The sequence below is a fragment of the Sander vitreus genome, chromosome 4, assembly GCF_031162955.1.
Source record: "Sander vitreus isolate 19-12246 chromosome 4, sanVit1, whole genome shotgun sequence".
NCBI classification, from domain to species: domain Eukaryota; kingdom Metazoa; phylum Chordata; class Actinopteri; order Perciformes; family Percidae; genus Sander; species Sander vitreus.
In genome coordinates, this window is record NC_135858.1 from 7,089,582 (window position 1) to 7,147,488 (window position 57,907).

Genomic DNA, 57,907 nt, shown 5'->3' on the forward strand with positions numbered 1-57,907 from the left:
TGAATGGGGCAGGAGGCAGACTGGATAGCCCCCTCTTTGATCATCCACATAACACAGGCACCTACAAAGGCTTCCATACAGTCTGTAGCATTGTTCTACTGAGGAGACTATAGCTCATAAAACCATTACCATTATCCATACACAATACCTTTTCCAGCACCTACTTAAGACCTCAAATCACTACTGTATATTAGCTACGCTGCTTGCCAGTTTACATTTTGTCGCTCTGTGATCCCGTGAACTTCTAAGTATACAGCCATGCCCAGATTATCTTGCTTGTGGCCTCAGGGCAAGCATTTATTATATGGGCCTCACCTAACTGTCATAGTCACCGATGTGCTCTGCACACTGCAACTGCCCACCCCTCTAAAACCTGCCCAAAGCTATAGAAATGATTGGAGTATTACAGTAAGTGTATGACAGTGCAAATGTATAATTGAATCACTCCATAAATACATTACAATACATACATTAGTCGGTTATTTGAGGGACTTTATGGTCACTGGGAGTATGGATCCTGGTGTTAACTTAGAATTGTATACAACTGCCCAAAAAGACTTGTGAACTACCCAGACACTGGTCATATCACATCATCCAAAGTGGACACGGGAGTGGCTTCACTAGCACCAGTGTACCTTGCCTGGCTGATCCCGCCCCTAGCTGGGGAGAAAGCTGGTGCACAGGCTTGCAGCGGAGCCCATCGCAGTTGACTCTTTGAGCAGCCCACCCATCTGCAGTATGCATGTTCGCCAGGGAATCCGCGAAGCGCTCACGTCCCAGCAGTGTACTTCACCGACCAGAGACCATCTACTCAAGAGTCGAGGATAATAAAATTGGATGTGGCAGGCGGACCGGAGGCGGAAAGCCCGGAGTGACCGGAGGAATACAACATTACTACAGGAATACAGGCTGCCGCTCTCTTCTGAACGTGGACAATCATGCATGTGCTCTTCTGGGGCTTGGGGTTCCTACTATTCCCTGATTTCTTGTATGTAGTCGCGTCTACGGGGAAATTGCTTTTGAATTCAAGCATAGGTAAAGTATGCCGCTCTGACAACCCCCTGCATTTTCCCTTATGGAGTTATTTTCTAACACTGAGGGCAGAGAATGAATGAGTTTTGAATTCAGCCAAGCACATGACTTGCAGCGCTTACTAGATACCTAAAGTTCACTGACTGATTATCATTTACTTGCATGCTGTTAAACAACAGCTTTTTCAAGAAATTACTTTGATATGTAAATCGTAATCAATCGATTAACACATATGGGCTCTTCGATTTGTACTAATGCTATTGCACTGCACTGCTACTTAATCCTTAATTGCATATTCTTCTGCCCTCATTCCCCAGTAAAAGAGGAGATCGGCGCTTATGAGATTGTAACACCGGTGCGAGTGAATGAAGCCGGTGACAAGTTTCCAACCAGTGTGCACTTCAAGAGGAAAAGACGAAGTTTGGACGAGAGCACCGACAATACTACGGATCACTGGGCCTCGCCAAATATCCACTACAGGATATCTGCTTTCGGACAGCATTATCACCTCAACCTCACGCTGGATTCGGGATTTCTCGCACCTCTCTATACTGTGACAGTACTTGGAGTGCCCCAAGGAGATAACATTACGGATTTTGCAACAGATGGGGATGTGGAGGAGGAGGAGGACACGGAGTTAAGGCACTGCTTCTATAAAGGACTTGTAAATGCACAAGCAGAACACGCCGCGGTCATCAGTTTGTGCTCCGGACTGGTGAGTTTTACGCACGGTTAGACTCGTCGTGCATGTGATGACTTTACAACTGGTTGTTTTACTTTTCCACCATGGGTATTTAGGGGCCATTATTGCTGTATACAGGACTTGTAAAGCAAAAAAAAAAAAATTTCAAACTTTGTGCGCAACCTGCTTTTTGTATTAATCGTGCAAATATCAAACGAAAGCATTCGTATATATATATATAATATGTATATATATATATATATATATAATATATATATATATATAAAGTTGTCAAATATATATATATATATATATATATTTGACAACTTTTTAGTATTTACTGGATGTCACGATGAAGTAAAGCTGATTTAGATTTTTATTACTTTAAGACTGCATGACTTGTTAAAGCTTTGTAGTAGTATCCTGTTGTGGGGTGCTTCCAGAGACTATTTACTCTCAAAATAGTGAACAACTGTGCTAACTTGAGAGACTCCCAAGTCCATGGGCTATAGTCAAGTTTAATGAACAATACTCTAAATCTTACTTACATGCCTCTCTCTCGTCTCCCGGTTGTCGGTGACGTCTTTACGCACGCTAGTACAGCGGGAGTACGGGTGGTACCGACGTCATCACAAATTGATCCCACTCCCAGGAATATGTTTAGGAGTGGAGCAAAAGTGGACTGGTTGTATACATAAAAGCCACTGTGAGACAGTGACAGATATGAGTAAGAGGTCGTTTTTTCCCCAAATGACAAATCAAATTAAAATGCTCTGAATGCTCTGTTCTGCAGAGAGTTGTTACTATTTATTTAAGACCTCTGAGGGCACATTTGTTCTAAAGCAGGCAATACTGCTGATGCCCAAAATTTATGTACAGCCTAAAATAATGTGATACTGGTTTTCTTGCAGGGAAACTTGTAGGGAGATTCTCTTTTGCCTTGCCAACTCCCCAGGTCAATCAAAGTACAGGTCCTAATGAGAATAGTGTCTTGCTCAAGGGAATAAGGAAGAAATAAAATGTCTTCTTGTGCCCCCTTGCTGAAAAACAATCCACCATGCTGCACATTTTTGCACATGCAGGAGAATGATATATTTTTTTCATATTATCAGGGATTACAAAAATGACTCGTGCCAAACGTAATTGTCCCCAGGGCTCCCATGATGCGACATGTGCTTGGGTTGGCATATACCTTATCTGAAACATCATAGACCTCCAAGTTAGCCAGTCAACACTAAACGTGCCATGTGAAATACAAATAACAAGGCTCTCAGCAAGCTTGCCAAGAACATACAGTCTCACTATTTTCCTGATAGGCATCACAGCTCTCATTATTATGCTTCTTACATGCATGTAAATTCACTTATTTCACCTTTTTATAAAAAGCCCTCGGGTCTCTGCATTGCTTATTTTCTCTAATAACTAGTAAATGAGCCCCATTGCACTGTTCCTTGCTATGAACATTTTGTAATTAAAATATACATTGCATTAGAGTGGTATGGCAGCTCACTGATTTGCAAAAATATCTTTGAACTATATATTCCCCTTGGTCCTGTCTGTGTAGATTTAGCAAGATCTTCTCCCCATGTTTGTATATGTTGTTGCTGTAAAGCATTTACAGAAAATAGATGGATGGAGACTAACTGGTATGCATTTTTTCTGTCATCCAGCTTGGCACTTTTAGGTCTCCAGAAGGGGAGTATTTTGTGGAGCCCCTACACAGCTATCAAGGAGAACACTATGAAGAGGAACACACAAAACCTCATATTGTATACAGGAAGAGTTCACCAAAGAAACAGACATCTGGGGAGAACTCATCTTGTGACACTTCAGGTATGGTCTATTACATGATGGGTATGCATGCATGCAATTTACACAGAAGGTTGTCACAAATCAAACATGCATATAGGCGACACAAAAATACATAGATGCAACCTTAATGCCTCTACACATATGCTTGCAAACACGCACATGCACAGATACTGTACGTGCAACCAGTGTTGATTTAGACTTTACCACTGAGGTGGCCAATCAGCTGACTTAAACATCTGTTCCAGTCAACCTGCACCTAGTGTCCCATTTCTAGCTAACCAGCACACTGCTGCTTCTGATCATAGACCTACCAAGAGCTTTATGTGTAAAAACAAAACAAAAAACAATTGTGTATGCAATTTGTTCATGTGTTTTCATGGGATACTTGTTGATTGTGAGTAGACAAATTTGCCATTTGCGTGTCTGTATGTGCATGCATTATGTGACCTTTGAATTGTATTCCACAGAATAAGCAGGCGTAATCATTGCGATACCCCCAAAGTCAGTTGTAACAGGAGCGATTATGTAATAGTAACTGAGCTTATTGAGCTATTACAGTAATTGTAGCATGGTACTAAAACAAGGACAACTTTTGATTTTGTCTGGTTATTGAGGTAGATTTTGAAAGGCAAATATTTAAAAGAATAAAATTGCTCTGTGGAGCTGGATACTTTACTGTAAAAATCCTAGAAAAAAAAAATGAGGAAAGGAAAAGTTCTGGAAAACTGATGAAATAGTGTAATTTGTAACTATTCAGTTGTTCTTTGCTATCTGTTGTGATATGGTAATGAAATGGCACAATGTAATTTTGATTTCTTTTCATGAGTAGGCTACAAATGATGGAATTAAAGTAAACATATAGTGTGAAACTATCTTGGCTGACATATTATGTTATAGCCTGCACAGTGCAGTGCCTAGAGTGCGGCACAGTAGTAAAGGAAGCTTTCCAACTCTCACACAGGAAAAATCATTTAGAAGTTTACCCTTGTATCTTTCCATCTCAGTTTACTGGCTGAACTTCCTGTTGACTCTTGTACTTCCTCCTCTTCTTTGATAAGAAAGTTGGGTCGACCTACTGCCATGAACAAGCAGTGTAAATGTGTATAGTAGAAGAGTCATGCCACTTGAAACTGTCAAATGATCAAAACTAAGAAAATAAATCTGGAAAAATTTTCTCTTTGTTTGCTGGACATCTTTTACAGATGTTTGGTTTCACTATGCATGTAAATGTTTGTGTTTGTGTGTGTGTGTGTGTGTGTGTGTGTGTGTGTGTGTGTGTGTGTGTGTGTGTGTGTGTGTGTGTGTGTGTGTGTGTGTGCTCTTGTACTTTGTATTTTGTGTGTGTTTCTCTTTTGGTCCATTCTGTAGTACAATATGTGTGTATATTGTATGTGTGTGATAGCATAGCCTGAAGGAAAATACATTTGACTAAGAGCCATTTTATCCTTGTACAAAGTTCCAAGGTTACCAAGTTTTGCAGTAGAGCAAATTGTTTTTTTTCGATTATAAATCATGTATACTGAAAGCAGATCCACTAATATGATGTAGTCCACCTCATTGCTATTTAGGTGGGGATGTATTGCTGGTGGTCCAGTAAGGTTTATCTGCACGAGACGCGAAAACAAGACGGGCATTCAGCAATTTTGTTGCTATGTCATGATTAAAATCAGAATTAATTCCCCTCAGTGTAAGAGGTTTTTCTGCCCAGTTGTGGAACTGCCTTTTTTTGGTGTGTGCACTGCAGTTTGTGCTCCATCATTTTATGGCTGGGTGCCAGGTTTACCTAGTCTGAACTCTTTGCCCTCCTCTCTCTGAAAAAGAAGGGAGAGAGAGAAAAAGGCATTCCAGGCAGCGTTCATTTGTCAACCCACTCTTTGAGCAACAATAAACAAAAGAGAGATATTTTAACAATACCCACTTCCAGACAACAAACTTACCTCATTTATCTCCACCTTTAAATACATAAACCACCACTTTAGCTTAATTGTAAACACATTGTCACGACAAACATTGATTCATACCTTGTCTGTTTTTCGGACTGAATGTATTTCCCATCATCCCTCCATCTTTGTATATTTACTCATGCTTAATTCCTTCTGACGTCTCTCTCCAGGACACAAACACAGACATAAGAGACACAAGCTTAAGAGAAGGCCAGTGGCTGGGCTGACCACTATATCCAATGCAGCCCCTGTGGTCAGCGCTGGTATATTTAACGACTTGGTGTCACTGAGTGCTGGCCTTGCCAGCGGTGCTTTGCTCAGATCGGAGAGTGGCAGTGCTACTGCTAGACCATCAAATGATAGCAGCGGTGACTCAGGACCTCACAGGAGATCAAAGCGCTTCCTCTCCTACCCGCGCTTCGTTGAAGTCATGCTGGTGGCCGACAGCAAAATGGTGGAACATCACGGCAGCAACCTACAGCACTACATACTCACATTAATGTCCATAGTAAGTTCTATCTTCATGGCTGCTTGTAGAGAATGTTGGAGGCAGTTAGCTGGGAGATGGAAGTGTGTTTATATGTATGCATGTATATGGCCAGAAAGTAGCTACATGTGTGCATATTTGTTCACTAAATGTATATGTACCTGTGCTGCAAGTCAGTCAGGTGGCCTTTGGAGGAGGGCCATGGAAAGGAAAAGGGCAGCCTAGGGCAGGGGTAAACACCACTTTCAAACGGCCAGGGGGACGAGAGGGCAGCTTGAGGTAGAGCCTGACTGCTTTGATGAATGTTAAAAATAAGCTCAGGTATGTCACATAGACTGCATACTCTCGGCCACTTCAAATACTAGCTTCCACAGGTGTCTGGGGCTGACAGTCCTCAGGGGGAGTCTGAGATGACCTATATTCTGTTCTTGGCAAAGCTTACAGTACTTTCTCAACAGGGGCTCAGGCCACCTGATCTTCCAATCAACCAAATTCCTGGTAGTTGCTTGAAACTGCAGGAAGGCAGTCCATGTTACATTACAGTTACCAGTAAATATACTGTGTCACATTTCAATTGGTTTAAGTTAATGAAGATATTGTAACATATTGATTCTAATATTAAAACTAGTCTTATCTTGATTGAGCTCATGTTTTGTTTCCTTTGTTCAGGTATCTTCTATCTACAAGGACCCTAGCATTGGCAACCTGATTAACATTGTGATTGTAAAGTTAGTCATAATAAACAACGAGCTGGTAAGATTGCTAAATGTGTTTTAATCTCCATACTTACACACTTACAACATGTATGTGGTGTACATGCTAATCAATAAATGATACCTTTGATTATTTCTTTATGTTTGTTCTTAGGATGGTCCAGTCATTTCATTTAATGCACAGACCACTTTAAAGAACTTCTGCATTTGGCAGCAGAGCCAGAACATTCTGGATGATAACCACCATTCCCATCATGACACTGCCATCCTAATCACCAGGTGCAAGACATTTATCAAGTTATCAAATTCTTTGCTGCATGTTCAGTCAGGAACACTCTTGTCATAGATGTAACCATTTATTGCAACAAATGGAAATACAGTTATGCTTGGCGCCGATGGCTCCGCTCTTGATAATGCTCCCTGGACCAGCCAAGCAGCATGCTAAGCTGAACCAGGGAGCGCTATGCAGAACCCCCCCGGGTATAAAAGAGTGATCCAAAAGAAAGACATTAAAAACCATTTTAAACTTTGAGTCATGTTAGGACTCTGAAGTAGAAAGGTGGAGGCCGGGGTGGTGGAGGCAAAACGTTGCCAGCAGCAGTGAGTGAGTGAAGCAGCGTCAGTGTAGCAGGGATCAGTGAACTAACGCTAAGCTTAATTATATACTTTGAACAGGTTTTAGGTAAATATCCCATGAACCAAATCACATTGTAATGATTATACATTATTGGAGAATCAGCTGCATCAAAGACATATATCAAATGGGGTCCAGATGCCTGATGAATGGAACTTCTGTTTACCTAAATAAGAAGGATCCCCTGAAGTTTGGGAAAGTGTTCTTCTTTTCTACAGTACCATTGACTATGACCCATTATCTGTGTCTTCACCACAGGCAGGACATCTGCAGAGCAAGGGATAAGTGTGACACCTTAGGTAAGTAGATTTGTTTTTATAGACTTGCAACCATTAACTAATATATACTGTACTTCATGTGTTGATGGTGGTATGATCATGATGGAAAATTAGGAAAACTGGAATTTGTATGTATTTAAGGACTTGCAGAGTTGGGGACGGTGTGTGATCCATACAGGAGTTGCAGCATCAGCGAGGACAATGGTCTCAGCACCGCATTCACCATCGCCCATGAACTTGGCCATGTGTAAGTACAACATGTTTCCACTGATTGTTTACTTCAAGGACTGTTATCACTTCAGTTAGTGAAAGTTTCTGCTGTGAGAAAAGTGAGACATTGGTGGAGCTTTAAAAGTCTTTTAGGACTCAACGCATGCCTTACCAGCAGATGGGGATCAAGGGATCTTGCATACGTGGACAATACAACAGCTGTACATTCCTTTTTGTTTTCGGTGTGTTTCTGATCATATCTTCTAATTTGGCCTGCCTTTCATTTTGAGAGAAAAGAGTCTGTAAATTGGATTCTCAGAATTTAAGTAAAACCTGCCCTTCAGCACACTGCATTTTCCTATGTCCCGAGACGGCCAGAGCTGGGGGGGGAGGTTAGCCTTCTACAGTGGAGACTGTTACAGACCTTAACAGCCCTCATCATCTCTAACAAATGCTCCTTCTAACCACTAAACAAAAGGTGTGATTGTTCAATTCCACGTTTATCCGCATCAAGCGGTGACAGCATGCTTGACGACTGCTTAGCCCCAGAGCTCAGTGTTATATGGTACCTGTCAGGTGGGGAGCTGAGTAGCTCAGGGGGAAGGCTGCGGGCAGTGTGGTTCTGTACCTGTCCACCACCAACCAGGATCTATGTATTCACCATGCAAGAGCTTAATTGCTTCTCTTATACTCACTGGGCTCTGATTTTCACATCATATTTTTTCTGCTATGTCTTTTGCCCAGTGTTCATATAACTTAATATTGTGCTGGTTTCATTCCAAACTCCCCACAAGCAGGAAATAAATAAATAAATATTTCCAGCTGCAACCTTGAATGGGTTCTCCAAAGCCAATATCACAGTGACAGCGGAGATATACAATCAATGTTTAGATTTAAAATGTGCACGAACAAATGACACATAAAAAGATTTGTGAAACACTTAAAACTTTAATGTCGCAGTCAGAAGCAATATAGAGGCATGCATCACCATCATACTGGCTTTTGTTACATTTATCTCAGCCAAACAGTGGTCTTACAGAGATGTGCATCTGCGTGATATAACAATCAACAGAATTATTACTCGAAAAAACGAAAACATATCTCTTGGTAATGTAATATATTTTATGATACTTGAAAACTGCTTTTCTGTTCTCTCTCTGCTAGGTTCAACATGCCTCATGACGACAGTAACAAATGTAAGGAGGATGGAGTTAAGATTCAGCAACATGTGATGGCTCCCACACTTAACTACAACACAAACCCTTGGATGTGGTCCAAGTGTAGCAGGAAGTACATCACAGAGTTCCTTGAGTATGTCATACTCTTTTCTTCAAGATTATTCCAAACATACATGGGGATAAGATCATGTAGATACAGTTCTGCTTCTGTTGAAAAGTTTTTGAACAACTCAAACAGCATGAAATCAAATAGTATATGCAAAGTAAAAATCACTGTACATTTGAACTATTTTTAAAGTTATTTTCAGTTTAAAGCTCTGGTCAAATATCCTTTAAAGATTAAGATTAAAACTGTATTTATAACTATCACATAGATTTCACAAATATGTTTCCTTAAACATACAAACACACACACACACACACACACACACACACACACACAGAGTGCATTTTGTCCCCACTTTTGGCAAAACAGACACATTTTTAGGCCTAAATGCAAAAAACTGTCATCATTTCTCAGGGCTGTTGCAGCCTCTAGACTCTTCATTTCCTAAGGCTTCTCAACCCGCTGAGAAAAACCAGGGAACTACTACTGTAATAGAGAGTAAATGGTATAGCATCTGGCAACTATCCAAAACCGCTTTCCTTACCCCCAACTATCTAAAGTTCTCCCTGCATCCCTAACTCTTGAGATCCCCACCGCAAACTACATATAGCTGATTGAATATAAACAGAAATCTGTCAAGATACTGAGTAAGCTGTATGTACAGTAGGGGTTGTATATATGTACAGAAAAATGACATCTCCAGCTGTACTGAGTGTGTTTTCTGTTTGTTTGTGTCTCTTGTTTTTTTCTCCTTTTTTCTTTAAGTCATTTTATTTGTATTTCTTAATAGCACAGGATATGGTGAGTGCTTGCTCGACGAGCCCGTTTCTAGGCCATACAGTCTCTCGCAGCAGCTGCCTGGACGGATATACAATGTCAATAAACAGTGTGAATTGATATTTGGGCAGGGAACGCAGGTGTGCCCTTATATGGTAAGTGGAGTCGGTGTGTAAATCTAAACTGTCATGTTGCACATGTGGGTCTCGGAGGGAAGCCTCCTGTGATATGATCATGTGCTGCAGAGGTTCTCAGCTGCATTTGAAGCCTTTAAAGTCACTCGCTGTATTTAACAATATACTAATAGTTCTTTCTGAGATACAAGCAAACACAATTCTAATGCAATGCATATATAAGAAGTGATGATGTCAGCACCTATACATTCTGTTAATAACTCCTTAAAACATGAATATGAAAAAAGGTGCAACCGGGCGAGAATCATCACATCAAACCATCCAGATACTGTATATTTGTCTCAAAAATAGGTTTGACACCCTAAAGCACCGTGGAAACGTTTTTTTTGGCTCATGCTATCTGGCTAGACAGAAAGGTCTTGTAAGCTACTGGCTGAGACAAACCTGGCAAATGAGATGGCTGATACAGCAAACTCAATGAATGGAGTCACATTCTGGCATAATGTTTTATAATGTGCTATAAATTGGATGTCTGCCATATGGAGTCCATGTATTAACAGAGTTGTCTACGGTGAGGTTATTAACAAGATATTTATGTGCCCTGTCTTTCTGATTGTCTAACTCTTTCTGTGTGTGTGTGTGTGTGTTGTGTTTGTGTGTGTTTGTTTGTTTGTTTCTCAGACCCAGTGTCGGAGGCTGTGGTGCACCAGTCCAGAGGGCGCTCAGCGGGGCTGCAGGACCCAGCACATGCCGTGGGCAGATGGCACTGACTGCTCTCTTGGAAAGGTAAGTGTCATGTGGAACATTATTATTTTGACAATAAAAAAAAAAAAAAAAAAAAAACTGTTTTATCTATGCAAAAGTTTGAGGTGAACGTGTAAAGGTAAAAATTGCGTGAAGTGTTTTTAACACTCAATGGGATTGCCACATTTTTATTCACTATGATATACAGTAATACTCACGTGGCTTTGTGTTGATGATCTGACAATCCTCACCGTATTTCCTTGTTTTGATCTTACAACTTTTCTAGTGACTCATGAACCAAAAATTGCTCGTAGGGGTTGTAATTCAAAATGACAAAAGAATGCAAGATTTCAGACACTCAAAAAAATCAACGTGCCATTGACACATATGTAAACTCCAGTAATTGAACATGGCTGGCATGTAAGTAGGTGGTGTAAAGCTGTAAATGATGGAGGCGACTTTCTTAGTGTAGCTTTTAATTAGGACTTTCTCACTAACCCCTCGCTTCCTGCCACTATAAGACTGAGAGAACATGAAAGCGACAAGTCCAAAGACACACACACACACACACACACACACACACACACACACACACACACACACGCACACATTGAAACCTTTTCATGTTTACACCAACCTCTCATCCCATGCCATGCAGTACACCAGACTAAACACTCAAGATGGAGTCTGTTTGTTGAACAGTGTAAGATTATCCGTCTGTTATGAGTCAAGATGTATTTATTGACAATGCGTGTGACATTTTCATGTGAAATGTCTTTTTCAGTTCCTACTTTTTCCATTTGCTTCACTGTATAATTTCTCCCAGATTAGCATCAAAGCACGGCAGAGCAGATAGATGTGTTGCCAGTTCCATGGATAGGATTTAATGTGCTGACTCTCATCCTCTCTCTTTTTGACTTTTTCTCCATCTTGCTCTCTTCATTCATCTGACTTTTTTTTTCTGCTTCTCTCTCTTATTGTAGCACTGCAAACACGGCCTGTGTATAACTAAAGAGCATGACGCCACACCTGTGGAGGGGGCATGGGGAGTTTGGAGCCCTTTTGGTACCTGTTCGCGGACATGTGGCGGGGGCATCAAGATCGCTGTGCGCGAATGCAACCGACCTGTGTGAGCAGTCCCTCTCTTTGTAGTCATGAATGCCCAGTGGACCTTGTCTCCATCTTAGCTGCTGAAGTCAATGTTCCATAGATCAAGCCTTCTTAAGGGAATTCTTTCCATAGTTATTGTTCATCAAGACAGGCCCTCTGATGGCAGATTTTAAAGAGTTGTTTCCTGGTAAATAAAGAATCACTTGAGGCTCCTTAAATATTGCCTTTCATCCTAGTTTATTAGACAGATAGAAAAGAATTTGGCATGGTGAGAAAGAGTTTGAACCTGAAAACAATGCAAATGGAATACTCTAGGTGTGTGATGGTGAGCAATAGGTTGGAAAGGAAAATGGGCAGAAAGATGAATGTTTGAATCTGAAGGGAAAAGGTGGAAGATGCTTTCTAAAACATCTACTTAAAATATGTATTAAATCATTACAATGATTGGTCCATTCACTTCCTCAATCTTGCTTTCAGGCCAAGGAATGGAGGAATGTATTGTGTGGGCCGCCGAATGAAGTTTCGTTCCTGTAATTCTGAGCCCTGCTCCAAGCAGAAGAAGGATTTCAGGGAGGAGCAATGTGCAGCTTTCGATGGCAGGCACTTCAACATCAACGGTCTACCTCCTAATGTTCGCTGGGTGCCCAAGTACAGCGGAAGTGAGAATCCTTTTTTCAATCACTGGCACCCTGCTCTCTCCTTTTGTCAACCCTGGTTTACTTGTGCATAATAGACATAATGTAAGTTTGACATTCACATCTATTGGTATTAAGTGTTCATCTCTGTCTTGTTTCATTTGTTAGTCCTGATGAAGGACAGGTGTAAGCTGTTCTGCAGGGTGGCAGGCAGCACGGCCTACTATCAGCTCAGGGACAGGGTCATTGATGGCACGCCGTGTGGACCCGATACCAACGACATCTGTGTCCAGGGCCTGTGCAGGGTGAGGTTCCTAACTCTAATTAACTTTAATGTTGTTATCGTAACTAGAGGTGACCATTCTTGCATAGTTATTGTGTGGGGTGGATATAATCATCGTCACAGCAAATATTTAAAAAAAAGAAGCATTTCAATCCTTTGCCAGACCATACTGGGTTTATTGCCTCAAACCTGTGACAGATTTAGTTTTAAAGCTTGATTACTAACACACCATAAACATCAATATGCTTCTTGAAAGAAACAGTGGGTTACTCTAAACAACACACAGTGTTTTGTTTAGATTGTGGTTCAGTAAGTTGCCCTCCTGGTCTTGGCAAGTGGATTTTGATCCATGCTGTGGCAGTAGAGTTAAGCTCTTCATTCTTTTTCATTCATTTGTCTTGCTAATACCAATTACAAGCAGAGCTCATGCCATTTCTAGTGTGTCACCTAAATTCATTTCAGATGGGTGTCAGCGATGTGGCTATAACTAAATAAGTTCATATGTAACTATTTGTACGGTCACAGGGTTTGTTTTTTTCTTTCATTATCAATATTTAATCAAGTAATAATGGAAGGCCATTTATCTGACATGTTGATATTGCAGTGTTGAACTTTTTCTAAGCAACTGTGTTAGCTGAAGAAAGTCTTTATTTTGTTAAAAAATCTGTCTAACTTCCCTGTACATTGTCATATAATATTGTCTGCACATCCTTCTCCTCTTTATCCCCTTTGTCCTCCATCTGATCTTCTCTCTTGCTTTTCAAACTTCTCTTTCCCTCTTTTTGTCCCTTTCCTACTACTACTATTTACTCCTGGCATTTTCTTATTCTTAAATCCCTCCCTTCTACCTCTTTACTGAGCAGCAAGCGGGCTGTGACCATGTCTTGAACTCTAAAGCCAGGAGGGACAAGTGTGGTGTGTGCGGAGGTGACAACTCTTCCTGCAAAACTGTGGCAGGCACCTTCAACATCGTCCACTATGGTGAGCTACAGCTTTTTTTAAATTACACTATCATTTCACTTTCAGAAAGTATAAGACATATTGCTTTAACACGTTTTTACATGTGCTTAATTGTCAGAATAAATAGCCCTGAAAGTGTAACTCACTTGTTAGCATAGGCACAGACCTAGAGTGAACTAATGATCTGAACACACTAACACACTGTTTGCAGGCTATAATGAAGTAGTGCGAATACCCAGTGGTGCTACAAATGTAGATGTGCGGCAACACAGCTACTCAGGGAAACCGGAGGATGACAACTACCTCTGTAAGACATCCAACATTTTGTTTAAAAGAAACTACTGTTAATATTTTCATTGTATTTCCACATTTCCATAAAATACTGTATCCAGTCATTTCTAAAGCAATGTGTTGTTGAAAGCCTGCATGTGTTATCTCTGCCTGCCTATCTATGTGAATGACGGTGTTCAGCTTTAAGTGTAAAGTCATGTAATGCAAACCCAAGGAGTTGGCATATAGCGTGCATGCTAACGTGTTAATGAGCCAGAACTAAGCCTGTGGGTACCATTCCAGCAAGGTCGGTTGGTTTATAAGCACTTGTGTCTTGTGTGTGTGTGTGTGTGTGTGTGTGTGTGTGTGTGTGTGTGTGTGTGTGTGTGTGTGTGTGTGTGTGTGTGTGTGTGTGTGTGTGTGTGTGTGTGTGCAGGTGTGTATTTTATTTGGTTCTGTAAATGTGTGTTTTTCTGTACCATAGGCCTGTCTGTCTGGATAGGGCTGCTTTGTCTGCTGTTAGTGTACATGTTTTGTTGGCACGAGCGTGCTAATACTTGAGCTCAGATAGCCCTCTGGCTACCATTACATCAAGGTTAAATGTATTTGTGTATGTGCACAGTTATTAGGTGCCCAAAGTGGAGACGATTTTGCCAGAATGAGGGCCGCTCTCCACGGTCATATTAGTGTAATGTGTGAAATGGCGAGGAAAGTAAAGGCAGGAAATTAGCTCCATAATCGCATTAAGCTGAATGAGTGCAGTGCAGCAGACTGGTTGTACAGAACAGGATGCCCCTGGATGGGACTTCTGCAGAAACAGAGAATTATTTTATCCCGATAAGACTTTACTGCTGCCTACTGTGTGTGCCTTACTGTAAATGAAAATGTTAGCCACAATGTTGGCAAGCTATCCTGGCCCATGCAAAAAGAAGCTATTGTTTTGTTTACTTTAGCTTGTCAGTATCATAGGAATGGTCATTTCCACAAAACATTTCACATTGAATACTGCTCATTCTGGCTCTCTGTGTCAGTGGGATCAAGCACAGTAAGTGTTTTTTCTCTCTCTGCAGCCATATCAAATAGCCGTGGAGAGTTCCTGCTCAATGGAGAGTTTGTGGTCAGCATGTTCAAAAGGGAAATCAAAGTAGGAAATGCCGTCATTGAGTACAGTGGCTCTGACCATGTCATTGAGAGGATCAACTGTACTGACCGCATCGAGGAGGAGATCATTGTCCAGGTAAGTTTTCCTTATCACGATGGCTTAGATTGCCATGGAGGAGATGCAGAGGTAGATCGATTTAGAAGCAGTGGCACGAGTGAAACTTAAATACTTCTACAGGCTTGACCATCAAAAGGTTTTACTTTTACTTTGGAAGATGTGGACTATCCATGATGTTAGAAACTCCTATAATCCTACTGTATAATAATGCATATCACATTGCCTGCATTTTCCCCAGGTGTTGTCTGTGGGGAACCTTTACAACCCAGATGTCAGGTACTCCTTTAACATCCCCATAGAAGACAAACCTCAGCAGTTCCTCTGGGATGCCTATGGGCCCTGGCAGGAGTGCAGCCGCCTGTGCCAAGGTGAGGGGGAGGCACAAGGGGTTAGCACAGTGAGGTGATGGGAGGGCTCAATGATAAATGGTGTGGTGAGAATAAAGATGAGATGGAACGGAGAGAGGAGACGTGGGAACTGCTGAGCCGGAGGCATAGGAAAGAGAAGATTGTCTGGCTAAACTTGACAGCTTCATGCTAGACATATAGGTTTGGAACAAGTAATTAAAGTTCGACCTCATAGTATGCTGTGTCAGATTTCCTTCTTTGACCTGACCCAGGATATGTTGGAGTATGTAGGCGTGCAGAGGCGGATCGCAGGTAAACTCGAAAACCTGTTATATGTTATGACTCAAACACTTTGTCTGAGAACTTCTTTCTCCACTTTTTGACACTGCTCTGCTTGAACAACCAACAGTAAATTCCAAAGAGAAACCAATGAGTTCACACAGCAGGATAAACAGCTAACATGTAATGCCCTCAGCACCTTTTGATTTTCTGATTTATTCGGCTTTTCTGGCACTCTGGGGCACACAAAGCTCTCATAGCACTGAGGTGCAAAGCTTTGTAACAAGAGGTACTGATAGAGAATCTGTTTCCTGCAGCCACATGAGGTTTAAATCTCTTTCCCACTGTGATTCAGTGCAGGGATGTCAACACAAGAGCCAAGGTGAAGCACACTCGCATTGCTGCTGGTAGTCGTTGCGTTCCTATGATGATCTATATTGTACTTGAGCAAGCTGTTGCGTGGCAACTACTTGCAGGATCTTACAGAACTTGAGGTCAGACAGGCAGTGGAAGGTAATGGAGTTTCATTTGAGGATGAAGTTATAAAACCCTAGACTGCAACTCTAGTCGTGAATTTTTGCACGTCTTTGTGTCTTTCTCATCAAAGAACAACATCCCAAGTCTAAATATACACAACAACACATTTTCTTTAATATCCATAACGGTGGAGGTAACAACAAATTGCTGTTTTGCGTGCAGTATTTCAATGTTTGTTTGGTAAATGGTGCTTAAGAATTCTAAGAGAAACTTTTGACTTTTTTAATTTACGTGCTGTCAACTTGCATCATTATGTCTTCATAGGAGAGCGCAAACGGAAGATTCTCTGTAGCAGAGAGTCAGACAGGGTCGTGGTGTCAGACCAGAGGTGTCACGGTACAGCTAGACCTGCTGTCATCACTGAACCCTGTAACACTGAATGTGAACTCAGGTTTGTCTTAGTTCAACCAGCCTTTAGTAGCTATATGAACCAATCAATAATTCTTTCTTGACTTGGTCATTTAAAAATACTGACCAGGATTTTCTCTATCACCCTTGATGCAGGTGGCATGTGGCTCGTAAGAGTGAGTGCACAGCTCAGTGCGGCCTGGGATATCGTACCCTGGAAATATACTGTGCCAAAATCAGCCGTACAGATGGTAAAACCCAGAAGGTTGATGACCGCTATTGTAGCGGTCAGCGCAAACCTGATGACAAGGAAGGTTGCCATGGAGACTGTAACCCGGGTGGCTGGGAGTACTCCCCTTGGTCAGAGGTAAGATTGTTGTAGGAAGTGTGGGGTTTGTGTGTGAACATAATCCAGATGTTTGTCAAAGTTTATCACAGGTTGTGTATATGTGTTTACACTAGCTGATGTTCCAACGTCTGTACTGCAGTGCACCAAGAGCTGTGGTGGGGGCACCCGCCGTCGAGGGGCAGTGTGTCGAAAGGCAGCCGATGCTGGCGGGGATGAGAGCAAATGCAGTCAAAGGGACAAGATGACCGTCCAACCCTGTAATGAATTCCTCTGTCCACAATGGAAGACTGGCGACTGGTCTGAGGTCAGTTCAGCTCATATTGTATTCTCGTTTCCATTAGAGGAAGACCGGTCCGATATTTACTGGTCACATATATTAGATTGAGGCAATGATAGTATATACACTTAATGCTTATGTTAAAATATTCCTTTATTTAATTTCCAACCATATACATAGTCATTATTCCTCTTAAGATGTTTTTTTTTCTGTCATTTGTGAGTTTCTGTTAAGGCATGCAGTAACATAAGGCTTGTGCATTTGCATTTATCTGTGAGGAAGACTTCGTGGTGTTTATGAAGCTGGGTTTAGTCAATGTAAAGAGAAATAGTATAAATACTATAGTTTTAAGCCAACAGTGATCTGGATCAAATGTAAAATCCCAGCGCTGATTGTGTATTTCTCAGCTTTGGGAGAGTTACTCCCCTCCTTCCACTAGAGTGTTGGGAAATCACTGATTGCAGGGTAAGATAGTACTTAACTGCTGTACAGTTTACACATTGTAGAGCGAGGAGCTTGCAAAGCATTGGGCTCCATTCCAGGAATATTTCAGATCTCCCATGTGGTGCTGATAAATACAAACACCTACACTGCACTGTATAAACATGCACTGTACTTACACATAAATAGATACTCTGGCCTGTCTTTTAGTCCCTTCCAACCGCTATTTGTTTTGTAATCTGCATATCCTGCTTTCCACAACACTAAGGGATCTCCCTCTGTCATGAACTGGAATTCCAGCAGGCTCAATGGCTGGTAAAGTGGCCAGTGCTCATGTAATATACTGTATTCATATCTGTCTCTAAAACCTGAAATATTTTCCCTCCAGTGTCTTGTGACGTGCGGGAAAGGCTATAAGCACCGTCAGATGTGGTGTCAGTTTGGTGAGGACCGTTTAGACGACCGCTTTTGTGGCTCATCTAAACCTGAGTCGGTGCAGATGTGCCAACAGCAGGAGTGTGCCTCTTGGCAGGTCGGACCCTGGGGACAGGTGAGTGTTAACAATAGTGTATAGTATACACTATACCTTGTAAATTAATTGATCATTTGTGATAAAAACAAATTATGTTAAATAATTAATTTATATTCCAGAACAGGTTAAACAGTGAATCACTCTGTTTTGTCTATGATTGGAAATTGCACTTACACCTTACTTACTGTTCTTTTCTAAGATTGGCCCGTTGACCTCATGTCCTCACGTCTTATATCAGAAAATGAATTGGTCTTTCCAAGAGGCCATTCCAGATATCTTGATCAACAGCCACTGCTTTCTTATGTAATATAGACGTCTACCCCGTTGATGGAAAGCAGCACAGAGGCTGACGTTGACAAAAAACTGTTTCTCTGTAATTCTCTTCTCTGATGAATTCTGCCCAGATGCAAACCAAGGAGAGGACACATATAAGCTAAGCTCATTATTTAGCACTGTCCCCTTTTCTCTCGACTGACACAGAGCACATCCTGCCATAATAAATATACAAAAGCTATGGATGATGTGGGTAGGCGTGTTCTTCTACAAAAGCATTATATAGGGTTATGAATACAGTATATAGTGTCTGTGTGTTTAGTGTCTCATTTGTGTCTGTGCACAGAGAACTGAACACCCAAAAATTTGAGATATTTTTGTGCCCCCCATCAGAGGATGTGCGCATGTTAAGGTATATTTGAAGTCGTTTAATGAAGCGTTGTCAAATGTTAGTTGAAGTTGCCGCCACACAAGTTTGACCCTGTTTCATTGGAGGCAGCGAGGCAGAAGAGAGCGTGGGGTAGTACCCTCTGACTTGGCTACAGTAGAAAAAAGACAAGTGCAATGTACATGAGCAAAGGTTCCTCATGTATTTGATCTTTAAGACTCTTATCTGCTTGAAACTTGGATCTTAGGATGTTTGTCAGGGGAGTGGAGGGGTGAAATAAGCTTTTTTTTTTATTTTCTATGTTTACAGTTTTTGGATTTGTTTGTGTGTGTGAGGGAGTTGCTTTTTTGGCTCAAATGAACTTTTTTTTTTTTTTTTGGTTGCCTTCTTTACGTCTTTCTCCATTTTCTCTTTGTCTCACTGTTGCTAATGTTCCCCCACCACTACTTTTTTTCTCTCTTTGAACCCAGTGCACTACCTCGTGTGGGCCAGGTTACCAGATGCGAGCCGTGAAGTGTGTAGTTGGCTCTTATGGTGCTGTCATGGATGACACTGAATGTAATGCTGCGACCAGACCCACTGACACCCAGGTAAGGAAGGCATCATCTTCCTTCTTTCCTTGCATTTATTTCTCCCTCTCTACCATCTTTCTCTTTCTTCTCTCAGCTGCCCACAGTCTTTTTATCTCGTCGCAACAGTTGTTCCATGGTTGAGTCTCAAACTGATTTATACTGTGAGGAGAGAAGGATGCATCCATGCTTATGCACATGATACTCAAAGCACACACAGACAAACACACATTTCATTTCCACCTGGTCTCAATAAAGCTATGTTGTCTGATCTAGTCTGGTCTAGAGAGAAAGACAGAGGGGGAGGTTATACCGGCCTCACTATCCCCGCATAGAAAGCCCAAATGTTTTACGATAACCAGTGTTATTCTTTAGAATAGAGCTCAACGTGACCGCCCACTTTTTTAACGGCTCTGGTTCCGGATTTGCGGGTACGTTAAACGTTTCTATGGTAACAGCGAGTTGGACCAATCAGAGACATTGCTGTTATGCTTAGGATTGTGGGTACTGTAGTTTTTCTCCATAAGATCGCAGATAAAACATGTTTTTCTTAAAATAAGGTTGATTTCATGCAGACTTCTAGCTTCTACAGGAGCAGAAACTTCCGTTTCACAACCACGTAGCTCGTGGTCAGTCTACCTCGGATGGTTTAGACTTTTACTTCCAGAACCACACTGTTGAGCTCTATACTCTCGTTTTTATTATGTACGAGTCCGGCAGAGCACATGTCTTTCTTATTATATTATACTATTATTTGCTCTTAGTTTGATGCCTTCACTTCAAAACATCCCTTGACAGCTGTTCTTGGACAATTAACTACAGACCTAAATAAATCATAATTTACAGAAATATCACAATCTACATTTAATGGATGTTCTTCAAATGACTAATTGCTAATATTTAACGCAGGTTAGCTAAAAAGTAATGCCACAGTTTTAAATATTTTGCTCCTATATCCTCAACCCACTGGTAATGCATACTAAAAAAGTGCAGCGTTTCACTCCCACGGGTTTAAATGTGCAATTGTTTTTGTTGTCTAAATCTGCGTGTGCATCTGTTTGCTAAGTGTTCCACACACACAAAGAAACACAGAATCACCAAAGAAACCTATAATGAGCTGAATCAGAGTTTTGTTTGGTCAGCGTGGGGCGTAAACCCATTTCAGAGGGCTGAGCATGCAGACTCAGTATGAGGCCCCCCTCTAGTCGCAGCGGCTCTTAATTCCGGTGCCTGGGCCGACAGAGCCAGTGACCCTAAAGCAGTCGCCCCACCTTGTTGTGATTCCAACCAGCCAGCCATGAAGTGGGTCACCAGCCGCTCGCCCTACCAGCCACCAAGCAGGGCTTAGATAAAAGGACAGATAGATAGATGTAGGTCTGAGTACAAAGAGTGGAGAGGTGGAGACAAGAGATGCTTTGCTCGATACTTCCACATGTAGATTTGATAAAGGCTGAACAGTTATGGACACTGCTTGGACCTGTAATATAATTTATAAAAGACATAAAGCTGTAATATATAAGCATACACACAAACTCACATGGTCATCACAAAATCATATTTTATCCGTTCATACATGTAAAATGTGGGTCTGACAGGAAGTAGAGCTACTTTTGGGGTTCCATGAGGACTATTTGCTTCCGTCAGGAGGCGGAGTGTGGAATGTGGAGCCTGCTCAGAGCCTATGCAACCTGATTAAGGCCCTCATTCCTAGAGACTGGGGGTCAGAGGGCACCAGAGGGCGTGGGGCGGGGAGAGGAAAGGGCGGAAGGTGAGGGACAAGGGGGTGGATTAGGGGTGGAGTTTACAACCACGCCAGCATGGGCATTGGAGCCCTGAATACCACTCCACTATGACCTGTTATGACAGGGATCAGGGCTTTATGCTGAGTGGCTTACTGCCACAATCCATAGTTTTAACTGACGGGGCGGACCCTGTTAATGTTGTTTTGGTAACGTTGGGGGAAAGGGTTGATGAGAATTACAACTACTCTCAAACATAGAGCTGAAGGAATATAGTTTTAAGTTGTTAATGAATGTCCCATGCCAGATGAGCTAGCTCTGATATTCATGGTATTTTGTGGTCAGGGACAGATGTTGTTACAGTATATTCATTTTGTTAATCACTGCATGAATGGGTGTATGTGTCCTCCCTTCAACAGGACTGTGAACTGGCCCAGTGTCCCAGCAGCCACCCTGTTCCCCCAGGGACTAAAGTCCCCTACAACCAGGGCCACAAAACCCAGTGGCGGTTTGGTTCCTGGACCCAGGTTGGTAGTTCTGTCACATCTTCAATTCGTTTGTCTTTGTTGTTTTCCAGCTTCTTAACCTTTCTCCTCTGCACAACAGTGTAGTGCCAGCTGTGGAAAAGGGACACGTATGCGCTATGTGAGTTGCCGGGACAATCAAGGCGGTGTGGCAGAGGAGTCAGCGTGTGCCCATCTACCAAAACCCCTTGCCAGAGAAGTGTGCTCAGTTGTGGCCTGCGGACAGTGGAAAGTGCTGGAATGGACAGTGGTAAGAAAACCACCCTTCATCATTTATTAATTTGTATCTGATCCAGTTATACATTATCTCAAAATTACAATTTAAAGTTGCAGCACCAGATTCAAATAATTGGGGATTTTGAGTTTTCCTGTTGAATCAAAAAATATGTTCCCTCAGATCTGCATCTTGTTATACTGACAGACACCACTGTTGATTAATCTATATACTTGTGTGCCTTCAATATTGCCATCCAGATGTTTTTTTTCCTGCAAAGTTAATTTATTACAGTATTTTCTACATAATTGTTCACCCACACAGACAGTTAGTATGTGCACAGCCTATGCAGATGTTTGTGTGTAAAGATGTGGAGACAGGGTGGCAGCTGGAAGGCAAGTGTGTATACAGGCCTGGAGGAGGGCTGGAATAAGGCAAGAGAAGTGTGTGTGTGTGTGTGTGTGTGTGTGTGTGTGTGTGTGTGTGTGTGTGTGTGTGTGTGTGTGTGCGCGTGCATGTGCGTGTGTGTTAGAGAGAGCGAGAGAATGGGAGTGAGGCAAAAGTGTCTGGAGCTGAGAGATTCAAGGGGCTGCAGTGAGGGGCTCCAGTCTTGTTTACAGATGTTTCTCATCAGAGTCTTGGTGATGCAGTACAGACAGACTGGAGGTCTGGTCACAACACACACACACACACACACACACACACACACACATACACACACACACACACACACACACACACACACACACACACACACACACACACACACACACACACACACACACACACACATAGTGCATGGCACTATCTTTGTGGGAACCCATCATAGACATAATGCATTCCCTAGCCCCTTACCCTAACCTTAATCATCACAACTAAAAACCTTAACCCTTACTCTTACCCTCACCCTAACCATAACCTAATTCTAACCCTAATCCTAAAGTATACCCCACAAGTATACTGGACTCCCAGTTTTTGGACCCCACGAATATGGTTAAACAAGAACACACACACACACACACACACACACACACGTACTACCAAGGTAAAGTCACTCATTAGAAATATTTCATCTTCAGGCTGAAAAATGATTTCAGAGGCCATTGACTTACTGTATGTAAAAGCTTCTTACAGTATCTAAAATGATGTGAAATCCATAACATTTTGAAAGAGCAGTATAAACCTCTGGACAGCGTAATCCCAGGCGAGGTTTTAGAGTAGACAGCTGTTGCATAAGTCTAGTAGATCACCATGTGCAAGACAGAAAGTGGACTCTGCAAGGGTGGAGCTGAGCGAGACACCGTTAGTGCTTGGCAGAAGATCTTATTTTCCTAAAAAGAAAGATGTGTGTAGTCGGGTCCTTACTGCCATTGCCAGAGTCACGGCCATTTTCTACATGCCATGTTTAACTGGAATGATCGCTGGGTCGGCATCCTCAACACCAAGTTAAGTCTGCTTTCAGTTAGTGTTGCACACTGGCAAGACTAAAGCCCTATTCACATGGGGTTAGTATCATTTGGGGACCTCGTGTGATTTAGAAATGACCCCCCACATCTGAGTTTTGTGTGGCGCATTCGCACAGGATAAGCAAAACCTGCTTTTACTCGAATTTACTGACTTATCTGTACCACAAGAGTTGGGTACCTAGAGTGCAGAGGACGGCCGGGGCGAGGCTGCTGCACCACGCTTGGGTCGGGGTTCTGTATCTTTTTGGGCCAGGCCCGGTAGAGGTTACCAAAGGCGCATACCCTACCCCCACTGCGGCGGCACCCACACAGTATCACCGTCTGCTCTCGGACGAAGCCACAGTGAGCGTGTCGACTCTGGGACGGAGGTCTCCAGTCGGGCAGTGGTCCAGACTTGGTTGGCGGTGAAAGGCTGCTTCCGCAGCCCCTTGCGATCCTATATCTGTCCTCGCGAGAGGGATAAAAAGGCGCACAGGAAACATAAACCTTGAAAAAATGATATACGACAAAGCCAAATCACAGAAATGTCGATTCACACGGTACAAATATTATCACAGGACCTCGGTGTTTGGACTGGAGTGTCAGCGGAAACAGGTCACCAAATTGGGAGTTAGTTGCCACCCCCCAGTGAGAGGATTTAATTATGTTAGGTCTTGCCTTGTCCTTGCCGCACACCATGTTATAATGATTCCTTCATGTGTGTGTTTTCAGTGCTCAGTAACCTGTGGCCAGGGAAAGACGACACGGCAGGTACTGTGCGTCAACTTCAGTGACCAAGAAGTGAATGCTATTGAGTGTGACCCAGACGATCGTCCGACCACAGATCAGGACTGTGCTATGTCTCAATGCCCGTCCCGCTCCAGTGAGTCCCGACCTTTCCCGTCCTCACCAAATGCCAGTGCCAGGAATAACCTGCCTCGCAGCCAATCCCAGCAATGGCGGACAGGACCCTGGGGCGCGGTAAGGCACACAGCAGCATCACATCACAGTGGTCAACAGACCATTTCTCTGGGGCCTGACATCTAAAGATTTGTGCTTAATCTTGTTCAACCAAACCCTCAGCTCAAACAATAGCAGTCCAGATTGGTATTTAGCAAGTGGGGAAATGAAACATGTAGAAATGTAGTCCTCATTTATTGAACCAATGGTGTGTCTACGCAGTATTAAAGGAACAGTTAATATGGCCCTATAGCCAGTACCTATTTTGATTTGGTAACGGATTACACAAATATGAAATAACAATAACATTAATTAGAGAGTTTTAAAGGTCCGTGTAGGCAGATTTTGTTTGGACAGAGCCAGGCTAGCTGTTTTCCCCTGTTTATAGTCTTTGTGCTAAGCCATGCTAACCAGCTTCTGAGTGTAGCGTTATATTGACCATACAGACACGAGAGATCTTCATCTAGATCACAGCAAGAGGGTTAAACGTAGTTTCTTTAAGGTGTCCTAACTAAATGTGTCCTCATGTTACCAAGTATTCTTTACATTCCTTGTGTTGCAGTGACTAATGTAAATTGTAAAGTCAAGCAATTTCAAATAACAGTTTGTGAACTAGTTATTAAGTTCCTACAATGTGTTTTGTAACCTGATGCAGACTTTGACAAATGCTCATGAAGGGGCAGTTCTTCAGGCCCTGCTCTCTTTTTAAGAATTTAGCCATTGTGACACACCACAGGATAGCAAGACCCAAGAGCTACAGGCTGTCCTCACCATGGATCTCTTTCTTTGTATTGTTCAGCTGCTTTAAAAAAATAAAAAAACTGTGTTAGTGATAATCTCTGTCCAAAAATAACTTTGACCTTTAAATAATTCTGGGAAGTGATTAAAGCTATTTCTGGTGACTCTTCCTGCCTCTGTTCTGAAGATATGCATTTTAATATAGCAGCAGATATGGTCAGTCATTTGATGTGAGATGTCTCTTAGTCTCTGAGTTTTTGTGAGAATGGGGGCATTGTGTGCACGCTATTTATACCACATAGTGCACATTGATTCGTAACAATGTGTACTGTTGGCTAGTGATTTTGTTGACATATTGATTTAATACTTAGCAGCTGGATGTTTAACTTTAGTGTGTGTTTTCACGTCATTGTGTCTAAAGGATACGTAAATAATATACAGTATTTCCCCCATGGGACCTATTTACACCTATACACTGAGCGTCTGTATGTGAGAACCATCTATTTGTGAACTCTTCACTCTCTGTACAACAGTGCTCCAGCACATGTGCAGGAGGTTTCCAGCGGCGTGTAGTAGTGTGCCAGGATGAGAACGGCTACCCTGCCAACAGCTGTGAGGATCGCAGCCGGCCCAATGAGCAACGATCCTGTGAGTCAGGGCCATGTCCTCAGTGGATCTATGGCAACTGGGGAGAGGTAAGACAGTCACTTTCACTTTACCGATGAGTTTACCATTTCCTCCTTGACATATACTGATCTAGCTTAGAGAGAAACTGTGGAATGCTCATTTGCATTTGAATAAATATTTTGACTAGAGATGCACCGATAGACCGGCCGGTGACCGGAATTGGCCGGTTTTCACGTGCTCGGTCATGACCGGCAACCGGCAGGTCAGTCTGACATATGCCGATTTCATGCCGGTCAATGCTACAATTAACTGACAACATAAGTTATACGTGTTACAGTTTTCAAGGACGCACGCACACACGGACGCGACAGCACAGTCGCTTTTTCCTTTCTCTCAACTTTTCCGCCGTGTGTCGCGCGTAACCTATTCTCACACATGCAGGGAACCTCGTGAATTAACCTGCAACATGTCAGCTGTTTGGAAATTCTTCAGCGTGTGTGCAGAAGATAACAAGTTTGCAATATGCAACGCCTGCAAGGAAAAAGTAGGGCGTGGAGGGATGACACCAAAAACCAAAATCACATTTTTTTAGTTAGATATTGGATGTGAAAAGTAGGAAATGGTTCTAATATTGGACTTTAGATGTGTGTGAATTTCCCACACCAGGAGTAATTTATATAGTTCTATTTTATAGTGATCCATTATCTGTTCAAAACATGTTCTATGTTCTGTGCAAAATGTTCTATTAAAGAAAAGATAGAAAATAAATATTTGTGTGTGCTGTAAAGTGGTTAGAAAAAATGAAATCGGAATCGGCTAAAATCGGTATTGGCTGGCCTAACTCAAAGAAAATCGGAATCGGCCTAGAAAATTGTAATCGGTGCATCTCTAATTTTGCAGGCGTTGCTTAGTGTGGAGGTTTGAAAATGCATTAGAACTCAGCTAAGGCTCAGGCGCACATTCTTCATGCTTCACACAAGACAGATCTATTTTAACGGGAAAATATAGCCCTAGTTTTTTCTTCATACTCAGAAGCCTTTTCCACATACCTATCTGTAAAATACAACCTCTCCTCTTGCTGTCTTCAGTGTACCAAGCCATGTGGAGGTGGGATAAAGACAAGGCTGGTGGTGTGTCAGCGTCCAAACGGCGAGCGTTTCAATGATCTGAGCTGCGAGATCCACGACAAGCCACCAGATCGTGAGCAGTGCAATACTCAGCCATGCCCGTCTAGCCCCCACTGGAGCACAGACCCATGGAGCTCGGTACGCTCATAAAAAAATACTCATCTTGTTTTTCAACCTCACTTTTTTTTTTCAAATACCTGTATACTTACTCTTTCACAAACAGTCTTAAAGGGGCTTTGACTTTGGTGCTTTTGCACTGGAAATTACCTGCTTCCCTACTTTTACTTTTAACCTCCTCCACTTCCTGCTCCCTCTCTGGTGCCTGCGATTGGTCAACGTTTCCTCAAGACATTCGGAAAGTTAATTCTGTTCTTACTTGCAATATGCAAAAAAAAAAGTAATGTCAATAAGACTTCAGTGACAGCTGTGACCACAAGAACATTTGTGTCAGTCCTAGTTACCATACAACTGTTGTTGAGCCTTGTATTAGTATTTTTTATTAGTATAAAAATTCAGGATCACTTTGTATTAAAATCAAAGTTAGTTTTGTAAAATATTGTTTTTAAAGATAATTTATTAAGATATTTTTTCCTTTTTATCTTTTGTATATATCATTAACTTTTAAAAGTGATTTATTTTGTGACTTAGCTCTTTGTATTTAGCCAATCTCTGTTCATATGCAAATACTGATGAATGTTTTTGTATATCAGGAATATACAATACGATGCCTTGCTCTTTTATTATCCAAAGAATAGCCCATAATCTCCAAATATGTGGTGCTACAGATTCTAGTCTATGTTCTGTTGTTAACTTTAAAAGCACCAATTTACATTGGACTGTATTTGGGCTGTGTACTACATCTTTGTCCTATATACATTTTTGAAATGGCTATTGTATCAAGATTTCAATTTGTCTCAAGGCACATGTGGAGTTTTTTTTAACAGAAGTTACTAATCTTATTTAGACACTTTATTTTACAGTTCATTTTTTTACTTTCTGCTATGACACAAACAGTGGTGTTGCCCCAAAATTACATTGACATCAATGAGTGAATATGTTGACTCAAAAGTTCCTAAAACGTCCAGTATCAGTAGTAAACACCAGCAAACAGCAGCTGTACTAGCACTGTAAAATAAAATGTCTCACAGAGTTTGTGGTAATTAGTACTAACAATTAGTAGTAACAGCCATTGTATTCCAGTTTGGCAGAGGGTTTTGACCCAGATTTCGTTAGTGTGGCCAAAACAATAGGTTTAAAGCTCTCTGCTCCAAAGGTGCTTGATATGAGTGTATTTATATTGTGTTAGTTAATGTTTTCTTTGTACAGTAAGTACTTGGAGTTGCTAAATATGCTATGCTCAACAATACCTCATTTGGAACAAAACACAACTCTTCTAGCCATTAAACTATGTTAACCTCCTACACTAAAGTGGTGCTTTGGCCAAACAAGGGAGATTTAAAGGAACACGGCGACTTATTGGGACTTTAGCTTATTCACCGTATCCCCCAGAGTTAGATAAGTCCATACCCTTCTCATCTCCGTGTGTGTTGTAACTCTGTCTGACGCCCCCACCACTAGCCTGGTTAGCACAGATCCTGGAGGTAACCGGTTCCAACTAGCCTACTGCTCCCCAATAAGTGACAAAATAACGCCAACATTTTCCTATTTACATGTTGTGATTTGTATAAATAACAAGGTCACATGATACACAGCCATCTTCTAATGCTGTGACTATACAAATCACAACATGTAAATATGAAAATGTTGGCGTTATTTTGTCACTTATTGGGAGCAGTTAGGCTAGTTGGAACCGGTTACCTTCAGGATCTGTGCTAACCAGGCTAGCGGTGGGGGCTCAGACAGAGTCACAACACGCACGGAGATGAGAAGGGTATGTATGGACTTATCTAACTCTGGGGGATACGGTGAATAAGCTAAAGTCCCAATAAGTCGCCGTGTTCCTTTAAATATCAAGAATGAACCATCACATCTTTGGTCGGTTAGGTGTTTATTGTGGCACATTGCTTTTTGATGCTGCCTTTTCTGTACTTTTTATTTCTTTCCATGAGCAGTTAGTTGATTGTTAATCAGATTGATCAGCTTAATGCAAAGTGTATCACAGATTTGATGAAATAATGTTGAATTGTCTTTGAATGTCAATCAAACAACTTGTTCAACCTTGAAGAGAATGGGCTGTTAAAATGACGTACTTTGAACACTTGATACCTGTGACCACGAGAAGTTAATAGTGTTTTGTATCCAGAGCTCTAACTCTGAGCCAACCTAATGTGTCTACCTCAGTCTCTGTTTTGATCGCCCCCCTGCCGTATCTTTCTCTCCCTTGCACTGGAGGGATTTTGGCTGACTAAGATTAAGCATGAGTTGTTGAGGCTACCCAGTGCAGTTGATGGACAGGGTGTGTCATTTCCCACCTTGTAATCTTTGCAATCCTGTTGAAGACAGTAAAAACTGATCCAAAATCTGTGGTTAGGGGCAACATTTGCCTGCAGCCCACCAAGTTGACTCCTCCTGGTCATAAATGTCTGTACTGACATCACACGCTTATTTTAACGGGCTCGTTTAACAGCAGTGAAAACATTTTTTAACCACACATTATTTACTAATGAGAACTATTGCTTGTAACTCCCACAAGTGAAGTGTGATTGTAAGGCAGCATAAAATCTAGGTTGAATCAGTGAAAGCAGAACACAGTATTAACAAAGCACATCCTATTATTCCTCTTTATTTTCACTTTTCAGTCTTAGCAGTTTGACTCCTTGTGGTCAACCTCTTGGTGTAAATAGCAGTACAGATCAAACACCATATCAACAGGCTTTTGAATTAAGCATATTGTATTTATCTTATTCACAAATGGCAGTATTAGTTTGTGTTTCAAGAAGATTTCTGTATATTAATGTAATTACTTGTATTTATTGTTACTTCATTATAATGTTATGTCAATATTTAATTTTTTTTATGGATTTGTTGGATTTCTGTTCATTTCCAGAAAAGGTTACGATTAAAGTGAAGTAGAGGTACTATCAAAGGCTTTTTTCATTTTTATTCGAACAATATTGTTCGGAAATGCTTTAGATTATGGTCTGCAACATACAGTGTAATTATTCCCAATTTACAGTGTACTTTTTTTTACCACTACAGTATGTACCAATATATACATGTAGGTGCAAGGGAACAAGATGTGAAATTAGGAAATAAAAGTGTAACAATCTGGGAATTTAAAAATGATTTATACTGCAGGTATTATTTTTTACTAACGGGTAACTATTGTGCTGTATAAATAAAATGATTATTATTATAATATTAAGGAGTACAGTGTGACCTACTGAGCAACAAGCCTGGACCTTTGGGGGAAGATAGGCTAATGAGTTCTGTAGCACTTTATACATCTGCTGTGACTTATTTCAAAGTTTACCATAAATCACAAACTACATAGTTGGGTCATTTGATACATTTCAAAGTCAGCACATCTTTTTTAACGGTAAACTAACTTCAAACAATGTACACTTGCGTCCAAAACGGAGTAGACCTAATGCCAAAAACAAAGGCAATGGTTATACAAAACACTATACACACAACAAGATAGTCTCAGCTGCCACTCACTTAACCAGCAAATGTTGATGTGGACACTTGTTCACCTGTGTGTGGCTCTTAAGGAGGGTCACGCGCATGTACACTGTAATATTAGAATAGTTACCTGGTAGTTAAAAAATACCTACTGTATAAAGTATGTACTTCTATAAGTTCACAGATTGTTAACTCCTTCTTCCCCTTAACGCCACATCTTGTTCACTTGTACCTACAGTACATGTACAGTATGTAACAGTACGTACTAGTAAAACATTTACACTGTAAATTTGGAAGCATTACGCTGTATGTTGTGGGCCGTAATCTAAAGCGTTACTAACATTTTTGTCACATTCATTGAGCAGGTCACTGAAAACAAAGAAAAAGGAAAAGAATAACTTGCAACTCACTGGCAACATACACAGACTGGTTGTCCAAAAACGTCCGAAACCGAGACAACTGATGCAAGTACCAACCTCTAACAACATTCATTACACCAATAGCCTCGCTGTTGGCAACATTGTAGACCTGATGCTAGCCCTGTAATGAAGTATTTAACTCAAGATTACCAACTCCTACTTTATTTGTGTTTGTGCATAAGGAAGTGTTCTATATTATTTAGTGTTTTACCTTTAACTTTAGCTCAAAAATTTAAAAAGAGAGGCCTGGCAAATAGCTTATCAAGCAGTCCTCCCAGTCCATTCACCGGGGTGTTTTTCCTGAATGAAAACGCACAAATCACTGAGCAATATCCTTGTTATTTTAAGTAGTCAGGGCCTCTGCTGATCATGCTTTTACCCTCTGTGTCAGGAGTTCAAAGATCTTTCCATCATGGTAAATCTTTGTCCTCTGTGACAATGCCTCAGTATACCTCCCATTTCATTTACTGTGTTCATTCACTCTTAATGCCTACCCTGGCTTTTTCTGGGACGCCGGGTAACGCGTGCTCCACTATGAAGTTGCCAGCGCCCTTTGCCCCTTTCTGTCAGGCCCCTCTAATGCAAGTTGATGACAGTGTACCAATATGGGTGACAGTGACTCGAATGAGGGGGGGGGCATCAGCAAGACAATGCACTGGTGTATTGGTTGGTCAAGGGTCACGTTTGATCTGGGGAGGTGCCCCTTCCCCGTTCATCCCATCAGCACAGACAGAGTTCTGGGAAACTGCAGTGATCCTTTGGGGGGGGGAATTATTTCACATTGTGCTTACCAATGATTTGCCTGTCTGGATTTTTATTTATATTCTAAGTTGTATGATTTGACTGATGCATCATGTATCTGCAATTCCATGGATTGTAATCACCCTTTGAACTTTGTTTAGAAGGCAGTTCAAACTTAGACTGCTGATCAACACCGTTTCAATTTCATGTAGCCATATGGTGAATGGTAAATCTACTTATACAGCGCTTTTCTCCCTTAACAAGACTGCTTTGCAGTGCTGATTCACCCATTCATATTCTCGCTCACACACCGATGCAAGGCGCTTGCCTGCCCATCGGGAGCAACTTGGTTCAGTTGATTCATCACTTTCACACGTGGACAGAAGGAGCCAGGGATCGAACCACCAACCCTGTGATTAGTAGATGACCCGCTCTACCTCCTGCAAATAAAATTCATGCAAATAAAATTGTTTATATAGTGTATTTATTGTATGATGAAGTAGAAAATGTTAAGTTCAAGTACGTGTGAGCAGTGATGTTTTTGTTTTTGTGAACTGCTGGAAGAAGGTTTTCTTGAATTACTTGAACCTTTACTGGAAAGCCCAGTTTCCCCTGTGATGACCCACTTGCTCTCCACAGTTCATCTAACGCAAATGTGTTACATTATATTTTGTTCATGTCAGGCCAAACATTAAAAAATACAATCTCTGTTGTTAATCAGTGGTGGTATTTAATATTAGGAGAACTGTAAGTTACTTATTACATCAACCATGAAGTTTTCTACTCATGTGCTACGATTCATCATGGAAAGCACTATCCCAAAGACATATAATATATATATTTCTATAAGATTTTAATCACAACAATATCTATATAAGATTCACTTAGTTGGTATGAAACTGAATCCTCAATAGTTTTCATTTTATTGATTGACATCACCAACAACATGAGTAATTCCAATAAATCTAGCACATTACCAATCAAATTGGGATGTTAGGGTTACCCGCTTTTAAAAAAGGGGCATACGCATTTTAATAGCCCCTCTTTTGGTGAGCCTTCCTCCCCACTGAATGAGGTGGGAGGTCACATCATGTTCCTGTCTAGTACAGTCCCTTGCTGGTCAGGACAGCGCCGCACGCTGGGCCACATTCTCGTTTAACTCTGAGCCTGTCGCTTCCCATCCATCCCCACATGCCACGCCCCCTTTGATTATCCGAGCACAGTCTAGCCCTTCACCACGCCCTCAGCTAACGTTGCTGTGTGTGTATGTGTGTGTGTGTGTGTGTGTGTGTCTGCCTGTCACACTGAGTTAGACTCCCAGTAACTCGGTGAACCCGGAGGTGAAACAAACTGCTGCCGTGGTCATCGGGAACAATTTGCCATTGGACCAGCTACTCACGTGGAACTGGGTCTCATATCACATTTCTTTATGTTTTGAGTCAAAAAAACATCCACAGATCAACATTTACCTGGTTAATAAATACTTGGCTTGTTTTGAATTATGGCTGTGCTGTTAGTGTTATCTACCTTTTATTATACAAAACATACATTTTGATTTCAATTTCACTTGTTTTTTTCTTTTGACATCTTGTAGTGCTCTGCCTCCTGTGGAAGAGGGTTTAAGTCCCGTAAGGTGGGCTGTGTGACTGGGTCAGGCCGCCCCGTCCCAGAGGAAAATTGCCAGCATCTGTCCCCTAAACCCAGCAAGCAGAGGCGCTGCAGAGGTGGTCGATGTCCCAAGTGGAAGACTGACAACTGGGGAGAGGTAGGACTCTTTGAACCCTGCTGCTAAAAAACACTCCTCTACCACTCTTGTTCCCACGCTGCCAGACATGTAAGCTTTTTTTTCTCTCTCTCCACTTTAATGCTTACCAGCTTGCTGGCAAATACGTGCTTATATGTGAAAACATCTGCAGCTAAACCTGACTGTTTATGCACTATGCCAGGCCACTAACTAAGGCAGGGTGCTTTTACACATCACATGGTGATTGCAGCACAGGCCTGGGACGGCTGCAAACAGGGGTTTTGAGGTAGTGTATGCTGGGCCTGCAACTTCACAGTACAGTAATTATGACAGCAGGAGGGATGTGCACCCCTAAGTCCAGCCTGTGTTGATCTACCCCTCATCTCTACTATTTCTCTCCTTTCTGTTCCTTTTATCCTCCATCTGACTGTTGCTCTTTCCCCCATTGATCACTTTTTCTTTCAAGCCCTCTTTCACTGTTTTTCCTCCCTAACTTCTGCCTCTACAATGGGAACCACATGTTAGTCTTTTCTTTAATTGCCCTACTAAAGCGGAAATCCACTAACGTCATCATGCCAGACACACTCACAACCTACACCTGGGTGTTGGAGAGCCCATCTGATGCCTGTTTGCTTTTTCTTTCCCTTCCTTTACTCTCCATAGGCCTTTTGCTCTTTGTTTTCTCTCTCTCTTATCTCATGTCCTCTTTTTCTGAATTCACCCCACTGGCCAAGAGTCCAAGCACAGAGGCACATCTGTGCTCCACACATCAGAAAGGGTCTCTTAACAGCTGTGGAGCAGGACACATGCCAGAAGAAAATGATACTCCACACGAAGTCTTAGTGCATTCCATTTACCTCTGAAGTCGGAAGCCAGAGCTGAGAATGACGTCACACCCTAGTTGACTGTGTTCCATTTGTATGTGTGCATACAAACAGCATAACAACATGTCCACAGATAGAAGATGGATAGGACTGTGTGTACGACTGATTTAGTGAGACACAAATAACACACAAGTGCTAATAAACTGTATGTTAGGCTACTACAGCTTTCACTACTGTTGCTGCACGGAGCAGCCATGTTGGATTTTGAGCTTGGGTTACTGTAAGGTTGTCCTCCTTCCCAACTCGGAAATCTGAGTTCAGGGGACGTGTTTCCGACTTTGAACTCAGAAATTCTGACTACCGAGTACAATGGAATGCACTATCTGTCAAGTACAGCATGTTCACCCATGATGCAGCAGGGTCAACTTCTGAAATGGCATGGCAGATAATACACAGTGAAATATGTAAAGTTGTGTCACATATAAATGGACATGTAAATATGTCTGTGTTTTCAGGCCTGTCTGTAATAACAACAGAGTGAAAACATTGTTATTTCCCATTGCGGGATTCATAAAGTATACATTACATTATTATAAGTTATCTATTTGTATTATGCAATTCATTAACATTACATTAACATCAGTACAGTGCAGGTTGTTCAGAATCATCAACATCTGTTAGAAAAGAGACACAAGAGAGTTACTGTTAAATATTACCTCCAATAGAATTAAAACAGTTTTATTAAATTATTATAGCAGAAAACGCTTTCACACGGTTTCACAAAACCATCAACTGCAGGTTCCAACTTGAATTTGTTCACATTTCTGTAAAAAAACAAACACCAGTTAAGGTTATGTTAATATAAACCATATAACTTCAATATGAACATGGTGGCGTTGGTGTAGTTATTTAATCACTGCATATTTCATACTCATTATTACGCCAAGCCCTGTGTGTAATGCATTTATATTGTTAATATAACACTTTGGGTAGTAAATAAAATAAAATAACAAATACGCATTTACATCTATAAACATCTAATTCAGCACTGGTCACATTGAGACAGAATGTGTGCATAGTTACTTGATGAGTCAAGGTGAAGGTACACAAAGTTACATCTAGAACACAAATCAATACATTACAACACAACGGATTAAATGTTTGTTGGTTTTAGACATGCATAGTCCCTTAAATAAATGCTATCGTCAGTCTTCATACTTTATAAAAAAATAAAATACCATAGCTGGCAAACAAATGAGAACTAGTCATACTGTAGCCTAGGTAATTAAACTCACTGCGTATCGCGATCGCCACACTATTACTTATCTTTAGGAATATTAGCTGATCATTTGATATGCAGTAAAACAATAAAGTTAAACATAGTAGGCCTAAAAATGGTTGAATGAACGTTTTCAAAGTACTTATCTGTCCTGCTTTCAGTGTTCAGCATCGTGTGGCGACGGCATCCGGCGACGGGAGGTGTTCTGCCAGGACGGAGCCCGACGGAGCCCGCTGGAGACCGGCTGTTCTCAGCGCTCCAGACCGGCGTCCAGCCAGAGCTGCCGGGTCGCTGACTGCCCCTCTCGGTATCGGTGGAGAGAAGGAGACTGGCAGACGGTAAGCTGCCTGTGCAGAAAAGCAACCAGTGTGCTGAAAAAAAGTAGCCTACTTTTACAGCTTTGTCTCCACCGGACGAGGATGGCTTTTCTCAGTCATATCTGAAGTTTGAGTCGCTGCTTCAGTCGGAGGTAGCTACTGCTGCCAGGAGGTCACAGGGGAAGAGAGGAGCTGCATGGCCCTTGTGCAAATCAGATGAAGTTTTTTTTTCTTCTTTTCTTTTTTTTTTTTTAACACAGCCCAAGCCTCGTTGTAAAATGGATAATTACGGCCTCAATGCTGATTGGCTAATTCGCTTTTTTAGAAGCAGTTGAAAAGTCTAAGTGTAGCCTAAGTAAGTAAATGCACAACTGTGAGTCATCATTTTTAATTATCTAAACATTAAGCCCACATGTTGCTACTTAAAAGTTAAATTAAAAGCCCCTAAGAAAACCAATTTTCTCAGTCAGCTTCTTATTATGATTGTGGACCTACATAAACACTATGTTCTGCCAGTTTTGGGTATTTCTTATGAGAGATTTGTCTATTTATATATATATATATAGACATGTGTGCTTCACACTGGTTTGAAGTGGGCGGGTCTCAGTTAAAAATAAGTGGTATCTCATAGTATACAGTTGTGCACCAATCAGGAATTAGTAATATTTAAATCAAAATGTGAATACAGTTTTGGGGTTGTTTGCTTAAATGTTTCCCGGTCACTGTCAATTAAATCTCATCAAACCACACTCAAAGAGTCCTGGTGAAGCAGCTTAGCTGACTTTTTGACTTTATATTATTAATAATACAATTTTTTTTTCTCCCCTACCTTTTGATTGTTTGTTGTTTTTTTTACTCAGGAATATTTTGTTATTGAGAAATTGATATGAAACCACATTTACAGGAACTTGATTCTTGATGAACTTGATGAACAAATGATTCTATTTTTATTTTTTAATCATAATTGAATATTATTATTTTGTAAAGTGCATGAATACTGTTATATATCTTGTATCTGCTCTAAGAACACTCAAAGTTAAAGAGTCTTGTTGCTGGATATTGTACAGTCATACTTAGGCTATATTTAATGGGCATTCAGCCAGTTTCTATAGGCTACAGATCCTTATTGAGAGTTGGGATTATTAGAACAGGCAGCTGCAGCAGGAGTTTCTTCTTCACTGTGTTCAAGTGATGTTGAATCTGGGTCACTGAGCAGCATGAAATGTCTCCTCTGATAGGAGAGTCTAATTAATCTGGAGAATTGTTTGGAGCTCTCTGCCTGGGTGTTCCAATTAACAGCTCAAAGTAATTACAACAGTTCACCTGGCACGGGTTAACATGCCTATGTGTTTTATAGACTTTATACACTGTGGAGTCAATCTCCACAAATCAGAGATGATGTCTAACACCAACATTTTACTTCTTTGCACACGTAGCTTCTTTCTAGAGGACTGTAAAAATGTTTTTGCTTATAGCTTTGTCTGCTGTTGATTACCGAAACCTGTCATGCAGGGTACGTTTCATTCGTGTATAGTACAGCAGCCTAGCAGTTCAAGGTATTTCAGTTGTTTGACATTGTTGAACATATTAAGAGTGATGAAGACCAGCTGGGGTTGGCTGCATTTGTAACAGCACAGAGTGTTTCTGATGCAAGTGGAAGCCTCTCTGAGCCCTTGCTAAAATGTTTAGTGCTTAAATTATGTCTCTTGCAGATTGAAAGTCGTAATAGTTGAGTTATTGCATGGACCTGGATGTAGTAAAACATACAGGGTCCAGGTGATTCGTTGGCTTTGAACTTGCCGTCAAGTACACTTCATTTAAGGACACCACTTTCATAGCAACACTAATAAAAAATATGCGTCCGCACCTTCTTGCCGAGATCTCATGTCTGTACGTTAAATATCAAGCTTCAGCCAGGAGACTGTTAGCTTAGCTTAGCATAAACACTCTGAGAAGGGGCAAACAGCTAGCTTCGCCGTGTCCAAAATTAAAAAAAGAGTCTACCAACACCTCTATACCTATATAGTTTACAGGTATATTTTGTTTGTTTAATCTGTAGAAAAACAGGAACATAAAAACGAGTTGTGGCTTTACTGGGAGTTACTTGCTGTAACTGTTTCTTGGCAAGGTGCAGTCAATTCCTGTTTTCCACTGCTCTGAGCCGTTATGCTAAGCCAAGCTAATTGTATCCTTGCTCTAGTTGGACAGGATAGAAAACAGGCAGAATTCCCAAAAGATTAAACTACAGTTATGTGAACAAATTAGGACATCCATGCTAAAGTTGACTAAAAAGAGAAAAAAATAGCCCCACATCATTACATACCCTTCACCATACCTAGAGATTGGCATGGTTTTATTTCAGTTAGCCTAATAGCTGGTTTGATTTGCATTGAGAGATGATTTTATGGAAAGTACCCCATGCCAATCTCTAGGTATGGTGAAGGCTATGTGATGATGTGGGGCTATTTTAATTCCAAATGCCAAGGGAACTTCATCAGGATGCATAGTATCCTGGATCCATGAAATAACTGGCCTTTAAAAATACAAATCTGCCTGCCTCTATGGGAATTTAACATAGGGGTGTACTTACTTATGCCCCCTGTATTTTAAGGAAAAACATTTATTTATTTACGATACATTATTCATTCACAAAGAAAATTGGTGTCCTTAAAGATTGGATTTTTCCTCATTTTTTTAATTAAGGCATTAAGATCAATTTCCAAAAGATGATTTTTTTATTCCTCTTTTTAGTCAACTTTAGCATGGGTGTCCTAATTTTTTCACATGACTGTATACCTTTAAATCCACTCTTTATGTATCCTCCTGATTGAGAAAACAATAGGTCAGTACTCTCATGGTGTTACTCTTTGCCTGTCTTTTTTATTTCTCATGTTAGTCACAGAGATAGGGCCTATGTTCATATATTTCGAGAAACAGCTCTGTTTAGAAAATATACAGTATTTATATCAGGTCTGGTCTAATTTGTGGTAACGCTGTGTTTTGAGAGACTGATATCAATGGGGCAAACACAGGTTTTATCTGTAAAACATTGTGATAGTGGGTGTCTGCCAGAAATTTGCTCATTAATTGAAAGCATTGCCTGTATTGTGATATTCTTGTCTTTTGGGGGACAGTGTGCAGTTGCTTTCTGCTAGTGAATTTCCACTCTGACCTTTCATTAGACAAATTGTTGGCATGGACTGTAATCTGTTTCAGGACTTACAAGTTGTGTAATCTTTTCTAAAGACTTGGCCGTGTGCTCAGCTCAGGTTCTTCTGCTCAACAACACAGTGCTTAGCTCCCAGCTCTTATCTACTGTTTTGACATCTTCATGCTGTAGTCCCATGTAGTGAAGGTACTGCTTCACAAGAAGACACAAATCTCAAACTGTTCATCCTTGCTCTTCCTTTGCATTGATACCACTGATGATTATTGACAATCCCTACTTTAAAACCTCATAGTTGCACATGCAGCTTCCTGTTTGCAGCTGGACAGATGTGCATACATAATTAGGTCCACTTTAATCTTGCATTGCCAGACCTATCTCCACAGTGCTGTGTTAGTGAGGGAGTATGGTCTGGCTACACTGCCTATCTACTTTGGGATAGCAGAAAAAAACTCTAATACTGGCGTATTTGTATTATTATTTCTTCAACCGTACCGGGTGGTGTTAAGCCCCGATAGCAGAGATAGTGAGAGGGGACGGACTTTATTTTCATCTCAGCAATGTACATCCGTTGAGAGAGACTAGGTCCACTTTAATCAAAAGGCAAAAAAAATTACATTGCATCTAGATGTAGGAATGTCATAATGCTCCTCCTAATCCCACCCATACATGATTTGCCATCCTTGTAAAAGGCCAGTGTCTGTCTTGTCGCCACTATAGTGCAGTAAGTCGTGTGGAGCAGGCCACCGACAACGAGCCTTGCAGTGTGTGGACCACGACCAGCAGGAGGTCCATGAGATCTACTGTGTGAACCAGATCAGACCTCCAGACATAGAGAGCTGTAACACCCACGTCTGTGAATTGATCTGGATCACAGGGGAATGGACCGAGGTGAGAGCCAAAGAAGCTGTGTGCCATTTAGATGATGTAGGCCCACTAAAGGCTTAGCGATCTCAATTGTAGAAAGTCAGTTTGCTCTGAATAGACAATACTTCACTCTTCAAAAAGGCCAGTGATGTGAACCACCATCTTATAATGCAGTGATGCGGAAGTGACAGAAATCACCCATGTTTCCTGTGTGGAATACTGTTGTTATTTCATACCGGTGATTTATTCTCTCCTCCAGTGCTCAGCCAGCTGTGGTCAGGGCTACCGCCAGCGTCTGATCTCCTGCAGCGAGGTGCATGTGGAGAATGACAACTATGAGTACAGCCATCAGTCTTTGTCCAACTGCCCCGGGACCCCCCCTGAAAGCTACATGCCTTGTCATTTGGACCCATGCCCGCCGCCACAGGAGTGGAGGGTTGGAATCTGGGAACTGGTGAGCGAGTCCATAGTTCTAAATGTTGCCCAGTCATTTATCAGTGTTTGTTTTGATGGAACATGCATGCTTAGTGTTAGTTTCCCATGAGACCTTGTAAAAAAATAAACTTAAAAAAAGCTGAAACATTAATAAATTCAAGTTAAAGACTTTTTTCCCTCCATTTCTTTTGTGACTAATTGTAACTATTTGTAATAGTTGTCCAAATTAAAATTTTTGCAGTGAACTCCTAACATTCACATAACATTATGGAAATGTACATTAATTCACATTTTCTTCTGGCAATGTAAGTTTAAAATTTGCGCTTATTTTTTTTGGATGGAAACTTCTACATCTTTAATTTCATAAAGCAGCCACTTATGCACATTACTTTTTTCATACATGAGTTTTCAAGTTATATATAATATAGTATATATATATATATATGAGTTTTGCCTGACATTAAAAACATTGTACCTTTGGCTTCAACCTGTGTCATAGCCAAATGATAAATAATATTGAAATGACAAAATTATACATGCATGCTACTTTTATGAAGGGGCCACTTTGAAGATAAAAACTGCTGACATGACGGACATCCACAAGTTTTATTTTCACACTGTCATGGTTCTCTTCCTCCCCTCCAGTGTTCAGTGAGCTGTGGTGATGGAGTGATGGAGAGGACGGTGCAGTGTGTGTCAGAAGATGGTCAGGAAAGCAATAGGTGTTCTGAAGAGGCCATGCCAGAGGCCAGGAAAGTGTGCAGAAATCCAAGCTGTGAGTACTGGGAGGAAAAGGCTGCTCTTTCAACATAGATCATGGCTACCATGGTTAAGTACAGGCCAACTGAATGCATCCCAAATTCTAGTATTAGGTATGGCTTGACGTGATCCGGTCATCTCAGAGATTTGGCCTTTAGTGAAATATTTATGATGCGAGGCAAACATCAAAGATTCACTGTCCAGTGTATTTCCTTCCCTATGGTAGGATGGAACATCAAAGAGTGAGTGGCTATTCATTTTCTTTGATTCGATGCAGCGATTTGCCACACTTGACTTAACTCCAGAAATTTGTGTTTGCATGCGTGCACATGTGTGTGCATAAAGCCTGAGTGCCTGTCCTGTGTTAAATCTTTGCATAATACACTGTATACAAACTTGTTTCTACTTCTTTTGTGTCTCTAAGGCCATTTGCCTTCCAGCTGTCAAGACGTCCAGAGCATGAACGGGCCCCTCCCAGACAGCGAACACTTCCTCAATATTCAAGGAAAAGCACTCATGGTACGATTATAGTATCTTATTACCTCACAAATGCACAGAGCACAGTTTATGAAGCCATAACAGGGTTTATTTATGAGGGGGGAGAGACAATTGCAAAGTAGGTCTTTATGACTTCTCTCGTGACATTTCAGATGACTTAAACACTGATAGAACATTTTGTAGCCATGTTGTGACTATGTATGTGCCTGCATTACAGTACATTGTGCTTAAAATGTATCTCTACTACCATGTGTTTAGGCATATGCTTGATGCTGCAACTTAGTGTACACGTTTGCATAAAGATGCAGCATATTTCCTAACACACAGTCAAAGGAAATTCTTTGTGTGCCTTCAAAAGGACTTCAAAAGGCTGGCCAGTTTAGATCATCTGTAGGGATTGTCTTCACTGTGCTTCTGTATTTCTTCTATTCTACTCCTTTTACTCACCTTCTCACCACCATTATTGTTCTTCCTTTCCTAATCTGCACTTCTATTTTTTCTACCGTCCAACCACCTTCATCTCTTTCCTTCAACCTTGGTTCCCTTTTCCTCCTCCTCCTCCTCCTCCTCCTCCTCCTTTTCCTTCTCCTCCTCCTCTTCCCCCTTTTTCTCCTCAGGTCTACTGTGCCGGAATGCAGACAGAGACTCCACAGGAGTACATCACCTTGACTACAGGAGAAGGAGAGAATTTTTCAGAGATCTTTGGCTTCAGGTAAACGGCTAATAGGATAACAATAAGAATAGCCTGTTTTATTACAGAACTCCTGGCAGTGTTTTAGTCTGTAAATGAAGTGTAAAGTTGAGCTAAGGTATTTTGTGTGTGTGCGTGTGTTTGCCAGACTCAACGACCCCACTCAGTGTCCAGCCAATGACTCCAGAAGAGAGGATTGTGACTGTCGGAGAGACTACACCGCTGCCGGCATCACCACGTTCTCCAGAGTCCGCCTGGACCTCAGCAAGATGAACATCATCAGTGAGTGGCTCGTACACACGCAAAAATCAGATTGCACACACAAACACACACACATACAACAGCATCCTGTGCCAGTGTTAACTCCACATTACTCTCAAATAAGAACTTCCTTTGCCATTTAATTATGTCCGTGCTCACGAGGGTTAATGGATTCAAGATGTCTTCAAGGTTAATTTTAGCAACACACAATTACAAGGCTTGAGGGGATTAAATAAACCTGCTCTAAGTAGATGAAATTATACTGATATTGCCATTAGGCTGACCCTAAAACTAAGGCTAGATTTAGACTAGTTATATAACACAAGTCATTATGGCAGATGTAAGGCTATCATTATAAAAGTTCATCTGAGGTCCTGTAGCAAGAATATTTGTCACATCGTACCTGATTAGCGTGTTGGTTTATCTTGTTACGCAGCTACAGATTGGCAGTTTTCTGTCACCCGTGAAGGCAAGAGTGTTCCATTTGCTACAGCTGGAGACTGCTACAGCGCCACACGTTGTCCACAGGTGAGAACAACAACAGCTATTAATTATATGAAGGAGGAAGGAAGGGAAGACCCTTGTTCACAGCAGCCTGCAGAAAGCAGGAAAAGCACAAATGTAACTAGTAACATTAATGATGGCTCGCTTCTTTTAAGTGTCCTGGTAAGCCATTCCATTGAGCCGGAATGCCTTGGAACAGACATACCTAAATGGTATGCAGTTGTTAACTTATTAGTGTTATTAATTACACTTCTGCTTCTCTACAGTATGACATGAAAACATGTCTGCTGTTTAAAAAAACTGTATCAGTATCCATCCTTTTACTACCAGTTCATGCCTCTAGTTTTGGGATATGTTACATTTAAAATGTCCCAAAACACTACAGTTAGCTTGTTGTCATTAATTGATATAGAAATATTTATTCTTGTAACATCCAGCAACTTGGCCCGTCTCATGTATTCTTTTAGTGTTAATTTTGTCACCTATTTTTAATTTAGTCTTAGTCTTGTGCAAAATGTCCTTGTTAGTTTTAGTCATATTTAGTCATTCACATATCTTGTTTTGTTAGTCAAGTTTTAGTCGACTAAAAGTCTCGTCATTTTAGTCTAGTTTTAGTCAAAAGAAAACTCAATATATCTTAGTCAAGTTTTAGTCAAAACATTTAAGTCTTTTTTTAAATAACAAATTATTTCTGAGATTATTTCTGACAACCACCAGCATGTCTACCTTTTGATATGATAGTCATTTAACAGTTAATGTTAAACTAAAAGTGTTACATGCATAGCTAGATGCTAGGAGCTCAAACTAACATCTAACTTCAAACCGACGTTAGCTTTGCCATTCGTTTTTATCCTCTTCACAACTTGATAGCCAACTAGCAAGTCTGGTATAATGGCTATAAAATATAACCTGCATAATGTATGTGCCACAATACCATAGCTAACTGGTTGATTCACAGCGTAGATGGCTAAAATCAGCATTAGCTTATGAGACGTTAATTTAAGTTAACTTACCTGAATGTGTGGGTGGTTAGCCTTTAGATGTTGCTTAAGGTTGGTGGTGTTTTTCCCCGATATTTTTTGTCCGCAGTGCTTCCCGTCAGTTATGACACATTCTGACTTTTTGTCAATATCATTGTATGTAAAATGCGACCAAATATCGAGCCTCTTCCTTCTACCTAGCATGTCGTTGGCGCTCGTCGCTCTGGCAGAAATCTCTGGTGTTCGCTACTGTCTATGGGTGTTGTGTTCTTGCTCCATGTAGTTTCGTGTTGCAGCCACAGGCTGGCAGCAACAGCACAAACTCATTCGGAATATTTTGAAGGCGTAACAGCTGAATATTCTATCTCATGATGAAAAAGTAGAGACAATTGTAGACGAAAATGAAGAGAGATTTTATCTTAGTTTTTATTTTATGCAAAACATTTTATTCTCGTCTTTTTTTGTCAATAATAATGCATGTTAATTTAGTCTTGGTCAGTGTTTTTGGACATTGGTGCAGTCTCGTCATCGTCTCGTCTTAGTCATGGAAAAAGGTTCTTTGACATTTCTTTGATACATTTCTTTGGGATATCTTATCTATATATTCTCTCTCTCTGTCTGTCTTTGTCACTTCTTTCAGGGGCGGTTCAGGATCAACCTCTCAGGAACAGGTTTTAAAGTTGCTAAGGACTCCTCGTGGATCTCCCAGGGCAACTATGCAGTGGCTGATGTACAAAAATCACAGGTATTGGCAATATGTCACATGTTCATAATCCAAGAAAACTCCCCAAATTACATTACATTACTTCAGCGGAGCAGTCTTAAAGATTTTGAGTATGCCTCATCTTCTCTATTCTTTTCTGTTTCCTCTTATACTTCATCCCTACCTCCACTATTTCTTCTCTCTGCATGTCCTCTTGGCTTCAGAGCTCTAAATGGGCATAATCCCCAGTGGGTTCTGTATTTCCAATTTCACTTCTCACCATAAACTCGCTGAGAAAGGACCCTTATTGGGCAGCTGCTCTCTCAAGTGCCCCCACACCCTCCTCTTGAAATGGAGCTCAAGCTGGAGAGTGCATTTTGGTAAGGTGAAAACAGGAGCCGGTTGTAATGCCAAAAAGTATTCATGGTCTGATATCCATAGCCAACCGGTCCGCTGTGGGCACTCCAGGCAGTTTGAATAAAGCCAGATTGTGACAGTGGAACGGGGAGAGCACTGTAGAGGAGATCAGACAAACCACTCACTGCGCTGTGGCCATAATGTCATGGGATAGTGCTTTTGGTGTACACGTCTGATGCAAGTTCTGATTTGTTTCTAGATGTTTGGACGAAACCGTCCATTATGCTGCATATGATTACCCAATTCTTACCTGGTGACAAGCTGCCTGGTGGGCCTCAGCCTTTGTGTGCCTTTTGAAAAGGAAAAGCTAATTTGAGAGGCACCAAAACAACCCTGCAGCAGTGTTGTAAAGTGATGTATTTTTTCCTAACAGATTCCTCAATCTAACATCTGTTTCACGCTGAAAGTTTAGATCAGTGACAGGGGAAAATGCTTCAACAAAATCTTTCTTCAGCACAGGACAGAGAAATCAAGCAAGCTGTGATCCTGGAAAAAAAAGTTATCCCATATTCATATTTTACATATATTTCTTTCTTATATTCAGCATCTGTATGCGGCTATATTACAAAACATACTGACGTTTAAGCACCAGCAGCAGAATCACTGATGTTATTCCTCTTGTGTCAACAGGATGGCAGCAGAGTGTCAGGAATGTGTGGAGGCTACTGTGGTAAATGTACACCGTCCTCTGACTCCAGTCTGCCTGTGACAGTGGAGTAGATCTAATACCATCGAACAGGTGTGGGAGATATATATATATATATATATATATATATATATAACAACAACAGTTTTCAATTATAAAAGGCATTATCTGTAATCCAAATAAAGATGAGAGTTTAGCCTCAATCACCAAAATGTGACTGGAACCTGCTGCCCAACTCAACAACTAAATCTTACTTAAGTATTTATGTTCTTCATGTTTTTAATGCTCATAAGGGATGATCTACACCAGTAATGCTTGTAAACAGAGGAATAAATCACTTCTATTTTCAGTCAGTCCAGAGACAGCGGTCAACTGAATTTTTCATATTACAAAAATATATGACTACAATCTGCATTTCTGTTCACTGAATATCTTTCCCTTGTCCAGTCTGTTTAATACTGTGCAGATTTATGAATTTTAATGAGTAACTGACTGACTGAATTGTTAATTGTTCTTTTTTTCACAGCATTTCCATTCATCTTGGCAGTCGTCTTCAGGTTGTCATTGTGTCAAGACATCCTTATCTTTGGTGCTACAGCCAATTCAGAGCTCAAACCTGCCCTGACCTCTTTTACTCCCATGTGTGTATAGTGTAAATGACTCTGGTGTAAGTACTGTACATAGCAAGATAAACATGTCTTATTTTTATTTTTGTATTGTCATATAATTGAACTGTTTTGTTGTTAATAGCGAACACCACACAGTTCCCATTTATCATATTTTCGCCAGAATGTGCCTTCCAATTTGGATATTTGCCATTTGGACCTTTTAGTACTGATATTACTCCGCACGACATGTGTCACAGCCATATGTTCCTTTTTAGACCAATTTATTAAGTTAGTTTTATTCCAATAATGATATTGTTGTGATTCTCACCGGACCGTTAATAGTCAGTGAGGTGTCTCCAATCAGGGAGTCTTTTTTTAAAACCTTTATCACTTCAGGTAGATTAGCGGACACATGCACAGACACGCACCAGTATAACCGTTGTCCTGTTTTATACTGTGTGCCATTGAGCAGCTCCTTAAGAGGACTTTCTTGGTTTAGTGAAGTGTAAGTTTAGTGAATTTCCCAGTCAGATGTTACCAGTAAGTCCAGTGATCCTTCCAGGTCTAAGTTCTTGTGGACAACTCTTGCTGTAATTTCGTCCAGCTACTTCCAATTAATAAGCTACTTTACTTTGTGGCAGTCTACAACACTCAGTGCCTCACTCATTAGCACACTTCTCATCTCGGTACGTTTGTGGTGTTGTATTTGTAGCCAATCATATTCATAAGCGGGTATTGCAAACCAACTGGATTGTGATCAGGCTGTAGTATAGTATCATTCTAATTATGTTTAGATTAAAAAGATCTATTCATGCTTTTGTCTGAGATAAAAGTAAACGATCAGCTGCAACCGCTTTGCAGTAAGAGGACAGAAGGTATAGGAGAGCAAGTGTGAGGCAGTTAAAGGGTATAATAATAATAATAATGTATATTCCTAGAATGAGTTGGTGTGGAGGTGGGATTTACAGGCCAGACTGGAGGAAGTGAGACGTTTACCCATACACAAACACATTGTACACACACAAACACACTGGAAGTCATTACTGGATCACTGAAGAAGGTTGTTGGTTACAAGAACTGTAGAGATTATGCTGCCAGACATCAGAGAGAACCAAATTCCTCTGTGTTGTTGCGTATCTCTCAGGTAGCGTGCAGTGACCAAGGGGAGCCATTAGCCTTTAGCTTTTACAAAACAGACAGGTTATCTTATCTGGAGTAACTTGAAAGAAAGACTTCAGGCCAATAAAATTCCAGTATATACTCCAGAGATATAATGCACTGGTCTGGCCCTGGAGACACTTCTCAAACTGCTGAGCCCACAGGCCCCGCAGCATGATTTCTGTCCAGATGCTGCCTGTAAACCATTGCCTTCTGTACCTCACATTCTTCTCTCCATTTCTGTTTTTAAAGAGTCTATCCAAACTGTACATATTGAATGCTTCTTTTTTTAGAGCATTTTGACGTGTTGTTTTTGTGACAATATCAGGTTACCTTTTGTGTATAGGTATGTTTTTGTATCTCTTTAGTCAGGTTTATGCAGTTTTGTGAGCAAACATTGAAAGACACAAGAAGAATTCAGACAGTATAGAAGAAAATACAAAAATCAATACTTTTTATGTTCTTTAAGCCTTAGCTGTGCGTATGGTAGATTTGCAGGGGGCATACTTTATGTACAACTTTTTGAAGAAGCCATATTTGCTTTTGTAAGCCTTTCCGTATATGGGGCTATTTCAGTGCCTTACTGTATGCGATAATGTGCACACTTCAGCCAAAGGGAATTTCACAGTCTTAATCTGCCTCTATACAAGTATGAAATTATCTTTAAAGACACAGGGAAGTAAACATTTGTGTCTCTCAGTCAGTTGCAACTGATAAATGCACTTCTCATTGTGAATGTCAGACTTTAGTTCAGTCAATAGAGTTCTCAGGTGTCATAAATGAAGGGATTATTATGATATTTAAGTGTATTTATCTTATTTTACACATTTGCCACATGTTAATCAGGTAACTGAAAATGTATTATTGAAGTTTGACAAAGTAAAGTGTCATTATGTATGCTTTATTTTATATGCAACTATTTATTTTACCTTTTCTTTATGTGAATGTACATAGGCTTTGACCATAAATCACTAGGAATTACCATTCAGTATTGCCAAAAAATGCCTGGCAACACATTTGCTGTACATTTGCATTTATTCATATGTAGGCCTATGTTATAACTGCATAGATTGTATAAGCAGAGTTTGGTGCTGCCATATGAAAAGCATGATTATATGAGATTAGATAAGCAATGATCAGACAGAAATAAAATGCCTGATATACGTCATGCTTGCCTGTCTGCTTTTCACACTAATAAATCATTTATACTCCACTTCATCCTTAATGTATTATCCAACTACAACACTGGCTGTAAAAATATAATAAATAGTCAGACCATAACATTCTCGCACCACGCTGCTTCTGCTTAATTATGATTACACAGCTTCTACCATCATGACAGTCTGGCTTGTGACCTGACAGATGTGTTATATGGATCTCTTTCTGTATGTATAACAGTGAATTATCAGGCCATCTACCAGTTGGGTAGGAAATTACCTGTATCAAAGGCAGGTCCAAACCTTTTTTTTAGGACATTGAAAACATACTCTGCTTTGAATAATGTGTCTGATATGGTTGTTCAACAAAAAAGTTCAATTCCAGAATCTGTTAATATCTAAATATTGTTCATTTCAAAAGTTTAACTGCTGTGGATTAGCGTATCTGGAACACTGTGCACGTTTGACTCGAGGACACTGCATGTAAGTTTGGCAAAACATGATGGACATGGACTGCTCACTTTACATAGCCTACTCCAGAAACTGGTAGCTGGTTGGAACGTGGTGGGTGAGTTTAGGAGTCAAGCTGGGGAGAAATATTTGACTGGACTGAAAGAACATGATAAACACTTATGTTTATCAACTCTTACACTTAAGCACTTAAAAGCAATGTTCCACACGTTAGCAATAGAACCAGCAATCCTGTCTGATCACAATGCGCTGATAACCACATTCCATTGTGATATGTTAGGAGAAAGATCTAGAAGGTGGCAATTTAATGATTCCCTTTTCCAAAACAAAGCTTTTGATACAGAGTTTAGAGCCAAACTGGCGGAGTTTATATCAATCAATACTGACTCAGTTTCGGACCCGGCGTACATCTGGCAAGCCACTAAAGGATTTATTAGAGATTTCACATCTTCCTTTGCGGCAAATTTGAAGAAAAAGAGAGAGGCAAGGATTGCGGAGTTGGAAGAACGTTGTAAATCGTTAGAGCAGTCTCTAAAGACATGCTTTTCTAAATCTACACATACTCTTTTAGTCACAAATCGAGCAAAGCTAAATGATTTGCTAAAAAGGAGAGAGCTGAATTCATAATGCACAGAGTGAGGCAAAATTATTATTTTAACGGTTGTAAACCAAGCAAATTGCTAGCTCTGAAATTAAAACAAAGCGAGTCCAGAGCTGTTATCAATAGCATCCGCACGGACCGATGTAACTCAACGAATCCTAAAGATATCACCGCCACTTTCCAATCCTTTTATTTAAATTTGTATGAATCCTTTTGCAATCCGGATCCGACACAGTGCCAAACGTTTCTGAAAGAGCTAAACCTGCCTCTTCTTGACCCAGAGGAGGCAGAAGAACTGGGTCAACCTATTACGTTAGAGGAACTCAAATCAGCGTTAAAAACAGCTAAGAAAGGGAAAACACCAGGGTTGGATGGAATTCCATCAGAACTTTTACTACAGTACTTTGACACACTAGGACCTACCATCTTACAAACTTTAACCTTGGCCATAGAGAGGGGCACCTTTCATCAACAAACCAACACTGCACTAATTTCGGTCATACACAAAAAGGGCAAAGATCTTACGGAGTGCTCGAACTACAGGCCCATCAGCCTCATTGGGACTGATATTAAGCTTTATTCCAAAATCTTGGCACTACACCTAGAACGCGTAATTGAGAAGCTAGTCCACCCCGACCAATCAGGGTTTATACCAAAGCGTCAAGCTGCAGACAATATACACAGATTACTCCATGTAATAGAAGAAGCCAAAAACCTTCCAACAACGGCAGCAGTTTTATCACTGGACGCAGAAAAGGATTTTGACCGCCTAGAGTGGAACTACTTGTGGCAAGTAATGGAGAGGCTTGGTTTGGGAGCCAAATTCATTGACATGGTACGTACTTTCTATGCGAATCCCACAACCATAGTCTCAACCAATGGTCTGCATCCACAGCCATTCCCCATTGCACGGGGCTCGAGACAGGAATGTCCGCTATCACCCATGCTATTTGCGATCTCTCTTGAACCGTTAGCCCAAGCCATAAGGCAACATAAAATATGTAATGTCCAGATTAAATCCAATAACAACTCAATATCTTTATTTGCAGATGATATTTTGCTGTACATATCTGACCCTGGGGACTCTGTTCCAAAAATTCTTAAGATCTTTAACGAATTTGGCTCAATCTCCGGCTATAAAATCAATTGGAATAAATCTAATCTTCTTCTGTTGAACAACAGACAGGTGACATCAGCTATTAGTGATACAATACCAACCCAAAGCAAAATTACATATTTGGGCATCACCATTCATGCATCGCTACAGCGAGTTGTCCAGGACAACTATGAAATTATACTAAGTAGTGTTCAAAGGGATCTGGCCAATTGGTCTGCGCTGCCGACATCGTTATGGTCCAGGATTGCTGTTGTTAAAATGAACATAGTTCCTCGTGTGAATTTCTTAAGTACAATGATCCCCTTACCCCCACCAACACATTTCTGGAAGAAACTTGATACCGTAATTCAGCAACAATCTAGGCTAAAATACTCCACCCTGCAACAGACCACAAACACGGGAGGTCTGGCCCTCCCCAACCTTAAAGTGTACCACAGAGCGGATGGACCCCTCATCTACAGTCCCATGGAGAGAAATAGAGCCAAACCTCACTGGAAGTCTAAGACTGCAAGACCTTGCCTTTACAGGTGTGTGTCCAAAAAAGTGTATTCTAGCCTACGGCCCTATTATCACCAACACATTGACCAATTTTAAACAGGTGGAGGAGCAACTATGCTACACCAATAAGTGGCATTTCAACACCCCAATTTGGCACAACATACACTTAATGTCTGGTAACAAACCTTTTGTTTATAACCAGTGGAGTGACAGAGGTATTTATACTCTAGACCAGCTATTCAATGATGAAGGTATGTTAAGTTTTGAAGACCTGAGAGCTAGCTTTGAGGTCCCTAGGACATCCTTCTTCCTTTATCTTTGCTCAAGATCAGCCCTAAAATTTCAACAGTCTTGAGATGCACCCAATCATTAAATGGCTTGTTGATTCTCCTGTGAGAGGATTAGTGTCCAGGAATTATGCTAAACTGATGCAAGTATCCGTAGGAGAACTCCCAATAGTAAAGAAATGGGAGCGAGAGCTGAGCCCAGAGGGGAACGTAATTGATTGGGAGACAGTTTGGGACAACATTCCCACTGTTCCAAGAACCCAAATCACCAGCAGATCCACTTCAACATATGCCATAGGACATATTGGACTCCTCAGAAGAGATACGTCTCTAAAGTCATTCCTACTCCCTATTGCACGTTCTGCCAACCTGAACAAACTGGAACTTTCCTGCACATGGTCTGGGAGTGTGAACAGGTGCATGAGTTTTTGAATAAAACAACATCAATAATATCTAATATGATAGGATGTCGAATTCCTATTGACCCGATTGTTTAGTTACTTAATGATGACTCTAAATTACACCTACTTTGTAGACAGAAGAAAATTTGGCTAGCCGTATCAACCGCAACCAAGAAAATGATAGCTCAGCTGGCTCCCCCCTCACTCGCTTTGTATGAAACAGTGGTTGCCGTATTTTCTAGACATAGTTATGCTTGAGCTCTCTACAGCAAGGATTAACAAAGCCAAGTCATCGACTATAGACCTATGGAAAAACGCAGCAGCACAAGTATCAGTCCTAATGACCTCAGCATCACAAGAATTAGAGGAGAGCGACTAGGCAAGGTGTGATTTCTGTTTTGTTTTTGTTTATTGTTTGTTTTTGTTTTCCTCGAGACCACAGAAGGTGGGGGGTGGGAGAGGGTTGTTGTTCTTGTTCAATTGTGTTTGTCTGTTTTGTATGTTTAAAAATATAAAACCAATAAAAAATGTATCTTAAAAAACGTTTAGCTGCTGGACAACAGATGTCGCCACTAAAACGTCCATTCTCAGTGTACTGGAAGGGTCACGTTTCCACATCACAAATTGCCTTTGGAACATGATTAGCTTCCAAACTAGTTGTGATGTCACAAAATCCTGCTTGTATGTGCGCATCTTTGGGGGCTTTCACATCCACCTCATCTGACAGCCACATTCTGCTTCATGATGAATCATGGACAAGTTGAAGGAGCTGATGGGATTACATTTTACTCGTATTGTACATCGTACAATTTCATGTGACAAATACAAATTGATAGATTGGTTGATTTTCCATTATTCCATAATTATCAGTTGGGGTCACAGTGACTGCAGTTGAACAAAAGTCACTTTAAGGTGTAGCTTTAGTTGCAAAATGTTGAGCGTATGCAGCTGACTCTTGCATCCTGTATGTAACTTCATAATAATTTGAAGTGGGGAATAAAATGCTACAATTGACTGTGGGGCAGAATGAATATGCATTATAGCTCTGATAGACTAATTTACACAAACATGATCTATATTTCACAATGTTTTGGTAATCTCAGGTGGCGCAGAGCAATAGAAGCCAACACATCATTTGGGGATTGATTCCTCAAATGCATGAGCTGCTGTTTGAGATGTTATACAGGGGATAAGTACAAGTGTGGAAAGAAAAGAGAGGGAAGGAGGGTTGGAGATGCAGTAGCTTTCAATAGCTCCAGAGGACTTGTCTAAACCTAAGAATGTGATACCGAAGTCGATTCCCAGGGGTCAGCTTGTAGAAAAACTCTCTGCGTTTCCTTTTCTCTTTCTTGCTCACACATGAAAGCTGTGAGACAAGTCCTCTATAGAGTAGCGAAATGACAGCGGTGTGTCAGCAGGTTTGTATTGCATCAGATATTCTGAAAAAGAAATGACAGACTTACAGGGAAATCTTTTTTCCAGATGTAGCCAAATGCAATCCAAAGAGCTCTCCCTCCCTACTCATAAATAGTTGCATCACTGGTAAAGGTTATGATGAATTCCTCCAAGCATGCTGAATGTGGTGTTTAACATTACAAAGACAAGTGGCTTCTAGCTGTGAGAGTCACTCCAAGTTTTTAGCAGCATATCTGAGCAAAACAGAAAGTGGCACGATACTTAGCCTACTATGTGCACAGGGACTCAGGTGAACCATAGTTTGGAAGATATGTTCATGTTTTCTATTGCAGGAGATAATATGTCACGGTCCACTGGGAAAGAAGTAGCCACATCTGATTTGTTGTGCAGATATTGATGCTGACTCAGAGGGTGAGTTAGTGCACTACTATGTCTACTATGATTTAAATTAGAAGCAGCTAGTCAAGCAGAAAAGGACATGGTTTATTTTGGTTGATGGCACGTGTCAAAAAGCGTTAAATGTACCTTTAATGTGTATTTGACATCTGTATAATGTGTGTTTATGAGAGTTTATGTGGGTTGTCAAGGGTCTCCATGGCGACCTCACAGGGTTGTGTTCTGTTTGACACAAGCTATCAGCACATGCATGCAGGCTGAGCAGGTGGTTCAAAGCAGAAACAAATACTCGTGGTAAGCGTACTAACTCAAGATTTTAAAATTATAATCTGAATTTGCATGAATCAGTTATCTGTCTATCCGTGCATTTATGTTTTGTGCAAAAACATACTCACTGCATATGAGTTTTCATTGCACATAAGATATGAGTCCTGTAAGCCACTGAATACCTAATCATTTAAATATGAATATGTGAACCCTAATTATAAAAAAAATACTATTTCAATCAACTGTTTCAGTGCTATAAATTCAGTTGTATTAAATGTAAAATCTTTATTGCATTAACCAAAGAAAAATAAATAGAGACCTTATTACGAAATTATGACTTCCATATGTCAAAATTATGATTTGTTATCTCACAATTACAAGAAAAGATCACAATTTCATACCTTCGTGATCTGGTTTTCTTAAAACTAGGAGATCTTTTCTCCTAATTATGAGATGGTAAATCATAATTATGAGATAAGGCCTTCATTGTTTTTGTCCATACAACATTGAGTATTCAATAGTAAGTGAATTCACAAAGATTCAGATCTGTATAGCCTTTATTTTCTCTCCCTCAAAGACACTTAGAGTTTTAAATATTCAAACAAATGTATAAATATATATATCATTAACAAGTAAAATCTACTCTATCGCTGTAGCTAAGTCAGTAGATGTAATGTTTTATTGGGGGCAGTGCAGGTGAAGGGCTTCACTCCACTGTTCTTGTTGGTATTCTTCACTGGCCCGCTCCTCTGCTTGGTCCTGGTGATCTGCAGATAAATGGCACCTACCACTGCCATCATTTTACCTTCACTCTCAGCGGGGTCTAAAAGCACACTGATGTGCCTATGTGTCCCTGTAGAAAACATAGGTACTGTTATTACTGACCGAATAACAGGGAGAGGGTGAATGATGCAGCAGTTAAAGGACGCTGAAACTGTTTAGTTTTTGACTGTTTTTAATGGTGCATGAAGTTGCTGTCATCTCTAAATGTTAGGTGTGAGGAAACGTGTGTATAGGTGCATATCTGGGAAAAAGATAGAGTGTAGGGAGTGGGAGGACAGGGTATATTTGACACCTGTGCTGACAACGATCGCTCAGCAAACTGAGACAGGGGGTGTCAGATTTTTCCATTGTGCAAACAAGGTGACGAATATGAATAATTGTAATGAATACCAGAAACATGCACATACTCGTGAGTACAGTATGCACTATGCAGTTAGTCTCACAGACCTTCCCACAAGGATTAGACCTAAGCAGCAGTAGGCTTCTTAGTGTACTGGACATTCCCAACACTTCTGAACGTCATGTCCGCCACCTTGCAAGCAGCCGCTCATTGAAGCCAAATCAGCCCTGACAGACTTCTGCAGGTCTAAAGTTCACTGGCAAGATATTTGAGATAATGCGAGGTAAAATGCACGGCCTCAAAAATCCAGATCAAGTTTCTATGGAGACTATTGTTTTCCTCAAGGACAGCAGCAAAATAAAGCCTGATATCAACTACACTGTCACTCGCTGTACCCTGTTGACTGTACAACCAAATAAGGAGATTTTGCTCGGAATAGCATGCAAGCTGTTTTGGATTCTGCCAACAGTGTTTAGGCTCTTAACTCAGGACTTAATGAGGGGCGTTTTAAAGTCATGAGTCCCCAGGGTCAGCTCCCTCTACCATCATTATCATCATCATTCCTTAAGGTAATCTGGGATGGCTTTGAACTGAGGCTTAGTAGTAAGCCTCAGGCCCACATGCACACACAAATAATGTTGATGCCCAGATACAGTACTGTATGTGTTTATCTGAATGTGCAATGACTGCAATTGTGGATTTGTGCATTTGTCTTTAGTTCATATCATGCCTCTCTTTTTCTACCTCACTGTCATTATTTAAATCTAGACTACTGCTTTTCTTTTATCAACCGGTGCAACTGAGTGTCTTTGGGTTACTGGTCTGTTCTTGAGACAAAGCCGAGAATTCGCTGCTTCTCTGTCTCAATTCCGTTCAGTGCAGAAACATTTTGTTTTGACACAGCAACACCTGTCGCTGACGTTTTCTGTTTTTCTCGTTAAAAAAAGGGAAAGAAAATGAAAGAGCAAATTTCCTGCATGATGCAATACGAAAATAGAAGAAAAAAGAGCAGAAAACTGTATTCAGACTCACTTTCATTGTGCTTTTGATGGATTGACAGATATAGACTTTTGAAGATATACTACTACTAGAGCTGATCCTCTGATCCACGATGAGAACAAGCATCAATGAAAGATGAAAATGATGTTAGAACATATCATTATAACTCCCATCAATGTGTTGCATTAGAATCTGATTAATTTGTCATACACAGTGAGTGTAATTTTGATCATTTACACCAGGAGTGTCAAACTATTTCACTAAGGGGCAAACTGGAAAAAGAGAATCAAATCAAGGGCCAGACATGTATAGTTTATTAACATGCTTTTATTTCACCAAAAAAGTAAAATATCTTTGACTCAATTATTGCTTGTCTCATATAGTCTTCTCACTTACAGTTTGGTCCACATAAAGCCCTGAAAAAGTGAGCAAAAAAGTTCCAAAGCCAGCCTAGAATTTAGCAAATCAAGCAAAACAATGATTACATTTTCTAAGTAGGCTACCACACAGCTGACTCACAACAAGCTCTTTCACAGCCAGAATGTGCAAACTCTCTGGTTCTGTGGGAAGTTCTGAGTCTCAAAGTCGGCATATTTGCCAAATTCTGCTTTGAGCATCGCGTAATTCCAAGTTGAAAAACAGTTTCCCATGTTTTTGGTTTGGCGCACAACTAGGTGGGCCAAAATTGATTGTGAATCTAAATTGATATGCGGGCCGGATCAGAATTTGCAAGGGGCCGGATTTGGCCCGCAGGCCTTGAGTTTGACACATGTGATTTACACAATAAATGGCATAAATAAAGGGGCACTAATAAACTGAATTAAGCTATGGATATACAGGTGCCCCAATATATTATTGTGGTATCACTCTAAACTATTTAATTAATTGAAATCGAAAGTCCATTCTTAACCTGGGAAACAGTAGTTGATTAAATCGTTTCACCACAAGGTCCATTCAGTAGCTGTTCTGGCTGTTCTTTCTTAGCAGGTAGTGTTTCTCAGTGGTCATGGAATTGGAGTTAAAAATATTAAGTAATGTTAAGATTTCCATTTTTTTGAGCACTTTAAGGACTTCAGATCCATGTTGGTTTCAAAGCAGCTATAATCAATATGTTCATGACTCTACAGTCCCTCTCAGCTTTATGGAGCAACTTTCAGCTGAATAACTGAACATAGTGAAACAGTAGCAACTAAAGAGCCAGATTCTCTCCAAGAGCCCTCTTGGTCTGAGCCATTTGTTTTTTCAATCTTTGGTTTGATTGGTTTCCTTGTGTAATAATGCTGTATAACTTCAACCCTGTTATGCACAATCAAGTTATAGTCATCATTTTTTCTTCAGGACAACCTGGGCTATCAGGTATGTCTGCTGCAGGGATGTCACATACATGTTTAAATTGTTATATGACTATAAATACCAAAGAAACAACTAAATGGAAATTGAATCTCACAGAAATGTATTGAAATCAAACAGAGAACAATAATATATGACTATTATTAATATAAGACTTTTAGCTTTTGAAAATTGTTCTCCCAAGTCTTGGCAATCAGGGGAAATCAAAATGATCATTGTAACTAACACAAATATAAAACTTTACTAGATTTTTTCCCAGAGAAGTCCACATGCTTTTATCCAAAACGTCAGTTGTGTCATC

General features: G+C 40.7%; 1 protein-coding gene across 1 annotated transcript; it reads left to right on the top strand.

Moving 5' to 3' along the window:
• The first annotated feature begins 697 nt into the window (after positions 1–697).
• On the top strand, positions 698–48,691 carry adamts9 (ADAM metallopeptidase with thrombospondin type 1 motif, 9). Its single transcript, XM_078247929.1, has 40 exons — positions 698–1,035; positions 1,350–1,747; positions 3,385–3,547; positions 5,640–5,977; positions 6,626–6,709; positions 6,824–6,948; positions 7,562–7,602; positions 7,723–7,828; positions 8,956–9,102; positions 9,866–10,007; positions 10,668–10,772; positions 11,714–11,859; positions 12,318–12,499; positions 12,644–12,780; positions 13,622–13,739; positions 13,930–14,025; positions 15,059–15,225; positions 15,446–15,575; positions 16,635–16,761; positions 16,875–17,085; positions 17,207–17,371; positions 18,174–18,335; positions 19,449–19,568; positions 21,706–21,813; positions 21,893–22,060; positions 24,202–24,450; positions 25,701–25,862; positions 26,883–27,059; positions 33,261–33,431; positions 35,675–35,851; positions 39,717–39,887; positions 40,123–40,317; positions 40,944–41,073; positions 41,482–41,576; positions 42,173–42,267; positions 42,395–42,528; positions 42,944–43,035; positions 44,632–44,736; positions 45,742–45,850; positions 46,284–48,691. The coding sequence occupies exons 1-39, from the start codon at positions 939–941 to the stop codon at positions 45,829–45,831; spliced, it is 5,826 nt and encodes a 1,941-aa protein (XP_078104055.1). The 5' UTR covers positions 698–938; the 3' UTR covers positions 45,832–45,850; positions 46,284–48,691.
• The last annotated feature ends 9,216 nt before the right edge of the window (positions 48,692–57,907 follow it).

What these genes read in the sequence shown, in the direction of transcription:
- adamts9 (XM_078247929.1), top strand. Translation starts at nt 939, where the DNA reads ATGCATGTGCTCTTCTGGGGCTTGGGGTTCCTACTATTCCCTGATTTC. An exon ending in CTCATCTTGTGACACTTCAG is followed by an intron (nt 3,548 to 5,639) that starts GTATGGTCTATT and finishes GTCTCTCTCCAG; the next exon opens with GACACAAACACAGACATAAG. An exon ending in AACACTGAATGTGAACTCAG is followed by an intron (nt 16,762 to 16,874) that starts GTTTGTCTTAGT and finishes CCCTTGATGCAG; the next exon opens with GTGGCATGTGGCTCGTAAGA.